The sequence below is a fragment of the Capsicum annuum genome, chromosome 3, assembly GCF_002878395.1.
Source record: "Capsicum annuum cultivar UCD-10X-F1 chromosome 3, UCD10Xv1.1, whole genome shotgun sequence".
In the NCBI taxonomy this organism is placed as follows: domain Eukaryota; kingdom Viridiplantae; phylum Streptophyta; class Magnoliopsida; order Solanales; family Solanaceae; genus Capsicum; species Capsicum annuum.
This window is the reverse complement of record NC_061113.1, coordinates 247,119,463-247,191,551: the sequence shown is the minus strand read 5'-3', so window position 1 is coordinate 247,191,551 and position 72,089 is coordinate 247,119,463. Positions and strand designations below refer to the sequence as shown.

General features: G+C 33.3%; 6 protein-coding genes and 1 pseudogene across 6 annotated transcripts; 3 read left to right on the top strand and 4 right to left on the bottom strand.

Annotated features, from left to right (window-relative positions):
* Positions 1–3,830: 3,830 nt before the first annotated feature.
* On the top strand, positions 3,831–10,082 carry LOC107862544 (homeobox protein knotted-1-like 6). Its single transcript, XM_047409702.1, has 5 exons — positions 3,831–4,259; positions 4,663–4,803; positions 4,957–5,083; positions 9,158–9,441; positions 9,777–10,082. Exons 1-5 carry the CDS (start codon positions 4,011–4,013, stop codon positions 9,927–9,929), a joined length of 954 nt encoding a protein of 317 aa, XP_047265658.1. The 5' UTR covers positions 3,831–4,010; the 3' UTR covers positions 9,930–10,082.
* Positions 10,083–10,673: 591 nt separating this feature from the next.
* LOC107862543 (cysteine-rich receptor-like protein kinase 42) lies at positions 10,674–14,001 on the top strand. Its single transcript, XM_016708156.2, has 6 exons — positions 10,674–11,569; positions 11,929–12,048; positions 12,165–12,515; positions 12,610–12,844; positions 12,977–13,121; positions 13,305–14,001. The coding sequence occupies exons 1-6, from the start codon at positions 10,792–10,794 to the stop codon at positions 13,701–13,703; spliced, it is 2,028 nt and encodes a 675-aa protein (XP_016563642.2). The 5' UTR covers positions 10,674–10,791; the 3' UTR covers positions 13,704–14,001.
* Positions 14,002–18,716: 4,715 nt separating this feature from the next.
* Positions 18,717–23,702, bottom strand: LOC124897156 (annotated as a pseudogene).
* An 11,037-nt stretch (positions 23,703–34,739) lies between these two features.
* On the bottom strand, positions 34,740–39,159 carry LOC107862545 (SUMO-conjugating enzyme SCE1). Its single transcript, XM_016708160.2, has 5 exons — positions 38,948–39,159; positions 38,679–38,762; positions 35,679–35,831; positions 35,475–35,591; positions 34,740–35,000 (listed from the first exon to the last, which is right to left on the bottom strand). Exons 1-5 carry the CDS (start codon positions 39,014–39,016, stop codon positions 34,938–34,940), a joined length of 486 nt encoding a protein of 161 aa, XP_016563646.2. The 5' UTR covers positions 39,017–39,159; the 3' UTR covers positions 34,740–34,937.
* A 3,360-nt stretch (positions 39,160–42,519) lies between these two features.
* On the top strand, positions 42,520–44,218 carry LOC107862547. Its single transcript, XM_016708161.2, has one exon. It carries the CDS (start codon positions 43,015–43,017, stop codon positions 44,020–44,022), a length of 1,008 nt encoding a protein of 335 aa, XP_016563647.1. The 5' UTR covers positions 42,520–43,014; the 3' UTR covers positions 44,023–44,218.
* Positions 44,219–44,314: 96 nt separating this feature from the next.
* On the bottom strand, positions 44,315–47,489 carry LOC107865973 (histone-lysine N-methyltransferase ATX4-like). Its single transcript, XM_016712158.2, has one exon. The coding sequence runs from the start codon at positions 46,750–46,752 to the stop codon at positions 44,809–44,811; it is 1,944 nt and encodes a 647-aa protein (XP_016567644.1). The 5' UTR covers positions 46,753–47,489; the 3' UTR covers positions 44,315–44,808.
* Positions 47,490–51,166: 3,677 nt separating this feature from the next.
* LOC107862548 (LRR receptor-like serine/threonine-protein kinase GSO1) lies at positions 51,167–54,415 on the bottom strand. Its single transcript, XM_016708162.2, has one exon. The coding sequence runs from the start codon at positions 54,142–54,144 to the stop codon at positions 51,220–51,222; it is 2,925 nt and encodes a 974-aa protein (XP_016563648.2). The 5' UTR covers positions 54,145–54,415; the 3' UTR covers positions 51,167–51,219.
* Between the last annotated feature and the right edge of the window lie 17,674 nt (positions 54,416–72,089).

Genomic DNA, 72,089 nt, shown 5'->3' with positions numbered 1-72,089 from the left:
GCATTGAAGAAACTTGGTATAGTATTATAATATAAATCTTATTTTAGTTCTTTCAAGACCTGATTTTATTTAAAAGCTAAATACTCCGTGTTGAAATACTCGTGCCAGAAATTAGCGTTACTTGATAATTTATATTATAGTTATAGTTTTATTAAGTTGTGCTTCCCACAAGGAAGAAAACTAAATATACTATAAGTATTTTATGAAATATAAGTAATAATAATTTTTAGTCACTTGTTATTTCAAATCTTTGAAATTGCTTCTTTTAATCCTTATCCTCACGGAAGGATTATTTCGAACTATTTCTTAGATTTAAATAATCTCTATCTTATTTGTCTCAATTCGTATCCTCGCTGAGGGATTGACTCAAATAAGATTTTTGATTTGAGGGATCTTTATCTTATTTCTTTCAATCTGTATCCTCGCGGAGAGATTGTCTCAAGTAAGTTTATTAATTTAAAAATTACTCGCAAGGGGTCTTTATTCCTCATAAACACATAAATCAAGTCTAGAAAGTTAATCTACGATTTTATAGAAATTACTAAAATAATGATTTTATTATAATAAACATACCAAGTGAATTCAACAACCCCAACTTCCTCTCCAAGATAATCTTTTAAGCACAATTTCTTCACATACTTTATTTTCAAACTTAAGAAATTACTCTCTTTTCATCAATTTGATTCTCAAATAGTAGTCAAAATACCATAAGTTTGTAGCATAGATTTTTCGATCTCTATGGGACGATATCTTAAACTATATTAGAATATGACAGAGTACGAGCAACAAGATCTTATACACTTTGAACTTGTCAGTAATATATTCGTAAAAAGCAACAAACAGAATACTAAATAGCGTTTCTATTAAATATACTCTTTGAAGTTTAAACGTACATTTGCACATCTCCAACTTTAATATGGTATTATCAAATACTGTACCGAACCGAAGTTTAATTTACCAATTTCTGAATTACTGAACCGATGTTTATTAATATGGTATGTGGTATCTACATTCAAATACCGATTACCGAATTACTGAACCCAAACTTTAGAACTACCGAACCGAATTCTGAACGCCCACCCCTAACTGGAAGTAGGCACCACATTGGTGTTCTGAATCATGATAATTTTTTCTGTCTTTATTTTATATTCAATTATTTATTTGCTTAATTGTTTTAAATCTAATCTGTTTTGTTAAGTGTATTGATCTGCAGTCGAGTCGATTGTGAAGAGTCAGTAGTCGACTCACAGAAAATTTTCAATTCAACCTCCTCTTGAATTTCATAAATCCTTATGTTGAGATCATGAAGAGACATATATTAAAAATTTGAGATATGAAAGAGATGGTAATGACGAAGAGTAGTAAAAGGATTATATTTGTACAATGAACATTCGTAGAGTGACGGAGTCAAAATTTTCATTGGGGAGTTTAAAAGTGCGCACTCAAACTAACTCAAGGGGATTCAACATTTAATATAAATACATAAAATAATTTTAATCATATATAAATACTATAATTTTTTGGCGAAGGGGGTTCAGCCCCTTCATTGTATGCTAACTCTGTTACTACATTCATACAAATTAATATATTCTTAATATAATTGACTTTGTTAATATAGTTTTTTGAAAAATAATTGAACCGACACAATGGGAAGTGGCAAATGGAGTTAAAAAGGTATTTCCACTATGTAATTAAGAATGGTAAAGTTCATTTAGGAGCATCTAAAGTTCTGCTTATAATCGGGGAAAGAAGCATTAAACAAAAAGTACTTGGCAGGAAATAATGGAAAGAAAAAAAAAAAGGCACTTGGTAGGAATTGGAATAATTAACCAGTATCTTAAACACAGATTTTTACAGGGCGATTTTAAAACTTTCCGATATGTAGAGGAAATTAATTAGTTGATAAATATTCAATTATGATAATTTTGAGAAAAAAAAAAGGAAGGAAAAAAGATACTGTAAATAAATATGGTGGGAGTTATTTAGTCAAGCACATAATACGTATTTTAATGCTCACTGTGGGCCTGCTCATTATCAACTACCACTCATCATCACCAATCACCTCTACTATCACAATTATCGTGACAATCAGCATCGCTACGCCAACAACTACTGTCAGCTGCTATCACACCTATCACTCTATTATTTTAATTATATCCATCTCCGACGACAACGCTACCACATCATCAATGATCAACCTCCACACACATTCTTCGATCACCACATCATTAAACCACTACCATCGCTAAAATCTATCCCACCAACAATCATCTCTACCATCACAACTAACAATGTCCCCAACTACTACCAACACTTTATCGTCAACCACCATGCATCCATTTTTTATCCACCACGATCAACACCTCCAACTACTACCATCAACCAACTTCATATCACAATCACCACAACCATTACCATCGCCACCATCGTGACAGTCACTACAACAGCAACCATTTTCACCATCATTACAATCAACACCACTATTTCTATCCGCTAACATCAACTATTATTACCATCACCACCATTACAAACCATCTCCATCATCATTAATAAATACAAACTTTTCATTTTTTAATCAAATAATGATTTCATTTTATTAAATTAAGATTTTTCTAAGATTTAATTGTTTAAGTTATTTATATTTATTCTGTTTATAGATAAATAAGTTATGCACATTCAAATAATGAAAAACAAATAATTTTAATCATTTGAGTGTATATTTTTCATTTCTCAGACGCCTTAATCTTAATAAAAATAAATGGTTACATTATTTAAGTGTAGGTAAAGTACGCAAAATGCACATAATAATGATCCTTATTGCACCGAAAATGCTAAAAAAATCGTTACTTAGAATCGAATTATAAATATATAGTTTATTCAACTTGTGATAGATATTCTTGTCAAGCGTCTGTTCACAAGTACAAATAGACCACCCTCCTTACACCATATATTGCACATTCGTACAAAATTACCATAGCAAAATTTACTTTTACATTGAGGGTAAAACATTTTCAAGAAAAAAAAAAAAAACACAGTTCTATTGAAAATATTTGTTTATTATCAAATAGATCTCTTACATCATAAAAGATAAAATACATGAAATCTAACAAGTGAACCATGCTTTCTTCGAAATTTGTCTGAACTAGATGTATATCATCATGTGTGATTGATTTTGTAGATGAAAGTATGGGAGAATATTTTGGTAACGTGGTATTTTTGTGCAAGTCGTCCATATATGTGATGAAAACGGCTGGCACTAATTTATATAGATGGATGGTACGGTGTAAAAAGAGTTCACAAAATTAATAAGGTAAAGTAAAAATTTTAAAAAGAGTTTAAGTTTTTATACATTAATGAGGTAACATAAAATTGATTAGTTATTAGGTGATTACACGCAAATCACGTAGTAAGCATTAATCATTAAACTGGTAAAAATAATAACTAATCTTCAATATATGTGAAAATGTCATTCTTTATAATTAGTACCATTAACTAAATCATTTCTTTGGTAAACTTTATGTATAGTTAAATGATATCACATAGATTGGAGCGACTAGCAAGGGAGTATTATATCAAAAAAAGAATTAATTTTTCCCCCTTAAAATTTGGGGTAAGGTAAGATAAATGAGAAAAAGATTACAAGATGTGAAATCGAATTCAAGTAGTCAACCAATGGACCTAATAAGATTCCTTATTGTACCATTAAAATTCAGAGGTGGTGTAAAATAATTTTTTGACGATATATGGCAGTAAATATCTCACTTAAATATTCCATTTAAGCAAAGTAAAAAATAAAGAGGACAAAAGTAGTTCCTTTTTCCTGATCATCAGGTGTTCCACGCTACCATTATAAAATGTTCTCCAGGTACTAATTCATTTATTTATAGGCAAAAATTTCTCTCTCCATCCCCCAGCCTCTATTAGCTTCGTTCTTCACTTTTATTTAGCAAAAGTTATTTATTTAGAAAAACCTTGTGTTATATAGTATGAAATTATATTAAGATTATGTGATGAGAGAAATGTATGAATTCGGGTCCAGTAGTAGTAGTAGTGATGGTGGTGGTTATTACTCCGATGATCATTATAATTTTCAGGCGATGGAATATATTGAATGGCCACCGCCGTTTCGCGACGGCACGGTTACATTAGCAGTTGATAGTTCTCCTAATTTACAAGAAGATCAGAAGAATATTCAAGCAAAGATCTCTTCTCATCATTTGTATCCTATGCTTCTTCTTAGTCACATCGATTGCCACAAGGTATTTAATTAAATACCTTTCATTTATGAAAGGCCAAGGTAAATCGGTAGGTTGAGGTTCGAGTCATGCTGGAGGGTGTAAGGGAAAAAACTAGTACTGTTGATCCTATTGATGATAAGGTGGAGTGGAAAAAATAAAGGAAAATCTCAATTTTTTTAGCTTTGATTTAGGGTTTTGAAATGCTAGTATATATATATATATGTGTGTGTGATATGCAACATCTAGGGTTAACGAAGGATTTTATTGGTGATAGATAAGATATGGAGTACAAATATATTAATATCCCTTCTAATTTGACAATTTTTAGTGTCCATCTCATTTCATAAATAAAAGCTTTAAGTTCTTAAAGAGAGCAGTAAAATTTTGTTTACTTAATTACATTCTCAAACAATAATTTTTGTAGGTTGGAGCACCACCTGAGATTGTGAATCTGTTGGATAATATTGTCCAAGAAAATGATCTTTATAGGAAATCAAGCAGCAGCAGCAATACTTCCTTAAATCAATTGATGATCACTGACGATTCTGAGCTAGATGAATTCATGGTAATTATTAAAAAGTTAATTTCATTCCCTTTTTTTTTCTCTTTATTTTCTATGGTTTAAGGGTTTAATTTAATTGGCATCTATATATGTGTGTAGATGTGTTTGTCCCATTAATATATCTTTTTTAGTGATTAATGTTGATATACTGCACAGGCAACTTATTGTGATGTGTTAGCTAAGTTCAAGTCGGATCTGACAATGTGTTTCAATGAATCAGCTACTTTTCTTAACAATGTTCAATCTCAACTTACCAATCTATGCACTACAACCAATATCTCAGGTATGTATATCTCTCTCTATACATATGTACATGTGCTAAATTGCTTCTCGAAAAATTAAAAATATCACATAAATTGAGGCTGAGGGGTACATGAAATGAAATAAAATACTATGTTTAATTTTAAGTTAACTTTCTTTGCATCAGTTCTAATATCAGCTATTAACCGTTAGAAACAAGATTGCAGTGGTGTATTCTTACTCGTTTTTTTTTTGGATTGGTTCAGAAGGAATTCATAGCTTTTTAATTACAGAAAAAGACCTTAAGCGTCACTCAACGTATAACTCAAAGTATTAGATCTTGAGGTGAGATTAACCGAACCATATTAGGGGGCGGATTTAACCCATCCAAAACCAATGTCAGACTAGTCTAACACCCACTAGATCGTGGGACAATATGCTATGAAGCCTAATATCCGATAAATCAAGAACTGAATGTGTATGTTTTTTATATCATGATAAGGGGACGACCCGGTTCATACCTACTCCGTAGGTGTCGGGGAGGGGGGACCACTCTGGGCCTGACCTACGCGCCCTCACCCCAGCTTCGCTGGAGGGGCGTTTCGAACCCCCGACCCTGGCACACCACGGTAAGCAAGCTTACCGCTGAGCCAAGGCCATCCCTCAATAATAAAATGGATATTGACCGTAACTCAATTCCAAAAATTTGCTTATGCGAAACCAGACTCTGCAAGGAGATCAATTACCATGTCCAGAACCGACTTTGTATACTTATTAAGTTTTAATTACTACAACATTTTCATTTTGCACTCCCTCATAGGAATTTCAGAGTGTTTGTGGTATATTATGCACCTTTAGTTTATGGCAACACATGTAAGCTGATTCAAAAGTTATTATAATCTTCTTAAACTTTAGGTCAAGTCATATAATACTAAGACACATAAAATAGTAAAATGGACACAGCAGTATATTACTTATAATAATTTTAAAGCTTCTGATGCACTTTCTTCTCGGGCTTTATTGTTTTTTCTAATAGAAGTAATAGTAATGGTGAAAAGTGAAAAAGTGAAATGCAGAAGGTGAATCCTAGATTTAGTATAGAAAGAACAAATATTCTGAATATGGTACAAGAAAATATAATAAGTTGATGACCTTGAATGAGATTAAAAAAATGTCCAGATTGATTATTCACAGTTGCATAGTAAGGTAGCAATGTTATGTTTCTTTTTAATCCAATGGACATTTGATAGTTCCTTGAAAGTATATGTATCAATGGGGTAAAGAAACAACAACTACCATCTCACGGGCTAGCTAGCTCTGAATGACATGACATTTCTCAGGTGCTTCCATGTCTGAAGAAAGCAACTAGCTACAATGTTTTGTACTAGATTCTTCTGAGTTTCTTCCCTTTAATTTCCAGCATCGACTCCTCAATACTTTAAAAAATAAAGGTGTGTCATCTCTTAGACGAGGTTGCGTACACTCCACTTTCCTTAAACCCCCGTTAGCTTGTAGGATTACACTAAATATGATGGTGTATCTGTTACATCAGTCACATAAGTCTAGCTATCACACGCTTAAGTATGATACTTAATGACGAAATTATGAATTTTAATTAGTAAGAGGGTTCAAATTAAATAAATACAAGAATATCGCACTTGGAATTTGAACAAATCATCGAAAGCAATTTTTGAAGTCTCTTAGCTTTTAATTATGTCAAAGAATACAATTTGTCAAGAGAGAAAAAGTGATGTGCACAGCTTCTAATTAATGTACATATATAAAATTAATGAAATAAATAATCTGAAATAAGGTGGAGAACCCTAATAAGTAGTCTAGAGGGAATATTAGCTTGTTAATTAAGTATAGTAAGCATGTGATATGGTGTCAGAATGAAGTACAATAAAAGTTAAGTTTCCAATAGATCTCCATGATATTGTCGTCCTCAAACATCCAATAGTTTCAATCTTCGATTCATCATTGTCTCTTTATTTCTATTTTAAGGATTTATAAACTAGTAACACTGAGTAATTAATTAGTATATAGTTTATGCCCGTATACATTATATATTCAGTTAGTACACAAGTTGTTCAATGTCTCGTGATAATTTTAGTTTAAATTTGCTTTTGTTGCTTCGGTTAAGTAATCAAAAGGAATTAATGTTGTGGTCTTTTGGTTATTTTAAGTATAATCCAGTCTAGAAAAGCTGTTATTCCGTGCATTAATGTTGGAGATAAGGAGTTGAGAGATTATTATGTCATTTAAACCTTATTCTATTAACAGATTAGATGTGTAAAGCTTATATACTTCCTCCGTCTCAAATTACCTGTCCCAAATTTCCTAATTTAATTTTTCATTTTACTTGTCTTTTTTCATTAATCAAGAAGAGACAAAAAAAAAAAATTTCATGTTCTACCCTTTGCATTAATTACTTTTTCTTCAAATTAAAATGTAAACATCATTTAATAGAGATACTATGATAAACTAGGCATGTTATAAATTATTTTTTTTAATCAATGTGTCATCTCAATTTGGATGGAAGGAGTATATTATGATCCAGCCCAGAAGATATATATTTTTTTTTATTTTTTTAAAAAAGGCTGCATTCCATGCACAGAAGAATTCCTTTAGGGTTATTGGGGGCTTGCTAATGTGGTACTTTTCAGGATTTTGATTATCAAATGAATTTTTCTTTGATTATGTTTCTCTATCTAATTTATGTGTCACTTTTCAAAAATTGTACGAGTCAAATGATTTTTCCTTTGATTATGATTTTTTATGTCTTTTAAATATTTTAAATTGTCAATCGCTATACTTATAACACGTTTTACACGCAGTCTGAAAATATGTAGATTTTGTTAGAAAAAAATATTCAACATTTTATGTCCCAATTCACAATCAAAATTTAAAAGTTTGACTCTCAAAATTCGAATTATGCCACATAAATTAGGACAGAAGGAGTAATATAAGATTTCTATTTTTCTTGCACTTTTCTGTAGGACATTGATTTAGTCTCTTTTACATGTTATATCTTTCATCTTTCAATTTGTGAGTTCAATGCTCATTATTTAGTCAATTACCTTGTTTGGTTCCTTCACTTCATTAGGACTTAGGAGTAGAGATGAACTGATGAGATAAAAAAAAGAGAAAGTGTCAAGAGAATAATGCAACCAATTAGTATATTGTGGTACAATCTATTTGATTCTCTGACTATGAAACGACATAACGAACCTCCATGCCTTTGTCACGAGTTAATAACCTATTCTTGTCCTACACAAAATTTAAGAAATCAAAAAAAAAAATTGTGATATTAAATTAAAGATAAGTAACATGTACCAAAAATCTCTTTCAATTATGTGGTCTTAAATATGTCATGTATATATACACACACATACATATCATAATAATGTTACCATTTGATTGATTTTTCGCAGTTACAAAACCAAGTTGTTCTAGGTAAAAACTTACACGCACCCGGTGTATACACCAACTATGGTTATGTAATTAAATTAAGTAAAATACATGTTGATTAATTATGGTTAAGTAACATGAACTTTAAATTCAAACTCATGACATGCATGTATTGGCTTGATGTATAGACCCGGTGCGTGCGTAATGTACCTGTAATCCTGTATTCTTTGAAAATTGAGCAAACTTTAGTTTATCATATCGTCGTTATTGGAATTTGGAAGTGTTGTTTTGCCCTTGTAATTTCTCTATTGAACAAAATGTGAATTGGCTAAGGATAAATTCAATAGCTAAACAATAAAATTGATGGCTAATGAGATTATCTCAAAATTATGTTAGATACAAACAAAGATATATATTAATGACGAAGCTCATAACTAATTTCAATTTTTCTTAGTGTCATGGAGCTCCAATATAAAATGAGTGTACTCCACGTATACAATCTAGAGCTTCCCTGGGGTAAAGGCAATAACAAGATTTGTTTTCCCTATAAGTCGAATTAATTGAATATCACAAGAACAAATTTAACCATTTACGTAATATTAATCATTAGTCGTTTCCTTTTTCATTCCAAGTGCATGTTAATGTTCATGTATTATAAGAAATTTAACAACACATTGTTTCTATTTACTTAAATTTATTTTGAAAGAGAAAGGAGCAGAGGCCGTGGCAGAGGTGGAGGCGGAGGAGAGTGATACAAATGGTGGTGGGGAGGCTAATAATGAAAATGAGCTGAAGGTTAGTAGCACTAGTGATGAAATGTGCAGGAGGAGGAGTGAAATAAAAGATAAGTTAATGGGAAAGTACAGTGGATATATAACTAGTCTAAAGCATAATTTTTGCAAGAAGAATAACAAGGGAAAGCTCCCAAGAGAAGCAACAAAAATATTGTTCAACTGGTGGAATACTCACTACAATTGGCCTTATCCTACGGTAATAATTAATCATTTCATGATTTATTTTGCAAATTCAGCTTCATTATTAAAACTAAATAAATTACTTTACAAGTTGAGTATGTTATGTATCAATTGTCCCACATTGAAAAAATAGAAAAATATTAATGGTTTATAAGTTAAATAGGTTATCCCACATATCAGACTGGTCTTTTGGATTGGGCTTTCCCGTTTGATATATAACTGAGTAATCCATTTAGATAAAACAAAAAAAGAAAGAGGGGGGATATATGGTTTAGAATTATTTTGTTTTTCTTTTTCAATCTTAGATTTTAAAAAATATTACTAGTATATTTTTGTACTTGGTGAATGCAGGAAGTAGACAAAGTATTTCTAGCAGAATCAACAGGTTTAGATCCGAAGCAGATTAACAATTGGTTCATAAATCAGCGAAAACGTCACTGGAAACCTTCAGAAAACATGCAATTTGCTGTCATGGAAACCATACATGGTCACTTTTCTCAATAATTTTTAGTATAGGAAACTAAATCATTTTCATGCAATTAATGTTTCCATCAGATGTTTTCGCCTAGCTTGCTAACAAAAATTATTGTTCTAATATCTTTAATTATGGTTCAACTCCAAGTCCCATAATGTTATTGACAAAGTTTATGTTGATCACAGCAAGCTCTTATATTTAGTAAGCAAGCTCATGCAGACGGAGTTCAGAATTATGAACCAATACATATTGTATATGTACATAAAATTCGAGATAAAAGCAATGGTCACCCTACACCGGCTGCTAAAAAAGTGAATTTAGCAAAATAGAAATGAACAAAATGATATAGATTAATAGAAAAGTATAAAAATATCCGCACAAAATACATCCTGAATGATTTTATTACCATTAAGCTGTGATGGAACTTGGAAATTAATATTAACCATTTATATAATCTCAACTCAACTCTCCGTTTCCAAAAAAAGAACAAAATTGAATCGAAAACCATTGACATTATTCAAGTTTCCCCAAACGGGGCAGGCCCGTTATTTTCTTCTCTCTTCCTGTGCAACAATTTAATTTTTACAACACATTTATGCATTGTCATGTGCATTTGCATAAAATAAAAAGAGAGAGGAGGAAGAAGAAGAAGAAAGAAAGGTGGAGGAAATTGATAATCAATCGACTTTTAGATATTTCCATAACACATTGAAAACTTTATATATCTTTTCAATCCTTGTAATGTCCTGTACGAACATGTTTATTTGTTACAGAAATGCCAATTGTACAAATGGAATGTACAGAATAGCTTAGGATCAATCGTTGTCCCGTTCCTTTCCTTCCTTTCTAACATAAATATAAACAAGGAAAAACAATTCCTGTATTGATTTAATGCCTTTTGCACCAAGATACCTTAAACATGTTACCTTCGTCTCCTTAGTTTATTTCCTCTTTATGTTTTCTCCATCTCTTTGTGATCCGAGAACTACAGTTGCTAATGTTTCTTGCAAGTCCAGGGAAAATAATGTGGCGATTATCGATCTCTTACCGAAATTCACTCAACTCATGGAGAGCCTCAGTGAATTCATTCTGGAAAATAAGGATGCAACATATGCAATGGACATGAATTCACCTCATATTTATGGATTAGCGAAATGTCACAACGATCTTTCTCAGGACGATTGCAAGCTTTGTTTCATGGAAGCTAAAGATCAGCTCGCCCAATGCATTCCTTCTCCGGGTGGCTTTGTTTACCTAGACGGTTGTTTTCTTAGATATGAAAATTATAATTTTTTCGATGAGACCATAGAGAAGAATTCGTCCATTTTTGTTTGTGGTGATCCCACGGATATAACGAATGATCAGTACATGAAGAGGGATTTTGCAGCAAGAGTGGATCGTTCAATCGCGAATGTGACGAGCATGTCGATAGTGAATAATGGATTCGGGGCAACGGTTGTGAAAAGTGGTTTGCTTGCTATCTATGCATTAGGACAATGTTGGGATTATTTTTCGTCCGAAGCATGTACTAAGTGCCTGAATCATGCTGGGGATATGCTAAGAAAATGTTTGCCTGCTGCAGAGGGAAAAGCCATGAATGCTGCTTGCTATTTGAGATACTCTTCTAATAAATTCTTCGATGATGGAGCACTAGTCATCGCTGATAAAGGTAACATTAAGTCCCAATGGTCTAAAACATGATACTAATTGGTCTTTGTCCTTTGTTAAGAGACTCTGGTCGCTCCTTCTCCTAAGCCACAGGCGGTTTCTAGCAAAGTAACCAGATACACTAAGCTCCCGCTATGCATAAGTTTGGGGAAGGGGCGGACCACATTGGGTATATTGTGTATAGTCTTGCCATGTTTTTCTTCAAGAGGTTGTTTCCATGGCTTGAACTCTGATCTCCTACTGGTCACACGGTGACAACTCCAAGACTCCCCTTCTATTTCTAGCAAATTATAAAGGGTATTTTTGTTACTTGTCTATATTTTAGCTAACATTGTCCCTTGTTCATTTGTTTTTTTCCAGGACCAAAGAAGGGTGTGAATGTGTGGTTAATTGCAGCAATTGCACTATCGTCTGTCTTGGCATTATTTGCTATTATAGGAGCTTATGTAGGCTATCGAAGATTTTCTAAGGAGAAAGGAGGTATACTTCTTTAATGATACATATATTCCGTCTCTTCCAAGTCGAGAATTCTATATTATTGAATTTCTTTTTGTTCATGTTCTGATGGATCTTGTGCTTGTCGCCACATATAATAGGTTCAAAGAGGGTTCATAAGCTTCCACCAACTTATGAGACGTCGAAACTAAACTTCAAGTATGAATTGCTAGAAAAAGCAACAGGAGGATTTGATCCTTTAAACAAGTTAGGCCAAGGTGGATCTGGTTCAGTATATAAAGGGACTCTTCCTGATGGCAAAAATATCGCTGTGAAAAGATTACTGTACAATACGCGTCAATGGGCAGAGGAGTTCTTCAATGAGGTCAATTTGATCAGTGGCATTCAACACAAGAATGTTGTGAAACTCTTGGGTTGTAGCATAGAAGGACCGGAGAGTCTTCTGGTTTTTGATCATGTATCCCACAGGAACCTTGATCAGTTGCTTTTTGGTAACAATTCTTCAAGTATAATCTAATTAGTAGCAGTGCTTTACTATACTTTTTTCGGTTGCAGATACAATAATTTGATTGTTTTTTCTTGAAGATAAGAACAAGCGTCAATTTTTAAGCTGGAAACAGCGGTTTGAAATTATATTGGGAATAGCAGAAGGACTAGCATATCTCCATGAAGGAAGCAAAGCAAAGATAATCCATAGGGATATCAAAAACAGTAATATTCTTGTTGATGATGAACTCGTCCCAAAGATTTCTGATTTTGGACTTGCTCGACGATTTGCTCCCCATAAAACTCATGTCAGCACTGGAGTTGCAGGAACCTTGTAAGTTATCAATATTCAAATTAAGTTTCAAGTTTCTCCGCGAATAGTTCTAGTCTAATTCGCACAACATAGTATGTTTTTACGGAGAGCTATTCAGAAGATTTGATCTCATTATTTCTCATTCTGCTGTAGGGGATATCTAGCTCCTGAATATCTTCTTCAAGGATGTTTAACAGAAAAAGCAGATGTTTATTCCTTTGGAGTGGTGGCCATAGAGGTTGCATGTTGTATAAAGAGCAATGCCTTTGTGAGCGATTCCGCATCAGTTCTACAGTCTGTAAGTCTCAAATCTGTATTAAGTACTTGGAATTGTACGTGCTCTCTAACAGATTTAAGTTTTGATACGAGTTGGTCACACAATTTAACAATATTGATAACGTACTTTTTGAGTGTGATCGTAACTTCATATTGCATTGCCATTTAGAACTAAATAAAGCGTGGTCCTTAACTCTTGTAATAGGTGTGGAGAAATTACAAGTTGAATAAGATTACTGACTCCATCGACAGCAGGCTGATGATTGACTTTGAAGAACAGGAGGCATCGCGTGTGCTTCAGCTAGGGCTACTGTGCACACAAACTAGAAGATTTTCACGACCATCTATGTCTGAAGTAGTGACGATCTTAAGAAACGAAGAAACTGTAATTCCAGTGCCAATGCAACCTCCATTCCAGAACTCAAGTTTACTAGCTCCTCCAGACACACCAAGTAGTTCGTCCATAAATAAAGATAGTTTCGGCTCAGAATGGTATTCCACTGACGGAATTTCTATTCATTCTTCTGAGTTTACTAGCCAATCTAGTTCTCAATCAGGTGAATTTTCGACAAGTGAAAACAGTAGACTTTTGAAAAATTCTTGAAGATTTTTGGTTGCTTGACCCCCATTACTACTCATGGATTTACATTAGTCCTCTCCAGGGCAATGAACCAAAGATCAATGGATTTGGTATCGACCCAATTTGCACATATGTAAACTTTCAGAGCAGAGCCATGACTTGTAAATCACATAGTTGCTTTCGTTGGTGTAACTGTAACTATATACTTCATGAGGATGAAATAGATTGAATCGATAGAGCTGTCTGTGGAAATGTACATTGCCAGTACTGGAAAATGCAATACAGTTTCTTGACCTGATAAAATGGTCTTATTAGTGTCACACCCCTTTTTTGCGTCTCCAAAAAAATTTATGTTTTAAGTTTCGAAAGGGTTTTTATTATTAAAGTGACAAAGATGCAAATTTGTTTCGAAAAAGGACTATTTATATATTTTTATTCAGAGTCGCCACTTGGCATAATCCGGTGTGCCAAGTCACCATTGGAAAATCCTTTTTCAAAACCATTTGACTCTTTAAACTGGTTTGCGAACAGAGATTCTGGTTAAGGAATTATGTTGACCAAGGGGAAGGTGTTAGGCACCCCTCGATCCCGTGGTTCGACCACGGTCGCTCGGTAGAGTATATTGGCTAATTTGACACTACAAATGCATAAACCGCACAAAGCACGCAAAAATAATCAATCACGCAAACAAAACCAAACAATCCAAAATTCAAAACCAAAATAATGTCCAGTCCAAATTATACAGTCCAGGAATAAATAATGCGGAAATATAAATCTATTCTACCCTAGACTAATCCTATACTATGCTCTACCGCTTCACCCGATGCCTCAGGCCTTCACCACGAACATCTTCCAAGTACAAGGTACTTCGGGGCATTCCCCAGATAAATCAATACAATCCTTTAAAGCATTCCCCGACCAAATGCATACATATTTTAGTGCGAGAAAATCAAATTATTCAACAAAATTTCAAACATTCCATGGAATTTCCAACATTCAACCAAAGCCGTCAATTCTAAACATTCCACGAAAACACTTATTCCTAAATTCGCCTACCCAGCCTATATTCGCCTATCCAATTAGCGACCTCAAACCGTGATACTATCGAGTTCACCAATATTATTCATGTTTATTCCAAGTTGAACAAAAAGTAACAATAAAACCATCATTAACCAAATTCATCATTCTATCAATCTCGTAATTCCACCCCAATTTTCCTTTTATCAACCCATTAAAACATGATAAAACTCATTCCTCAAACCAACATAGCGGAATCACAAACGTCATGATCAACATCAACAAAAATCCAACAAAACATAATAACACCACACATATTCACAATCCATTCAACAGACTGAGATAGATAAAAAGAGAGCGGGTTAAGAAATGGACCTTTCAACAATCTGAACTTTGTTGATAATAAGAAAACCTGGACTTGAAATTTCGAATAGAACCTCAACGGCGATGAATCCAACTCGAATAGAAAAATAGCAATCTGAACTGAAGCCTCAAACGACCTTCCAATAATCGACTTTCGTTGATAATAAAGAATTAAAGAAGCCAAACTTCGAACCTCGACTAGAAAATCTCAACGACCAGCCACCTCAATGCCGCTTTCAACCAATTATTATTAGATTAAAGAGATAAAATCTGCGCAAAAATTTTGAATCGAACTTCAATCCAAACAAACCAACTCGAATTAAAGATCAATAATCAACCCGAGGCCAACTCGAAACTTTTTGATGACTGTCCGCCAAACGCACGTAACTCGGAGCGACGCCAAGCAGTACGTGCACTGCTGCAATGGATTTCAGTCGCTAGTTTGGTTTTCTCCGAGGGAATTGCTTCGACTGGTTTTGGACGAACAATAGAGACGACTTTCAGGTGGATTAGACCGGAGAAGATCAAGAATTTTGGCGAATTATTCGCCGAAAAATCTCACCTAAGCTGTGGTTTTTCTCCTCTGTTTTACCTTCCCGTTTTCAATCTTCTTCTTTCATCTCCCTCGCTCAGATTCTCTCTCTTCTTCTCTCCTTTCTCACATCTCTCCCTCGATTTTTCCCTCTGTCTGTGTATTCCGTAGAGTGTGGGTATGTATATGTATATGTGGTGAGGGTGGGGTAGTGGTGAGGTAGGTGGGGTCACGTGGGGTAGGGGGTAGGATGTGATGTGGTTTTTTGATTGGATGGGTTGTTAGGATAGGGTAGGTAGGTGTTGTTTTTTAATTGGAGGGATAAGGGTTAGGTGTCTATTTTTGTTTGGGTAGGCTGCTAGGATAAGACAAAATTAGTTAGGGGATTGTTATTTTTGTTATTTGTGGAGGGATTATCACACGGGTGAGGGTACACGGTAGGATAAGGTAAAAATGGGTAAAACGATATCGGGGAGGGACGAAATTAGGTGTCTACATCATACCCCCTTTGAATGTAAACATGAAGTGTTTTCAGACAAAGAAGTAGACAGCGAGACCAAATTTTGACCCGACCATTATCCAATGAAAGAAACAGAAGGAAGAAGGACAACCGGGTTTTGCCTTAAGACATCCTACCTACTCACATTATGAGAGGATCGAGTGACAAGTATCTCCACTTTTGGAAGGAGATGGACTATGCCGAGTTGGAGAGTCGAGTGAGGTTCTATCAAGTTTCCAATCCGCGGCTCTGTCATTACATCAAAAAAAATGAAAATTTAACAAGTTAAAACATAAATGAAATTACAAAATCCTATTTATACAACTTCTGTTGGCTCATGACTCGACTTTCATCACCCTATTCTTCAGGCGGGCTCCTGACTTGCAATTTCTTTCAACTTGTTGCTTGGCTTTCAATTACTTTGCTTTGTTGCATGACTTTTCATTTCTTTACCCTATTCTCCAGGCGGGCTCCTGACTTGCTATTTCATCACTTTGTTTCTTGACTTTTCATTTCTTCACTCTGTTCTTCAGGCGGGCCTCTGACTTGCTATTTCATCACCCTGTTCTTCAGGCGGGCTCCTGAAAACCAAAATTGAAACTAGAACGAAAAATTATCCCAAACAAGAATTATAATAAAGTAGTATTTCATTATTGAAAGCATTGTCCCATTTTCCAGGACTGAACAGAAAGTAAAATCCCATTTTTTAGGAGGGTCCTCTATTGAAAGTAAATTCCCATTTTTTAGAAGGGTCTTGAACATAAAGTAAAATCCCATTTTGCAAGAGGGTCCTGAACAGCAAGTAAAATCCCATTTTTCAGGAGGGTCCTGAACAAAAGTAAGATCCCATTTTTTCAGGAGGATCCTGAACATAAAGTAAAATCCCATTTTTCAGGAGGGTACTGAACAGAAAATAAAATTTCATTTTTCAGGAGGGTCCTGAATAGAAAGTAAAATCCCATTTTTTAGGAGGGTCCTGAACAGAAAGTAAAATCTCATTTTTCAGGAGGGTCCTGAACAGAAAGTAAAATCCCATAGATGTGCATTTCCAATGGTAGCTGAATTAAGTGAAGCGAATTTTCCCCTATTTCAACAAAGAAAATTTGTCAGTTAAAAACTTAGTGGTGGCTTGCAGATCTTGGCTTCTCAGGTATCTACCCAGCACTCGTTCCTTTCATCTTTATCCCAAATTGTTGACACCTGCCCTATCTTGCCGCATCATTGACCCGGATCCAGATTGAAAGAAGTGAGTTCTGACTCAAACAATGGGTTTCTATTTTACCATGCCTCTGAGGTGCACCCTTTTCCCAAATCTGAATGCTTCCACGAATTCAATAGCCTGTCGGTTGATAGACTTCTTTTGCTTCGTGTTGAATTACGATCATATTTCTTTCCTGTGTTGTTCCTTGGCTTTTCCTCGTATAATTGGAAAGACTGGTAGTAAATTTTGAAATCCTTTCTCGTTTGTTTTGACACAGACTTGACTTAAAATATAAAGAAATGATGGTGACTTTTTATTTTAATAAATGACATAAAAGGACAAAAAGCATGAATATGTAAATGAAAGAAAAGGGCAATGTCCCATATTCAAAAAGAAAACTTATCTGAATACGACAACCAACTCCAATGAGTTTGACATGCATTTTGGATTGAGCTGCCTGATCTTCCTATCCAAACTCCCCATTTGTTGTTGAGTTCATGCCTTTGCTGTTGATCCACTTCTTCAAATCCATTGGACTCATACATCACATTCGATTGACGACATCTTAAAAGACTTTTGTCAACAAATCTCTTTCTTTTCACTTTTCATTTTTCTCTTGAACTCACCATCGCCTTATGGTGCCCGTAAGGGTTTTCACCAATAAGACTCTCTCATTTTTATTTCTCTCCACTCACCATCGCCTTATGGTGCCTGCAAGGGTTTTCACCAATAAGACTCTCATTTTTATTTCTCTCAACTCACCATCGCCTTATGATGCCCACGGGGGTTTTCATCAATAAGACTATCTCATTTTTGTATTTCTTTCCTGATTTCTTATGCTGAGGGAGACAAGTGGTACCTCACAATATATCATCATATCCATTGCATGCTTAGCCTTGACATTATCAAAAATTGATCTGAAGGACTTTCTTTGGTTGTAACTTGACTTTTAGTTAAGGTTAGAAAAGATGGTAATGGGCTCAAATGATACTTAAAGTAGGGGTGGGACTTACAACTTTTGGAATCGACTCAAACAACACATTAACATATGCCCCAGTTTTGTTGAATAGGTGAATCTTAAATCTTTATTTGGTTGGACCAAGCCCGAAATAGGGAAGCCAACGTATCTCACTCCCGAGAGAGGAGAATAAGGTCGGACGTAGTTCCATCAGCTTGTTCTTTGTTTTGATTTGATTGATTTTTTTTTTCGAACTCTTTCTTTTATTCTTATTTTCTTGACATTTATCTTTGACTCTATTTTGATTCCAAAAAAGGGATATGAAAGAAAGAAAAAATAAAACGAAGCTCAAACGGGTAAACAAAGGATGACACAATGTTTGGATAGAAGAATAAAATGCCTTCATCCTATCAATCTTCAAAAATGCAAGTACTAAACATGCAATAAACTCAACAAAGGATCAAATATCATACATAGTATCTTTTGACCGCATCAGCATTGATAGCCATTTCTGTCATTTTGCCTTCAATATCTGTCAAATATAAGGCTCCATTGGGCAACACTTTCTTCACAACGAAAGGACCTTGCCAGTTAGGGGAGAACTTGCCTTTCGCTTCAACCTGGTGAGGAAGGATACGTCGCAATACCAACTGACCAACTTTAAAATTCCTGGGATGGACTTTTTTGTTATATGCTTGAGCCATCCTCCTCTGATACAACTGGACATGACACACAGCCGTTAGCCTTTTTTCCTCAATCAAACTCAAATGTTCCAGTCGGGTTTTTACCCATTCGTCATCATCAATCTCTGCTTCTACAATGACTTGAAAAGAGGGAATTTCAACTTCTGCAGGGATGACTGCTTCTGTCCCATACACTAATAAATATGGAGTTGCTCCTGTTGAAGTGAGAACAGTGGTGCGATAACCTAGCAATGCAAACGACAACTTTTCATGCCACTGTCTAGACCCTTGTACCATTTTTCGCAGTATTTTTTTTATATTCTTATTGGCGGCTTCTACAGCACCATTGGCCTTTGGGCGATATGGAGTAGAATTTTGATGCGCGATCTTAAACTGTTGACATATTTCTTGCATCAAATGACTATTGAGATTGGCAGCATTGTCTGTAATGATCATCTTAGGAATTCCAAATCTACAAATGATATTGGCATGAACAAAATCTACCACAGCTTTCTTTGTCACTGACTTGAAAGTTACTGCTTCTACCCACTTTGTGAAGTAGTCAATGGCTACCAAAATGAATCTATGCCCATTTGATGCCTTCGGCTCAATCGGTCCGATCACATCCATTCCCCAAGCCACGAACGGCCATGGAACGACCATTACATGCAACTCAACAGGAGGAGATCGTATCAGATCACCTTGTACCTGACATTGATGACACTTTCGAACAAATTGAATAGAATCCCTTTCCATAGTAAGCCAGTAATAACCTGCTCGAAGAATCTTCTTTGACAAGACATAACCGTTCATATGCGACCCGCATACTTTAGAGTGTATTTCAACCATGATTACCGAGGCTTCTTTTGCATCTACACACCTTAAAAGTCCCAGATCTGGGGTCCTCTTATACAAGATTCCCCCACTTAAGAAAAATCCACTAGCCAAACACCTAATAGTCCTCCTTTGATCGTTGGTGACATATGATGGGTATTCTCCTGACTGAATGTACTGCTTGATATCCAAGAACCAAGGTTCTCCATCGAGCTCTTTTTCAACCGCATCACAGTAAGCATGCTGATCACGACTCTGTATATGCACTGGATCGATGTAGGCTTTATCAGGATATTGGAGCATTGAAGACAGAGTGGCTAAAGCATCAACAACTTCATTATGAATCCTTGGAATATGCCTAAATTTTACTAACACAAATCGTTGACATAGCTCTTGCAAGCATTGTCGATACGGGATGAGCTTCAAATCTCGTGTCTCCCAATCGCCTTGAATTTGATGGACGAGAAAATTTGAATCCCCCAACACCAATAATTCCTGGACTCCCATATCAACAGCTAACCTCAAATCAAGAATACAGGCTTCATACTCTGCTATATTGTTAGTACAGTAAAATCAAAGTTGTACTGTTACCGGGAAATGTTGTCCCGATTCAGAGATAAGAACCATACCTATTCCGACTCTTTTCATATTGACAGCTCCATTGAAGAACAACCTCCAACCTGGATCAGCATCTATAACGACTTCATCGCCATACGACACTTCTTCGTCAGGAAAATATGTCTTTAATGGCTCGTACTCTTCATCGATAGGGTTCTCAGCAAGATGATCTGCCAAGGCTTGGGCTTTCATGGCGGTTCGAGTCACATATACAATGTCGAACTCGGTAAGCAATATTTGCCACTTTGCCAATCGACCCGTCGGCATAGGCTTCTGAAAGATATACTTCAAAGGATCCATGCGGGAGATGAGATAAGTAGTATAGGATGAGATATAATGCTTCAACTTCTATGCTACCCAAGTTAGGGCACAACACGTCCTTTCAAGAAGAGTATACTTGGCGTCATATGCGGTGAACTTCTTGCTAAGATAATAAATAGCCTGCACCTTTTTGCCTGTGCCATCATGTTGACCCAGGACACAACTGAAAGAATTGTCCATGACTGATAAATATAAGATCAAAGTCCTACCAGGCTCCGGGGGTACCAGCACGGGCGGATTTGACAAATATCTTTTGATTCGATCGAACGCTTCCTGACATTCTTCAGGCCATTTTACCGCAGCACTCTTTTTCAGCAACTTGAATATGGTCTCACAAGTGGTTGTGAGTTGAGCAATAAACCCGCTAATGTAGTTCAGTCTACCAAGAAAACTCATCACCTCAGTTCTATTCTTGGGCGGGGGCAAATCCTGAATGGCTTTGATTTTTGAGGGATCTAATTCAATTCCCCGACGGCTGACTACAAACCCCAAAAGCTTTCTAGATGAAACTCTAAATACACATTTTGCCGGGTTGAGTTTGAGATTATACCTGTGAAGCCTTTCAAAGAACTTTCTTAAATCTTTAACATGGTCGGCCTGACTTTTTGACTTAATAATCACATCATCCACGTAGACCTCAATCTCCTTATGCATCATATCATGAAATATAGTGGTCATGGCTCTCATGTATGTTGCTCCAGCATTCTTCAAACCGAACGGCATCACTCCATAACAATAGGTTCCCCATGGTGTGATAAAAGATGTCTTCTCTGCGTCTTCATCATCTATAATGATCTGGTGATATCCGGCATAGCAATCCACAAAAGAGGCAACCTCGTGTTTGGCACAGTTTTCTAACAAAATGTGGATGTTGGGCAGTGAAAAATCATCTTTCGGACTTGCTCTGTTCAAATCACGGTAATCAACACACTCGAATTTTACCATCTTTCTTTGGTACGGGAACAACATTGGATAACCACATGGGATAGTGAGCTACTCGAATTACTTTGGCTTCAAGTTGTTTCATGATTTCCTCTTTAATTTTAATACTTACATCCGTTTTAAACTTCCTCAACTTCTGTTTGACAGGAGGGAATGTGGGATCAGTTGGCGATTTGTGAGCCACTAATTCAGTGCTTAAACCAGGCATATCATCATAAGACCATGCAAAAATATTCTTATAATCAATTAATGCTTGAATCATTCCATCTTTTAGCTGTGGCAAAGCATGTACACTAATTTTAGTTTCCCTAACATCTTCTTGATCCCCTAGATTTATTGGCTCAGTCTCATTCAAATTAGGATTCGGTTTGTCTTCAAACTGATTCAACTCTTTGTTTATTTCTTTTAGTGCTTCTTCTTCATCATATTCCTCATCCTTCTTCATTAAATCTTGATTAGTTTGGATTTTAAGATCAGGCTGAAAATTCCGCATGCATATCATGTCATTAGAATCAGCATAAAGAGAACTGTGTAAAAAAGAAAAAGAAAAATATATTAGATACGAAACAAAAGGGACATTGCATTTCATTAAATAAAAAGATAGAAGGGTTTAAACATAGATGCCAACATAACATGAACAAACTAAAATTCGAATTACAACCCTGAAATAACTCGGATAAACAGAAAGAAAAACACAATAAACTACCAAAACTCCCTCCTGACAGGGAGAGGAGTGACGTCCCAATTATTGAGCCGGACAGCTGGACCTATGAATTGTACGTCTGCCATACTGGTACCTTCTCCTAATTCGACCATATCAACTTCAATAAAAAGGTTCTGGAAGTCATCAACCAATTCAACTTCAAATTCCACATGCTTCGTGACACCGCTTTTAACAAATGATTCACTGAGTAGTGGCATTGGGCGAGGGAGTGACCATGTTTCCTTTTTCCTTTTCTTGGATTTCTTCAGATCTTCAGCTATATACTCGAATCCTAGACCAAACGTGCTCACATTCTCACTCGGACATATGGGATGAACTATACCGTGTAGAGACGCTCCAAAACCCTTTCCTGGCTCAAATTCGTATTTCCAAAGTTCACTCACCATCATGATAGAAGCAGAAGACAATTGCGGTCCCGGTATAGCCTGCCATTCAAGGATACGATTCACTGGCACTGTATCAAAAATTTGATAGACGAATGTCTCCTCTACGTTATTTTCTTCAATAAGAGACAAGGGAGAATCTTCATAGGCTGACAAATCTCCTTCACCATGAATAACTACTTCCTGCCTGTCATGCTCAAACTTAATCATTTGGTGTAGTGTATATGCAACCATCTTGGCTTTGTGGATCCACGGCCTTCCCAACAACAGATTGTAAGAGGAGTCTACATTCAATACTTGAAACTCTATGGCGAACTCAACAGGCCCTATGGTCAACATTAGTTTTATTTCGCCAATGAAATTTGATTTTGCACCATCGAAAGCCCTAACACATACATTGTTGGGCCTGATCCTGTCAGCACCAATATTCAACTTTTGCAAAGTAGAAATAGGGCAAATATTTGCACCTGAATCAATCATAACATGAGTGACATAGAAATCTTCACACTTTACTGTAATGTAAAGGCCCCAGTTATGCCCTGTACCTTTAACAAGCAATTCATCATCAGAAAAGCTGATCCGACTGACCTCAAAGATTTTTCCAACCATTTTCTCAAGTTGGTTAATTGTAATATCCCTTGGAACATATGTTTCATTTAATACCTTCAGTAAAACATCACGGTGCTCCTTGGAGTGCAACAACAAAGATAAAAGGGAAATTTGAGCAGGGGTTTTCTTCAGCTGGTCTAATATTCAATACTCTGGCAATTTCATCTTTTTCAAAAATTCGTTGGCTTCTTCTTCGATGATAGGCTTTTTGATAGATGACGGTCCACTCACCGTTGGCTTGGACTTTCTTAAGTTTTTAGGCACGAAGCATCTTCCTGACCTAGTCAAACCCCATACCTCATCTACATCTTCCACAACTTCTTTCCCGTGATAGGTCATCACAGTCCACCCATAATTCCAGGGAAATCTTTTCGTATCAACTATCGGAGGTTGGGTCACCGGTTTGAGGACAATAGGCGCTGCTAGTGCTCCTTTCACCGTCAAGATGGGCTGACTCAGAGCTCCCACCACTGTCAACTTAGGTTTATCCTGACTTAAATCAACATACCTTCTGGCGCCCTGTACTGTGATCAGGGGTTTCTTTGTGCTTTCTTGTGTTTTATCTTCTCTCATCCTTCCTGGCTCAATGATATTGCTTTCAAAGACTCCGCTACATTCACCGATTTCTCCTCAGTGGTCTGTATCTTGACAATAGGCTTATAACCCCTCGAAGAATCTTTTCCATCATATATCAATTCTAACATATTGGCTTTATCATGGGTTGGCAGCGGATTCTGGTTAATGTTTGGACCCTCCGGGGCCTGGACCAGCATCTGATTTATGTCAATTAAATCTTGGACAGCTCTCTTTAAATGCCAGCATTTCTCGATATCATGGCCTGGCATATCAGAACAGTACGCACACCTTAAAGAATAATCGAGATACCTCGGCGATGGATTTGAAAGCCTTTTTTGAATTAGGCTCAAAACCTTCAACTTTCTCAACCTATCAAACAAACTAGCATATGACTCCCAAAGAGGTGTGAATTGATTTTTGACCGCCTTCTCTTTTTTATACTCGAGCCTAGGCTGAAAACTGGGTCTGGAGGGGTTTTGGTAATTTGGTGGAGCGAATGGGCGATTTTGTGGAGCTTGCGCGCGCCACTGTGGGTAAGAAGGGGTTTGGACATATGGTTGTGCGCTATACACTAGTTACGGGGGTGGTGGAATAGAATATAAAGGGTTTTGTGGAGGGTAGTAATGGTGGGGAGGAATATATGGAGCTTGGGCATAGACTTGGGCTTGGGATTGGGGATAGGGGCGAGGTGGTCTTTCGGGATAGGAATGAGTTCCAGCTACGACAGTCGCCACATCCTCTTTCCTCTTTTTACCTCCAAATGCGCCAGATCCACCTTGAATCGCTTGTGTGGTGGATTTTAATGCGGCAAAACTCACTATTCGGCCGGTCTTAATTCCGTTCTTTATCATCTCCCCCATTTTGAGGACTTCAATAAAAGATTTTTCCATTGCCGGAAGTAAATATTGAAAATAGGTCTCATCCTGTCCCTGAATGAAAACTTCTACCAACTTACTTTCTTTCATTGGAGGCTTTACCCTGGCAGCCTGTTCACGCCACCTTATCGCGTATCCCTAAAACCTTCAGTGCTCTTTTTCTTCATGTTGACCAAGGATTTTTTGTCCGGGATCAGGTCGATGTTATACCAAAAATGTTGAACAAATTCAGAAGCCAAGTCATCCCAGTTGTTCCATTTATCGATATCTCGATTGATAAACCGTTCTGAGGCCAGATCAGAAAGACTCTCGCCAAAGAAGGCCATGAATAATTCTTCCTTTCCTCCTGCAGCCCTCAACTGGTTGCAATAACGTCTCAAGTATGCAACGTGATCACCGTGTCCTGCATACTTCTTGAACTTAGGTATCTTAAAACCGAGGGGAAGGTTGATGTCTGAGAATATGCAAAGATCTTTATAGGAAACACTCCTATAATCTCCGATTCCTTGCAAATTCCTCATAGACTGTTCTAAACTTTTCAATTTTTGGGCTATGATATCTTGTTCCTCCGTTGCGACAGGTTTCTCCATATCAAATGGAAATGCAAGCGGCTGAGTGTACCCATACGGTTTATTCATTTGCAAAGTAGGCTCCGGGGCATAATACTGACTATCTGAAACCTTCAGTACTGGCTCACTGGCAGACCTAGGAAGCCTCATTGTGGGATGCACAACATATATGGGGGTTTCATGTGGTGGCGGAGCCACGAATACCGGTGTGATCGATGGTGCTGGCTGAGCAGCTGGTCTTGATTGGGGAGCTACCAAGGGCACACCAGAACTGCCAGGATAATAATGTCGCAGAGTGAATCCCGGCGCATGCTCAGGTGACTCAGTAGGAGCAGAGAATTGTGCCTGAGAGAGCGGTGGGTAGTTAGAGATATTCCCAAGACCTTCAGGGAGCGGAGGAGGAGGCATTACGCTGGCCCATGCCCGGTGTAAATCTATCAATTGTTGCCTGAGCCTTACTACCTCATCATTGTGTTCAGAACTTTCTTCCCTATGATCCTGATCCGAGTCAATAAGTGAATTTTCAATCTCCCTGCTATCCATGGCGAGCTTTGCTTTAGATCTAGTGAAGTATGGGTGACTAGCCAGAGCACTGCAAACCTATCACTGTTATATGAAAGAACATGCTCATCAAAGACGACATCCGTTAGGATTAGGGCACACAACAAACATGGGAATCACATTGGTAAAACTGTCCTAAATTCATATTCATTTCTACCAGCTTTCGAGGGTAACGAGGTCATTGTAACATCATCCTGATTTTGTCTACACTTATTTTTTATCTACACTTATTATTATTATCATTATATTATTATATATTTTTTCGTATCCATCTCTGCTCTTTTCTTTTCTCTCGTTATCTACCTTTATTTTATCATTCTTTATGGCTTTTATTTTTCTTTAAAAGAGGAAAAATAATGAAAAACAACAAAACAAAATGATTAGATCGAACCCAAAAGTAGGCTGCCTACGTATCATGTTGTACATGAATCAGATCTTGCGTAGTTCAGACAGCATGTGCATAAACATTACCCACTTTTTTTTTTGTGAAGACGAAAATAAACAAACAAAAGAAAGACGATAACGTCATAACAATTTGAAGAAAGGAAACAACAAAAGCATACAAAAAGTTTGGGACCACTTTAAAACTAAACAACAAATACGAAACAACATCCTAGACCCCTAAGACGACATAGGTGAAATTACTAATAAAGACCTTAATACCAAAAACAACTTGACTTCGACTTAAACCAGACACCACCCTACCATGACAGACTCATAAAAGACTCAAACTGAATAAAGATAAGAAATGCTCTTTCAGACTGGTGCTCTGCGCGATGACCCTGGCTGAGATGGACCTGCCTGTGAAGTCCTCTTTCTCCCATTTAAAAATTGTAGCATATCCTGTAAAGACACCCTGATATTAGGGAAGAAGCTTCGGGCTCGTATTCCTGCCTCATGAGGAGTGCACTTGGAAAGATTATTCTGACACCTTTCTACCGTCTTGAACAAATCTGCTAACTGAACTCTCAGTGTTTCCACTTTGTACCCTATACTTTCATCCGGATGGTCGTCTACTATGCATTCTTCCTGTATTCTCCCTCTAAGCTGCACTGGTAAGGGTTGACTGATACCCCGAGGGATAGATTGAAGCCAGACCCCATATCCCTGAGTGTACCCCGAATTATCCAAACTTTCTTTGAGTGGGTCTACACCTAGCTTTGTCGCATGCTTCCAAAACTGGTCGTACTTGCTCTCACCTAAGGCTTGGTCCTTGAAGTACTCAACATCCTTCAGAAGATTCACTGCTGGTGGCACGTCCTGCAGCCTACCCAACTGGCGCATTACCCTAGAAGGACTGTATGGTCTGGTGCAATTAAGCCCTAACATAACTAAAGGGAGTTGCGTCTGACAACCCAACAATACTATCTTTGGTCGAAGCCACAGATAAGTCCACAAAATGTTATCCGTGGTTCTTGACTCAAGAAATTCAATCCAAGAGTCGACTCCCACGGGTTACGAGAATTTATCCAAACACAACCTGGAGTCCATGGCTTTCACTCGATTGGGAATACAATGATCTAACACGTCTAGTTTAACTAAAGAAGGTGCATGCAAATGCTCCATCACCCATATCTTCAATATCAGGTTACTGCCCTCAAAAAATCTCCTGCCCCCCTTCACTTCAATTAAAGCCTTATATATTTCTATTAAGATCATGGGTATGAGAGTGAACCTGCCCTTTTGATTAATGCCCTTGTCGTTTGGATCCTTATGAAATAGGGCCATCACCACAGATTGCAAACGGGTATTAATACGTCTTTCTTCTAGTGGAAACACTAAAGTACCTAACAAAGCGAGGGTGAAGACTTCAAGATGCTTTCTCTCCCACTTCTCCTTAGTCACATGAAATTCATCCCAAAAGCAATCAAAACCTTCCGAGGGCCCGAATCTAGCGAACAAAAAATCTAGGAAAACCCACGAGTCACTTAAACAACCCAAACAGATACCCTTACTTTTTAAACCACAAGACTGCAAAAATCTCATGCCAGTATGATTTCGTGCTCGGATCATATCCTTCTCGATATAGGGCAAATGCAACAAATCGGATATTTCTGCCAAAGTAGGAGTCATTTCACATTCCCCAAACCTGAATACCAAACCACTTGGATCCCAAAAGGTCAATAAAGCCTCTATTAAATCTGGACGAGGGGTAACATGCAGAAGTTCCGTAAGATCACCTAATATTTTAACCAGTTTCTGCTGATCAACATAGTTAAACATTTTTCACCATTTGATTAACTTTTTGGGTACCTTGACAACCATCAGAACTCTAGACTTGGTGGACAAATTCATCCTGTAATAACACACAAGACGTTATCTCAAAAATTCGACAGGAGTAGAAGATTCCCAGCCCTTTGACGCAAACATATGTCGATGGGACAGACCACATTCATAACTCCAATTTGCCGAACAGAAGTACTGAGCGAAATCAGTCTACTTGGAAAACAACTCTAGATTACGGGATGAGAGACCTAGGCTAATACTAAGACCAAGGCCAACACAAAGAATACCGGACCCACCGAGGGTTGCCTACGTATCCCAACCCAAGGGAAGGAAATCAGGTATGCGTAGTTCATCCAGATTGGACAATTAACGATTAACTAATAAATTGACCCTAACTTAAGAAACACTACCAAAAACAAACGAAAAAAAGCTTTTGGATTTTTTGCTAGACACTTTAACTAAGACTGACACCACCAATTATGAAGAAAAAAATCTTTTTGGTATTTTTTCTTTTAACAAATAAGTAGAAAAGGCAAACAAACTTTTTTTTTTTTTTGTTTTTTTTTTTTTTTGAATTTACGGTACTTTGTAAAACGTAAAAAAAATCTTTTTTGAGTTTTTGGATTGTGAAGAACAAAAGCCATAAAGAATTCTAAAATAAACTACGACATTCTCCTTTTTTTTTCAAATCAGTCCGTCAAATGACCATGTTACCCTTAAAGATGCAACAGTTAGCACGTAGAGATGCTTTAGAGGTGAGTCTCCTACAAAGGGCCATGTGGGTCCCGCTAGGTCTCAGTATGATGCACATAAGCATGACCTAAAGGCTAACCTACGTTGTGGTTCACTAACAAGGCTGTTCGGGGGAGCGTATGGTCGATAGTGGCTGCTTTGCTTTCCACCTACTCCATAACACCGACAGCTTCCCCCCCCCCCTCCTCCAAAATAAGGGTGACTCAACTAGAGGTTGTGTACAACACGTGTACTATGGACTTGTTGCAGAAAGAAGGCATGGGGGTAGACACATGATGACAGATATAAAAGCAGTAACATATAGGATAAATACTATAAACAAAGAGCACAAAAAACGCACAAAAGTGAAAACAATAACACAAACAAAATCACAAACAATGCTTATACATTCGTAATGCCAAACAAAGCCGATACGACTCAAAATAAGCTCGAATTCTCATACTGTCCCCAGCAGAGTCGCCAGAGCTGTCACACCCCTTTTTTCGTCTCCAAAAAAATTTATGTTTTAAGTTTCGAAAGGATTTTTATTATTAAAGTGACAAAGATGAAAATTTGTTTCGAAAAAGGACTATTTATATATTTTTATTCAGAGTTGCCACTTGGCATAATCTGATGTGCCAAGTCACCATTGAAAAACCCTTTTCAAAACCATTTGACTCTTTAAACTGGTTTGCAAACAGAGATTCTGGTTAAGGAATTATGTTGACCAAGGGGAAGGTGTTAGGCACCCCTCGATCCCGTGGTTCGACCACGGTCGCTCGGTGGAGTATATTGGCTAATTTGACACTACAAATGCATAAACCACACAAAGCACGCAAAAACAATCAATCACGCAAACAAAACAAAACAATCCAAAATTCAAAACCAAAATAATGTCCAGTTCAAATTATACAGTCCAGGAATAAATAATGCGGAAATATAAATCTATTCTACCCTAGACTAATCCTATACTATGCTCTACCGCTTCACCCGATGCCTCAGGCCTTCACCACGAACATCTTCCAAGTACAAGGTACTTCGGGGCATTCCCCAGATAAATCAATACAATCCTTTAAAGCATTCCCCGACCAAATGCATACATATTTTAGTGCGAGAAAATCAAATTATTCAACAAAATTTCAAACATTCCATGGAATTTCCAACATTCAACCAAAGCCGTCAATTCTAAACATTCCACGAAAACACTTATTCCTAAATTCGCCTACCCAGCCTATATTCGCCTATCCAATTAGCGACCTCAAACCGTGATACTATCGAGTTCACCAACGTTATTCATGTTTATTCCAAGTTGAACAAAAAGTAACAATAAAACCATCATTAACCAAATTCATCATTTTATCAATCTCGTAATTCCACCCCAATTTTCCTTTTATCAACCCATTAAAACATGATAAAACTCATTCCTCAAACCAACATAGCCGAATCACAAACGTCATGATCAACATCAACAAAAATCCAACAAAACATAATAACACCACACATATTCACAATCCATTCAACACACTAAGATAGATAAAAAGAGAGCGGGTTAAGAAATGGACCTTTCAACAATCTGATCTTTGTTGGTACTAAGAAAACCCGGACTTGGAATTTCGAATAGAACCTCAACGGCGATGAATCCAACTCGAATAGAAAAATAGCAATCTGAACTGAAGCCTCAAACGACCTTCCAATAATCGACTTTCGTTGATAATAAAGAATTAAAGAAGCCAAACTTCGAACCTCGACTAGAAAATCTCAACGACCAGCCACCTCAATGCCGCTTTCAACCAATTATTATTAGATTAAAGAGATAAAATCTGCGCAAAAATTTTGAATCGAACTTCAATCCAAACAAACCAACTCGAATTAAAGATCAATAATCAACCCGAGGCCAACTCGAAACTTTTTGATGACTGTCCGCCAAACGCACGTAACTCGGAGCGACGCCAAGCAGTACGTGCACTGCTGCAATGGATTTCAGTCGCTAGTTTGGTTTTCTCCGAGGGAATTGCTTCGACTGGTTTTGGACGAACAATAGAGACGACTTTCAGGTGGATTAGACCGGAGAAGATCAAGAATTTTGGCGAATTATTCGCCGAAAAATCTCACCTAAGCTGTGGTTTTTCTCCTCTGTTTTACCTTCCCATTTTCAATCTTCTTCTTTCATCTCCCTCTCTCAGATTCTCTCTCTTCTTCTCTCCTTTCTCACATCTCTCCCTCGATTTTTCCCTCTGTCTATGTATTCCGTGGAGTGTGGGTATGTATATGTGGTGAGGGTGGAGTAGTGGTGAGGTAGGTGGGGTCACGTGGGGTAGGGGGTAGGGTGTGATGTGGTTTTTTGATTGGATGGGTTGTTAGGATAGGGTAGGTAGGTGTTGTTTTTTAATTGGAGGGATAAGGTTTAGGTGTCTATTTTTGTTTGGGTAGGCTGCTAGAATAAGACAAAATTAGTTAGGAGATTGTTATTTTTGTTATTTGTGGAGGAATTATCACACGAGTGAGGATACACGGTAGGATAAAGTAAAAATGGGTAAAACGACATCGGGGAGGGACGAAATTAGATGTCTACAATTAGTTGATAGCTACTCTGAAGTAAAAGACTAATATTGACTTCCAAGAAACAGAAACTAAATGGTGTAATAGAGGCATAAAACAATTCTCAGATGGTCACTCATCTAATAGTGTTATTATCTCATAAAGTCATTTCTACGTTAGAAGAAATTGGAATTGAAAAGAAAGGAGGATTCTAAAATAATAATTATTGGTTGAGTGACTATACGAGAGGCTAACCCGCATGAAACATGCTTATCATCCTATGCGAAGTTGAATTTGAGCTGAAACTTTCTGTAAGCATTAAGAATGTTTTTCCAAGGTGATGAGATCTTTGGGATCCTATAAATAAATTTGATATTTGAAATAGGTTTCTTTAATGTCCTAATAACATCTATGAAGCAATTTGTAGTAGTGATCAAATAGCTTAATGCAACTTCACAGAAAGCAATTCAAAGGGTGTTCCCCTCTTAATCCAAACGAGAATGTTTGTACCGTCAAATGTCTCTATAACAACCTCGTTTGTCCAGATTTTGTTTGTTTGTAATAGGAATTGGTTCGTATCCACCTACGATATTTGGCACTGGATAAAAGATTGGTTTCAAAGAAAACTTGTATCTTACGATGAAATATTATTACAGAGGGTAATTTGTTGTAAAGAACTCTTGATTTCAAAGAAAACTTGTATCTTACGATGAAATATTATTACAAAGGGTAATTTGTTGTAAAGAACTCTTGATTATACTTCTTATATGAAAGTTAAATAAATCGATAGAAGCAGATTCTTCAGAAGATTTAACACAGTAGAATATCTATTTTTGGAGCCCTTTGTTATTTTTTTAATGTAAAAGAACACATCAGCATCCAGTCAGATCTCACACAAGATATATATAGTATATTTTTTATTATTAGTAATAGTATTTTTTGTTTAATGGTGTGGCAGGCCAACTTGCCTGCCAAAAATTATGATATTTTTGTATTGGAGTGTAACCTTAGGTGCACAAAACTCTATATAATAAACCCTACTAGTATACAACCTTATTTCATTGTTCGCCTCCTTTTGTTCTTTTTCTTTGTTTCTGAAATATTTTCCATTCATAGCAATTTTTGCGTTGCACTTCATGGATTTTTATCAAAAATTTATTCGTGTATCTCATACAACATATATATCAGTGTGAGTCAATTTTCTTTCTTGTTTGCACTAATTGTTTTACGTACTTAAAAATAATGTGCAAAAACTTCCATCCACTTGCAAATCAATAATGAGCAAAGTGGCCATCTTCTGCACACAGGGAAAAATTATGCTTTGAGGAATTTAGCCACACTTTTATATGGTGTGGCTTTTTCTGGATCTAAAAGGTTTTACATTATTCATATGTTTGACCTTCCTAGATTCAAAGAGCAGACATTGTTTTTTTTTATTTTTAATTCAAAGACCATAAATTGTTACCAATCATAGTGAAACTTCGTCTATAATATCATCTTCGATAGCAACTTTTTAATATTACATGCAAAATTTTTTTGAAATCTGTTTTTCATGTTCATATATTGTGTACTCTCAGAGACAGGTTTTACCTATAGCAACAAAATTTTTCGTTGGACTTCTTATGTTGGGGGTATAGATCAAATAATAAATATTCATCATTACAAGGAACAGTAAACTTCATGTGAACTAATTGGAACAACAAAAGTTAAAAGATGAAGGTGTGACTTTTGGTATTTTGCAATTTTTTCCCCAAATAAGGAGATTGATAATGTTGTGTTTGGGGGGTATTTTTGTCTAAAAACAAACAAATAAAATAGAGATAATTGATCAAAGACCCCTAGATTATCACCTTTTTAGTTTCATATTTAGACTCTGTTTGGCCATAAAAATCATAATTTTTCAAAGTTGGAGTTGTGTTTGACCATGAATGTATAAATTAAAATTGTTTTTGAAATTTTGTTAGACAAGTATGAGTGAAAATAAGTAAAACTTGTTTTTTACTTTCCGAAATTGTATTTGGAATTATAATACATCTTGTTTTCACTAAAAGTGAAATAATTTTTTGAAAAAAAAAAAAGAAATAATTTTCATGGTCAAACGGCTACTTAATCTATGCTTAGTATATATTACTCCTAATTCCTAAATTTGTCAAGGGCAAAAATAAAAAATCTACATATGAAGCACTGGAAGACATAAAAAAAGTTGTGAATATAATAAATATGAAGCACTGGTTACTTAAGAGTTTGATGTTTGGACAGATAGGTAGATTGTACAATAAAAATCTTGATAAACCTTAAAAAGAATCACCTATAATTCAATCGTTTGAACTATTATACTTTGACATATGTTTTTTTCCTATTTTCCCTAACCATCAAGTACAAGAATAGTCACAGGGAAGCTTTTATCCACTTAACTAGAGTTCTTAAATTCAAGTCCTAAGCATAGTGTCATATTTGTTAGGGACATTGGGGACTGTCAATACTGGCCGGCCCAGTTCATACAGGCTTTAGAGTTTGACGGATCAGGTCGGGCTGATCTATCAACATAACAGGTCAGAAAATAGCAAACCCCCATCACATTGTGGGCTGTGGGCTCCTACGGATCAACCCACTTTTTAAAATATTTTATTTTTATAATTTTATAAACATGTACAATATAATATTACATGAAGTTACTATTTATTAATCAAGTCTCAAATTTAAAAAAAAAAATCAAATAATCGGTGAAATTAAATAAATTTTGACACCAAATTCAATATTTAAATATCTATAGTGGTCCAAATAGATTTTGAGTTTGGACTCTTTCTAATTCTTAATACTCTATTTAATTTTTAATCATTTTTTGTTTAACCTACGGGTCAACCCAACCTATATTGCTCAAGCCTCACGGACCAACGGGCTTATATGGGCTAGGCTAAAAACCCTATTTTTAAATGGGCTATAAAAATCATAGTCCGTTCATATCAAATTACAGGCTGACCCAACGGGCCTCACCCATATTGAGCGCTTTATACACTGGACAATAAATGATGGGAAAACCAAAAGAAACAGGCATCTATTTTGATTTGACACAAACTTTAAAAAAATAAAGAGGACTTTTGAATCTTATGGCCTTAAACTAAAGTTGTGTCAAATGTATTAAATTACCCTTTAATCTTATGGTCCCTAAACATGTCATGTGGAAAGCTGAAATTAAAGTATTGTCAAAAAGGAAAAGGGATTATTCTTTTTGAAACAAACTAAAAAGGAAAGTAAATTACTCTTTTTGAAACGGAGGAAGTAAGTTATTTAGAATATAATGCACCAAGTAATCGATATTTTATACAGGGCAATTAAATAAGTTATTAGGGATTACCAACCCTCAAAAAAAAGGAACCAGGATACAAAAGATGCCCTATTGCCCTTAACATCCTACTGACTATGCTAAGAATCAAGAGGGTTTAGCCATAGTCAAATATAATTAGTTACATTAGTACTTCTAAAGCAGCTAATTAATATTAGATTAGAGCTGGATATTGCTTAGCCTGCTCCTTCACTCGTCTCTTGTACTCAGTTTTATCCTGCATAAGTGATAACCACATTGTTATTCATAACGACAATTACAACATGCATCAATAACTCCAAATGCATATTTTTTACATCATAAGTACTGAAAGAGGGAAATTAAGAATCATTTGACTATATGAGTACATTAAATCATTAGTTGATACATTTTTAAGACCAAGTAGTGGCTAGAATTACAGCTGCCGTGGATTTCTAGTACCCTGAAAATTACGTAGTCCCTCTGTAACGGTGTAGTTTGTCTCAATATTGTTTGGTTGTTATATTGAAATATTGTAATAGAGAACATATAATATAAAATAGCATGAAAAACAGTTCCAAAGAGAACTTGATTGTTATAGAGAGGTCTAACCATATGCATATAGCTGATTCAAATTACGTTGTAAGGATTCGATATAAAGAGAGTACATCGGGGAAGTGTTGGATGTCAAAAAAAAAAATATTGACCAAATGCACAATCTCAAGTGCGATACCTGCTCCATATAGAGCTTATTACACTCAAATTGAGCTGACGAACTGGGATTTGGATGTTCGAGTAATTCTTGGATACCCAGCAAAATTTGTTTAACTGTAATCGCCGGACTCCACCCCTAAGAAAAGGAACTTTTGTCAATATGGAGCTGTAAATGCAAATCAGTAACACAGGAAATAACACAATGGCAACAACAAGTACTTACAGTGGCTGCATTGAGGATAGACAAACATACATCTCCTGAAGGATAGACATTTATATGAAAAAAACCTTTAGGAAGCATGCACTTCGGGGGTTGGCTAGGATAGTCTTCGCTGAAGTATATTGTCAGGGGATAGTGACCCCCCTCCCAATCAGTCTGTAAAATTTGAACATTATTCTTCACAATCAATAGAAGAAATAAGGTGAAAAAAGGATTTCGATTACAGTAAACACAAGCAAAATATATGTCATGCTTGAAAGGAAAAGCAAATGATTCAATAATTCAAAATCAGAGGAGGAGAAAGCACTTTTTCACAAGCAAAGTGGGAGAGATTGACAGAATAATCACGGGAAGTTCCTCATGTAATGTAATGATTTCATCACTAGATTTTTCGTGTCTCATCGGTTATGTTGCTCAGGCCTCCTACTGGTCAGTGTGTGGGCAATTAACAGAGATCCCAAGCATTGGGAAAATCGACTTGAATTTCTAACACAGAATTTTTGACTCAAGAGGGGAACACGAAAGGCCAATAGGACATAAGGGGACAACACTAACACATTTTTTGCATTATGTGCAGCTTGTTGCTTAGACCTCCTACTCGTCTGAGGCAAACAACATGAACTCTGATTCGATCCTAGTATTAGTGCTATGGAGATTTTAAGTCTATTTCAAGGACTTGAGTGTCTATCAGAGAACAACAGCAAATTGATTCAGGTCTACACTGGACAAAGTCATTCATATATCATCGCTATCTATTTACAGCTCTACGATTGACAAAGCCATTTTGCACTTTTCTCATAGTTTCCTGCTCTTCAGTTATCGCATTACTTCGTTGTCGTTACCGTTCTTCATTTTGCATTATTCATTGTTCTCTCATTTTTGTATTCCCTTTTTTAAACTGTTTCAAAATACTTTATTTAAGTCGAGGGTCTAACAGAGACAGCCTCTCTATTTTTACTAGGTAGGAGTAAGGTTTGCGTACACTCTACCCTCCCCAAACCCCTCTTGTGGGATTACACTGAATATGTTGTCGTTAAGATTGATCAAAGAGATGAATACTAAGTAGATTTCCTGAATTTCTAATTGAAAGTCAGTCATTCAGGTGTTTCACCGGGAAACTAATGAGACTAGCTGAAACTGTTAATAGACTTAGCTCTATGAGTTCTATCATGAATCAAGCGATACTAAGAACAAATATAATCAGCAAAGAGATATATCAATTGTTAAGGAATACATTATGAATAAATTTGTTACTTTTTCTTGGATTGCAGATAGTATATTTTTTCTCCATTGCGCCTTTTTCCTACTAAAGTTCACACTTTTAACTGCAGGGAGCGTTATCTAAAGCTTTTCACCTTTAACAACACAGGTAGAAAATAGAGAGGACCAGTAATACCGATACTGAAGATAGGACAGGAACTAGCCCAAGTACCCAAATCATGTACTTCCTCTCTTCCAATTTATGTGGCACACTTTCCTTTTGAATCCATTCCAAAAAGAAGTATCACCTTTCTATAATCAGAAACAACTTAATTTTACACTCCCCTTAATAAAATAATTTATAGCTACACAAATGGTCAAGGAGTACTTTAGATCACAAATTTTAAAAGTCTTTCCTTTCTTCCTTAAACTTTGTGTCAAGTCAACCGGTGCCATATAAATTGGGACAGAAGGAATACAATTTAAGGAACAACAACAACAACAACCCAGTGTATTCCCACCAAGTGGGGTCTGGAGGTAGAATGTACGCAGTCCATACCGCTACCTCCAAAGAAGTAGAGAGGCTATTTCCGAAGAAGTAGAGCGGTTGTTTCCGATAATTTCATACAATTTAAGGAACAAATGCTGAAATTAACTCACTATATCAAGGATAAGCCAAAGTAGAAGAACCAAATCGCTGCATCTTCCATGACTAATTCTGTCAGTTACAATTCATGTTCTTTTTTTGGAAGGGGAGCGAGTACCTAGCGAAGTTGCTGCCATTTGACCAAGAGGTCACGGGTTAAGCCTTGAAAATAGCCTCTGGCAGAAATGCAAGGTAAGGTTGCGTACATACACTCTTGTGGTGGGGCTCTTTCTTGGACACCGCTCATAATGGTAGCTTTAGTGCGTCGGGCTGCTTTTTTGTTTTACGGTTCATGTTTGTCCATGAGTTCACAAACATGTGTTGGGCTTTTTTGCTTTTCTACCTTTTATTTTGGCATAATACATAGATGTGCCCTTTAGCTTGACATCAATTGATATTCGTGCTCTCTAATTTTGAATGTGCATAAGTAGACACTTAAACTTGTATAACGTTGAACTAGTCGACACACGCATCTTAAATGACACCTACTTGGCGATTCATGTGGGATTGACATGTCGAAAGCCACGCAAAGGGGACACGTGTATATTTTTCAATTTTGTACAAGTTAAAGTGTCTATTTATACACATCCAAGTTGGAGGACATAGATGCCAACTGACACCAAATTAAAGAACATGTTTGCATCTTTTATTTTCAATCTGGTGTCTAATATCAGCATAATTCGAGCTCCCAAACTCAAACTCAAGATCTCAAAGTATTTATCCCACCACAATCCTTAATAACATATACTCCCTCCATTTCAAAAAGAATAACCTAGTTTGACTTGACACAGAGTTTAAAAAAATAAAAAAGACTTTTGAATCTTATAGTCCTAAATTAAAAAGTTATATCAAAATTTACCAAAATACTCTTTAATCGTGTGGTCTTAAACATGTCACATAAAAAATTAAATTTATAGTACGGCCAAAAAAGAAAAAGGTTATTCTTTTTTTAAACATACTTAAAAAAAAGAAAGGAAAAGATCACTCTTTTTTAAATATACTAAAAAGGAAAGTAGGTCCTTTTTGTTTTTTAAACGGAGCGAGTACAACTTTGGTTCCACGACAAACATAACTACAAGAGAAGAACAGCATGGTAACATTGACACCTAATCTCTACATTAAAATAATTTACAAAAAGAGGCAGGGAAGAAACTTACCCCAGATTTACCAGGTATAATACAATGCCAGACCATTAAATTAGTAGACCCATCCGGACCAGTAGCCGGCTTTGCCACAAAACCCTAACACAAAAAAAAATTGACATAAAGCAACCATTAACCCACATTAATTTACCTTTTTTTCTTAATCTATAGCTTGAGATCCGATTAATTCAAATTCACATACTAAAATTTAAAAATTATTATTAAAAATGAAAAGATAGTTATGGTCGCAATATATAATGTTAATAAGATGTAAAGGAACGCACATGTGGGTGATTCTTACGCCATGCTTTCCTCTCTTCAGCTAGACGACCACACGCGACTCCACCAACCATGTTTCTTTTTTCGATGTCCAAATCAATAATTATTGAACCCAAAAGGTTTTAGTTACGTTTTATGTGGGAAAACAAAGGGGTCCTATTTTCACTGGGAAACCAAAGGGCATTTTTGTACGGATTTAAGTTTGGTGTAATATTCCTATATTTTTTTATTTTTTTTATATTATTAGATAATTATTATCTTTTGTAGCACGTCAGTTATTTTTAAATATAAAAATATAAAAGTGAATAACCTACTGCTATAATAGATAAAAGTTACATGATAGTCTAAAAAAAAAATACACCGATGATTTATTAAACTTAAATTCTTCCTATACTCATTTGGTTTTACTCGACTCTAGATTAAGAATAGTTATTTTAATTTAGGGTGAAAATCATTGACCCCATTAATTTTAATTTAAAAATTAAATACATCCTTCAACTTTAAACAATAGTCATTCTTCCTCATTTAATTTATTTTAAAATATCTACTTTATTCTTACTTAATTAATATTTATTATTCTTTACTTATTTAAAATAATGATTACTTTTATTTTTTAATCTATACAATAAATTTTATTTAGAAAAAAAATATTATTTTTTAAATGAAAAAAATAAAATAAAAAACATTAATTTAACATATAAGTTAATAACATTCTAAATAAAATAAATGAGCATAATAACAAAATCAACAATATATACAATGTATTTCTACACAGTGAAGTTTAGGGAGATAGAGTGTATGCAAATCCGTACACTACCTCCAAGGTGAGATAGAAAGGTTATTTCCGATATAATCTCAGTTCAATATAAAGAGGACATAAGATAATAAGGATCAACACAATAACATATAGTAACATATCAATACTACTACACAAAGATAATACTACAAGCGATCTACCTGAAACAACATATATTAATAAGAATCAAAGAACAGAAAATTACAAACTATAACTAATAATAAGAACAACACTCCTATCTACAAGCATGAACCTACTCCAACTTCTTAATCTTCTACACTAATTCACGTTTACCACGCCTTTCTAATAATGAAATGATAGGTAATACTCCCTCCGTTTTAAAAAAGAATGACCTACTTTTTTTTTAGTTCATTTAAAAAAAAATGGTCCCTTTCTTTTTTGGACAATACTTTAATTTCAATTTTTCAAATGACATTTCAGGACAACAAGATCAAAGGGTATATAAAACTTTAATTTAAGACTACAATATTCAAAAGTATTCTTTAATTTCTTAAACTTTGTGTCAAATCAAAGTAAGTCTTTTTTTTAAAATAAAAAGAGTAACAACTTTATAAATATATGCTAATGCATGCAATATAAAAATAATTAATAAAAATGGTGAGAAATTTTAAAACATAGATTCCTAAAATTTACTTACATTGTTCATAACTTTTAGTTATAATTTAGAATATCTTATCAATGATAATAAAAAATCATTTATCTATATAAACAATTAAAAACAAGAAAAATAAAATTAAATACACACACGTATATAAGTATTTATTTCATGTAATAAAATAATATTCATAAAAAATATCTTAGCTTTTGTAACAAATTTATAAAAAGATTATTCTACTTATAACATTAACGAATTTAAATAAAACAAATAAATAGCTGATTAAAATAAAAAGATAATATATAATATGTTATATAGATGGAAATTACAAATGTCAAAGGTAATAAAGATATTGTATAGGATTTTTTTTTTTCTTGGGGTGGGGGTGGGGGGTGTTTATTATTTACGATTGGGGAGTTTGATTTTTAAAGTAAAGTTGAAGGATGTAAGCGATTTTCACCCTTTTAATTTATTTATTTGTAAAATTAGGATAATTTTATTATATTTTTATTGGTAATATTAAATTACTATATAAAATAATAATAATTAAATTTAAAATTTCAAAGTATAAGATTATTTCAGTAAAATACATTCTAATTAGAAAAAAAAATAAGGGTAAGGAGAAACAAATCCTAAATTAAATAAATAACAATTTCTAAATAAATGTGATTTCTTATTCCAACTTTGAATTATCATTCCAACATTCTACATAATTCAAAGTCGTATATCAGCGTCTTGTCGTTATTGTGGGTGTATTAAAGCACTTCTCTCTAATTTTTTAATTTTTTATTTATATTGAAGAATTTCTCTTAAATCATTAATTGTTGTTGTATTTTCTATTAACCATGAATTGTTGAAGCACTTACAGAGGAAGTATTTTGTTAAATATTTATTCTCACTTGTTTACCCCGAATTAATCAACGCAGTGTACTTTGTATGCATACTTTTACTTAATTATAGCTGATTGATATGCAATCTTATTTTAATTTCAAACGAACAAGATAAATTATTTTATTTAATATAAATATTGGACATAAACTTTCAAAAACAAAACCCAAAAAATTATAGCAGGGATAAGTATCCGTGCCGACAAGAGGGCCGTATTGGAATTTTAGATGGCCTGTGCTATAAAGATCTGTCTTTGTTCCTTTATTTTATTTTTTATTTTATTAATTAAAAAAAGTTTGCCAACTTCTTTTTTAAAATGGTGCAATACATGTTATTTTATAACAAATGAACAATCAATAAAAAAATAATAATACTATAAAAATAACTAATTTCAAACATAACTTGTCATCGCACTCAACAACTCTACTCATTTCTTCCTGTCTGGGCCATACATACCACAACTTATTACCTCAAAACTTTAGAAAATACTACTATGAGTAGAATAACTAAAAGCACGTGAAGACAAGGTGAAAAATAAATAAATGATAAAATCAAAACTAATCTTTTTGAAAATGACGTTACCCTCACATTTTTTTGTAAATTTGATCAACTCTAGAAGCCTTTTCATATCCTCAAATTGTCAATTAGAACATGCATTTTCGCTATTTTTTCTTAAAAGATCCACCCTAATTATGGAGTGGAAAACATTGACTATGCATGTTGTACTCTTCATTCTGCAGTTTGGATTTTTTACATTTGATGTGTTATTATGCCTTTTTGTTTTGGTCTGAATTTGATGTCATGTCTAAGTTAAACTGCAGCAGCATAAACGACACAGTAGATTATAGGAGTAATATTGTTATAGTATATTTTACTTGAATATCAACATAATTTAATGGCTTAATCAATGTTTATTATGTTAATAAAACAACGTTAAGTATGGCTTGAAATAATTACTAGTTAAAACTCTTTTCTATGGAATGTAATTTCAATGGAAGCCAGCACAACTTATTATGTCTTACTCCAATTAGAATTTGTTCGAATATATCGATAACCCTTTAAATTTTTCACTAAATTTGATTTAGACACTCAAACTAGACATTTTCGATTGAACATCTAAACATATGATAAAGTTTTCCGTTACACACTTTCAACTCAAAATTTTGAAGTTATTTTTGCGTGTGTTCCCATGCGTTCATTATGTAGATAAGTTCATCACTCAAAAATATTTCACCTTTTCTATATATACACATAAATAAACGTCTCGCATGTTTTGATTTTATATATTGATGCGTATCATTAAAGAAAAGATGTAAGAAGCGATTCACTGCTTATCTGCATAATGGATGTCCGTGAACACGAGAAAAAAAGCTTTGTAATTGTTTGAATGCTCAACTAAAATATGTCCCGACACAAAATATCTATCAACAAAAAATTAAAGAACCATCCAGTATATATTAAGCCTTCAAATTTTGATTGTACTCTGAATCAGCATTTATTTATGAAGAGGACAATTGTCGTTATTTCATCTATAGTTGTTAGAATGTTCCAGTCAATATTGAAAAGTCCATAGTAGTAACAAACAGAAACCAAAGGCGGCTACAACTCTTGTCTGCCCTTTAGTCAAATTAATCATCACTTTCCTTCCTCTTTCCAGTTCCAACTGCTCCATCCCCTTGCATTTATACTTGTATCATCATCATCCTGCTGAAACTGACCTGAGTTTCCCTCATTCTCTCTATCTCCACATCGAGAACTTACAGACTTTTTTGATGGAGATGGAAGTGATGGTACCGTCAGCTCACTTGGATGAGAGTAGTGCTTCTACTACTCCTTATATTAGTGCTTCTTCAAGCCCTCAACGTTACGGCGTGTTTTTCCTCAGTGCACCTACTAGTCCTGCTCGTGTGTCTGCTGTCCTCCATGAAGACGAATTCAACATGATGACAACTGGTGAAGTACCGTTCGATTGGGAGGAAAAGCCTGGAATTCCAAAATCAGGTGGTACTAATAATGATGATGACGATTTTGCTTTTGATTTTAGTGGACAGTTGGAGAGAAGTTCAGTTTCAGCTGCTGATGAGCTTTTCGATGGTGGGAAAATCAGGCCTTTGAAGCCACCACCAAGGTTACAGTACAATGAAGGTGATCACAAACCAGTTGGTTCGCCTAGATCACCGAAGCAAAGGTTCAAGCAGACGTTCTCTCCACGAAACAAGAAGGAAATTGATCCATTTGCTGCACCCATAGAACACACTGCTGGAAATTCTACAAGTTCTAGGCCAAAAAAGACGAGATCTTTATCCGTTCCTGATCTAGAATTTGATCGCGAAAGCAATCAGGAAGCTACAAAGACTAGCTCCTACTCTTTGTGTTCGGTTTCATCATCGATATCACTTTGGTACAGGAAATGGAAGCTGAAAGATTTGTTTCTATTCAGAAGCGCTTCGGAGGGGAGAGCAAGCAGTAAAGATCAATTAAACAAGTTTTTAAAGAAAGCTCGGAAGGAGGAGGACGCGAAGACTTCAAGCTTTAGATCAACTGCTAGTAGTGTTGGATCATCATCGGTGTCATCAAGATCCTTGATGAGGAAGAGGGATATTTCGGCTCATGAGTTGCATTACACGTTGAACAGGGCATTCTCCGAAGAGATGAAGAGGAAAACTTTCTTGCCATACAAGAAATTAGGGGTACTAGGTTGCTTAGGGTTCATTCCATCAATGGATGATACAAGTTTTAGAAGTAATGCTTCTTCTATGTCCATGACTCGTCGTCAATAAGTCCGGTTATCTACTTCTTTAGGCTGAATACATCATATGCAGCCACTTAAACTTGTCCAATTTTTGCATTTAGACACCTGTATTAAGAGTTGTATCTATTGCACATTAGCTAAATTGTACCTATTAAACACCTTTATTTAACAATCTGCAAGGAATAAAGGACGCGTGAATCTCAAACGCAATGACATTCTAACAATGAGATCAATCTAAACGTGACAAATGGGAAATAACTTAAAAAATTTCATCTACCCCTTATTGTGCATAAAATAAGAGAAATTTGTTGGTGGGTTCTCTATTGTAGTCGAAAATGGAGGCTGGCCAAGTTTCATAAATGTTAGGTGGGTGGAAATTAGAGAAACAAGTCATTTTAGTCAAGTGATAGAGAGGAAAAGATTGTTCTTTTATTTTGTTACTCTTTAGATGTCTAAATAAAATAACTGGGCAAATTTAAGGGGCCGCATATATATTCAGCCATTCTTTAATTTATTACTGTATATCATAGTTTATTAGAGGAAAATTAAAGTTACTATGGATTAGTTGTTTTCGTGTATCCCTCATGGCTCTTACTGTGCATACATGTCCCCGGAAACGATAAAAAGTTACAATAACTGCAAATTCTTTCCTGCCTGAAACAGTAATGAAGTTATATAGATATGTGCATGTCAAGCATAAACAAAAGAATCAAATTAACAATTAACAATAAATTTATTGTGGGTGAAGATGAAAATATCCCCACAATCCTCAACAGTTAGGAAGTGAGAGTCAATAATCTGTGTCTGTGCTATTCTAATTCATGAATTTCCTACAGTTGGGAACTCCACAAAGACAGGGGACTTTAAGCTCATCATTCTGATCAGCCTCAAACCTGTAATCGAACGTTAACTCATCCTCCGCTGAAACATCCTTTTTAGCTATAAGAATAATCCGATCCTCGTCTTCTCCAAGACTCATGATCCTTGCAAAGCAATTTGGCATGCATGAGTGGTTGATTAGTCTTGCAATGTTTCCTTTCATGGTTGCATCAATCACTACTTCATCATTTATCCTGAAGAAGTAACAGTGCTTGCCTTGAGACCTATATCGATGTTCTCTAAGGTCAGCGACACTGCCCCTAATCCTCTCACCAACATATTCAGCTACCATTTCTCCTTCTTGAAGCTTTCTCTTTGCAAAGAGACCCCATCCATGTATACCGGATTTTCCAAAACAAATCCGGTGGTTTATAGTTCTACTCAAATGATGCAATCTCTCTCTCAATGTTGAAAAAGTCCTTTCTTCTTGATATTGTTTTGCTCTTATACTCTGTATGGCTGTTAGTGAGTGAAGGTGAGGCATTGTAAGCCTGTGGACTATTGGTTCAGATTTAACTTTCTTGTTCGTTGATGGTTTGAAGACTCGACATCTAGCTGCAGAGAAGGAATCTGATTCATTAGTTTCAGCCAATGATGCCTCACAAGGCATGAGCCTCAAACTTTTCAAGACTCGGCCTCCATTTCTTCTTTGAAGCAAATTTTGGTTAGAGTAAACTCCATTAGGAGTTCGCATGACTAAAATGTTGTCCTCACTTGGGGCTTTATGAGATGCACAATAGGATAGCCATTTAGTCGTTTGTGTTCCGTTCGTCTCTGAGCAATGCATTTCCATGTAGCATCCAGCTCGAAAAGCACACATGGTGTGAAAAGACGATGTGCATTTGCAGCATTGTATGCAAGACCCATGAGTCTGCTGGCATATGCTGCACTCTTGATGAAAAGATACCGGTGGAATTGCAAAAAGTCCTATGGCAGGCTCCATCTTCTCATGATTAACAAAAGCAATTTCAGGTCTAAACCAAGCACAAGTGACGTGAACCCAAAAAGGATCGACATCAGTAGGTTTCAACGCACCCCCTTTGACAGGGCAGAGGCAACATTCCCTGTCAACATCTGGAGTTTCACAAGCCCGACAAACCCAAGAAGCAAAATCTTGAACCCCATTAACGCCATAACATTCTTGATGAACAGCTATCTGGCAGCTATTGCATATGATAATCTTATTAAAGTCCCAATCTTCGATCCATCTACAAATAGCGCAACGTTCTGAGGTCCACTTTGCATTAACAGGTTTGTAATTTTCTTGCAAGAGTGACATCAAGTGCTGGCTATCTAATTTCAAAGGAATAATTCCTTGAGCACCATTATTTGCAACCCATTCCCCAAGTGGCTGCATAGTCACCTTCACCCTAATACTCGCCTTCCACTTTTTCGCCCTGGAACCAGCATGCCGTTCCCATTCACCAACTTTGTGCTTCTTAAAACTACAAGAACCACACTTGCACTGAACCATATGAAGTCCTGGAAAATAAATCCCTTCCACCCCATTGCAAATTACAACAATACTATCAGACTTTACTCCACAGTCAGGGCACAACGAATTATCATCGAGATACCTTGAAAATTTCTTACACGCCAAGCAAGATATATCGAATTTCCTCAATTTAACTGACACCTCGGGAAAGAGATGGGATCTCGGACTTGGTACCCGGTCTTTATAAGCAGAAAAAAAGTAATCTTCAACTTGGGGCAAGAAATTTGGCAATCCCTTAAATTGAAAGCTAAAATCTTGGAAACCTCTAAGCGGAGGAACCCCGAAAACTTCATCGATTCTCTGTTTCTTTGATGTAATAATCCAATTTTCCCTATCAATTTCTTCGTCAATCTCCTTCTTGTTTGTTTTGCGTTTCACAGCCATCTATATATTTTCTTCAATCAATACAGAACCAAAAACAGAGGCAATTAAACAATTTCTTCATCAACTTTGGGTTCAATGCGGCAAAATTATAATCCCTTAACCCTAAAACACATGAACTCGATTGCAATTCCCTGAAAAAGCCCCTAACAGAGTGCAATTCGTTGAAGTAAACGTAGGGATTGTTAAATTAATCTTCAACTGTTTCGATAAAGATCAATTTTGTGGGGAAAAAAAGAAGCGCCAATGGAAAATAAAGGACACAAACATTAATAATCGTAAAGGGAGAGTTTAAGGAACTACATGTTCAACTCCCACTTGTACTAGGATTGTCTCGTATTTATAGGTTACGGAGACAGTTTATGGGCTTGTAATGGGCCAAGCATCTTCAGACATATTAAGCCCATTGGGCCATCATTCCACAAATATGAGGGGTCATTGACACTAAGGTGTATTTATTTGGAAAAATAACGTTAACTTATTATATTGGTCAAAGTCATCGACAGACACTCAAACTTGTTACGAAAATTCACTTAGATCCCTCAACTAAGGCCTATTCCTATCAGACCCTTAAACCCCCTGAATTTTGTTCCAATTGGACATTTTTTTCCCTATCAGCAAAAAGCTCAACGTGTGTGTTGCACACATGCGATGACATGACAAAACGAGCTAATTGGAAGCTGACAAGTGGCATTGTGGATCCAATAATTATTAAAAATTAATTATAATTTTTTTAAAAAAAAAGTATATAAAAATGGCATTGAGAAAATTATCAAAAAATAATTCTAAAATTATTTAAAAAATAAAAATAAAGAACTGATTATTTTTAAAAAATTATAAAAAAAATTTTAAAATGAAATAAATTATTAAAAAAATTATTCAAAAAAATTATAAAAATTTTTAAAAAATGAAAATAAAAAATGGCATTGAGGATATAAATTATGAAAAAATAATTATAAATTTATTTTTAAAATAAAAATAAAAAATGATTATTTAAAAAAATTATAAATTTTTTTAAAAACTGAAATAAATTATTAAAAAATTATTTTAAAAAAAATTAATTATAACAAAAATTATAAAACTTTTTAAAATGAAAATAAAAAATGGCATTGAGTATCCAAATTATGAAAAAATAATTATAAAATTATTTGAAAAATAAAAATAAAAAACTGATTATTTAAAAAAATTATAAATTTTTTTAAAAAATGAAATAAATTATTAAAAAAAATTTTTTAAAAAAATAATTATTAAACAAAATTATAAATTTTTTTAAAAAATGAAAATAAAAAGTGGCATTGAGGATATAAATTATGAAAAAATAATTATAACATTATTTAAAAATAAAAATAAAAAACTGATTATTTAAAAAAAATTATAAATTTTTTTTAAAAATGAGATAAATTATTAAAAAATTATTTAAAAAATTAATTATTAAAAATAATTATAAAAATTTTTAAAATGAAAATAAAAAATTGTATTGAGGATCCAAATTATGAAAAAATAATTATAAAATTATATAAAAAATAAAAATAAAAAACTAATTATTAAAAAGAAATTATAAAAAATTTTAAAAGATGAAAATAAAAAATAGAATTATTTTTAAATTCAGTTTTATTTTAAAAAAAAATATTGGGGCCCTCTAATGCTTTTTGGGGTCTTTAGTGTTTATAAAAAAAAAATTGTTATTAAAAAAATTTTGGGGCCCTCAATGCAACTTGGCATCTTTTTATTCGTAAATTAGTTAAAAAAAAAATACTCCTCCCACGCCTCCCACGATGGCACTGCACACACAGTACGACATAGGCGAAAAATGCCCAATTGAAGTAAAATTTGGGGGATTTAGGGGTCTGATAGGAACATGCTTTAGTTTAGAGGTCTAAGTGAATTTTCGCAACAAGTTTGAGTGTCTATCGATGCCTTTTTATGCAATTCTCCTTCTCCATCCTTATAAAGCAGTTACAAAGGCTCCAACTAATTATGTATCTTCACTGAATGTATTGGGAGCTAATTATGTATCTCGATAGACTCAAAATAGAAAAAAATGTATCGCAGACTAATTATGTGTCTTTACAAAGGAAAAAAATATATCTTCGTTGAATGTATCGAGAGTTAATTATGTATCTCGATAGATTCAACATTGAAATTTTCAGCAATTATGCAAAATATTGATATTTTCATAATTAAGCTTCAAATTGTCGAAATTTATGTGATTTGCACTACTTACTGTGTGTTGGTTTTGAACTTATTTCTCTCGTAACTAGTGGCATAGCCATATTAGTGGAGGGTGATCAGTCAAACGCTCTTGATTTAAAAACTATAGTTTATACTATACAACAACTATAACAACAAACCTTGTATATTCTCATAAAGTGGGGTTGGAGGAGGATTGAGTGTACGCAGTCCATACCACTATCTCATAGGTGAGGTGGACCCCTACTCAAGGCCAAACAACATAGGAAAAAGAACAAAAAGCAAAAGGTAGTAATCAAACAATAGATGGATGGCTTACTATGTGTACAGAAAATTATGTGAAGTCCATAGGTCAAAAATTATTTTTCATACATATATATATTATTAAATCTTGAATTTTCTCTTAACGAAATTTCTAACTTAGCCACAACTCGTAACAAAAACACTCTTTTGTGGGGGCATAAGTATACACCGCCGTATCATAATATTTTCTAAGTTATGCCTTATATAGCATAAATTTAGTTGCTAAAGGGCAAAAAATTGACGATATTGACTTCTTTGAGAGCAAAAAATTAAATATCAGCTTATTTGAGGAACAAAAATTAAAGATCAGTTCATCTTAAGGACTGTTGGTATAAATATTTTATGATAGAGAAGACCATCTGTAGTTTGGACCTTCTTGCTTAATGAATTTAATTTCTTTTAGAATCATAAGTCATAGCTGATTTTTCTGAATATTTAAATGGGAGATTTTATATAATACAATCTATTAGTATTCGATATTCAACTAAATTCATGTTTAATAGAACTCGACCAAAAAATTGACTTTTTTCCCATGGGAAAAACATGCTAGGAGAGAACAATGAATCTACCCCAATTCATTCACAACATTTGGCAAAAGTAAGAGCACTCTATTGCATTAGATAAGAATGAAAGAAGGGAAAAGTTCTTATCATGCCCATGTAGTCTTTCGTTTATAAGTGTGGTCGATAACACACTCATAATCGAGAGAGTCATTGACTGTGAGGCGATATTTTATATGACATCTGTTGTTCTTGATCAATACTTGTTTTTTTGGGATTAGCATAGTAATTTTCAATTTTTGAAAACAATTTTCTTCAATAAATCAAATAGTTGGAACATTTTATCTCTCTTAAAGAAGCTAACTCATTCTCTTCTACGCTTAACTCATATATCATATTGTTGTTTCTTCCAAATGTTTACATTATTAACAATCCATGCTATTATATACTACTAATAAATGTTAGAAACACATATCAATCATCAATGTTCCACCATTAAAAGATGGATCCAAAATTTTATGGGTGCAAGTTTAAAATTCTATCATATTTGATTTGATTTATTAGATTTGAAATCTAAAATTACCGTTAATATATATAAAGAATCTGAGTTAAAACTATGAAATTCGATGAACTCCTAACTAGGTTCGCCCCTACAACTCGACAACTATCATATATATACTGTCAACCTCGTATCTAAAAAGTATTTTTTTTCCTCCTGATATTTTGGACAATAAACTGTTTACACCATCCCAAATGTACCTTTTCAAAAATGAAAGCAATGGTTCGGTCGATTTGTTCTTTAATTTTTTTTCACTATGTGGTAGACAATATAATTAACATAGGTATCTCACTACTCATTATCATGAGTTTCTCCTTGATGGCATAGGCGGATCTAAAATTTTTATAATATGGGTGCATCATTAAACAAAAAAGAAAAAGTATCAAGTGGCAATTGATTCCTGTTTTTTTTTTCTTTAGGTAATTAAATAACTTAACATTCAATCAAGTGCACCGTTTAGCCTTTTGAAAGCATGGGACCAGTAGATAATATAAGATCAATTTTAGTAAATTTGTATGTAAGATATTTAGTTTAGTGAAAAGATCATGAGTTCACGTGCACCATAGGCTATAAATCTGCCCTTGCTTTCATGGAGGAAACCAAGTAGGAGCACGGGATTCATCCATACTCTCTTTGACGTAAAATTGTATATTTTATATACGATGTTAAAATTATCTTTCGAATCCAATTATCTTCTTAATGTGTTTACTTTTTCATATTTTGAACCCCCGATCAGTGAAAATTTTGATCTCGCCACTATTGCATTGATGGAGAGTTTTCACAAGGTAATTGTTCTTTACATGTAAACCCCATATAAACAAATCATTTGAACACATCCAAAAAAAAAAAAATTACAAAGTAAAGATTTCAAAAAAGAAAAAATACTATGATATGAATCAAGAATGAGCAAAGAGTCTCTCAAACTAATGGTTTTTCTGTGCTATCTGATGAACTCACACTATGATGAAACATGCATGTTCCTTTTGATGTTTGCTTTTCTTTAGATGTAACTAGTGATGTTGTTTTCCAGTACTGTCCACTTTTGATCTCTTCTCCATAAACCCAATTTTCCCCTTCTCTACTTTTACCCTCAAATCCACCAGTCTCTGAGCATGAAATTGTAACTTTTCTCCAGTTGCACCAGATCCTCAGCATGATATAAAGCAGAACCATGCATATGACTGTGGCAGTAAACACAATGGCCACTGTTATCCCTACAGCACTTGCTTTTGATAGTTGCCAAATTCTCTCATGTCCCTTTAATTCAGAACAGGATAATAGTGGTGGGCCACATAGGTTATGATTGTTACCAATGAAAGAATTCAGTGGAAATCCTGAAAATGTGGAAGGGATTTGGCCTTGAAGATGGTTATAGGAGAGGTTGAGCCTATGTAAACTTGATAACCTTCCAAGTGACTGTGGGACTTTTCCTTGAAGTTGATTGAATGAAAGATTTAGTCTTTCTAACTTCACAAGATTTCCAATTGATGAAGGGATTTCACCAGAAAGGTGATTCTTGCTCAGGTCTAATATCACTTGTAATTCAGATAAAGAGCCAAGTTCATAAGGGATTGGGCCGGTTAAGTTGTTTTCGGAGAGCCTCAGCTCAAAGAGCTTTTGGCATTTTTGAAGAGTTGATGGAATGGAACCAGAAAGATTGTTTCTTTGAAGATTCAAGACATTTAAACTTGTGAGATTTCCCAGTTCTTGTGGTACAGCACCTGATAATCTGTTGTGACTGAGAGAAAGTTTGAGTAATTTCGGAGAGTTTCCAAGTTCTACTGGAACCGTTCCAGTGAAGTTGTTGAACGAAAGATCGAGCTCACCAAGACCTTCTATACCTCCTAACCATGTGGGAATTGCTCCTGAAAGTTGGTTAGAGCCGAGGAGAAAATGGCCAAGATTTTTTAGGCCAGCAAGGGAAGGTGCTAGATCTCCGGTCAAATTGTTGAACGATAAATCAAGAAACCTGAGATCTTTAAGCTGTCCAAATTCCGAAGGAATTTCTCCAGTGAAAAAATTATTGGCAAGGCGAAGACGGGTTAGAATTTTTGAGGAGGCTAACTCAGAAGGGATAGGACCAGAGAAGCTGTTGTTTGTTAAGTCAAGAGCTGTCAAAGAATTTGAACCAGCAAATGGAAAAATGCTTCCACTGAACTTATTGTGAGAAAAGTTAACTTTGCTGAGATTTTTCAGAAGGGAAAGAGATTCAGGTAGTGGACCTTCAAGTGAGTTATTGTAAAGAGTAATCAGGTCCAACTCTGAGAGAAATCGGAAAGTTGATGGCACTGATCCTGAAAGTTTGTTATCAGCCAAGGCCAGTTTTTGAAGCTTCCTGCAGTAGCCTAAGCTTGATGGAATTGAACCAGACAACTCATTCTGCCTTAGCTGAAGAATAACAAGATTCTTAAGGCTCCCAATGTTATCAGGAATAGGGCCCGAAAAATGATTGCCAAAGAAATCAACGCGTACTAAGCTGGAGCAGTTCATCAATTCTCTTGGGATGCCTCCCGACAACTGGTTTTCGTAGAGGTATAGTTCATGCAGCCTCTGAAGCTTTCCTATTTCAACTGGAATTCCTCCTGTGGCCATGTTATGGAACAGGTACAAATCTTCCAGGTTAGTCAAGTTTCCTATTTCAGGTGGTATAGTTCCAGTAAAGCTGTTATTGTTGAGCAGGAGGTCTGTGAGACTTTCTAGCCTGTCGAGGCCTCGTGGCAGCGTTCCTCCAAAGCTGTTACTGGAGAGATCCAGTTGTCTCAGGGACGTGCAGTTTAGTACCTCCAATGGGAAGTTCCCAGATAACTTATTGTCAGCAAGAATAAGTAGGCTTAATCTCGAACCACCGAGACAGAAGTTCCTCGGGATGCTTCCTGTTAAAGAGTTCCCAGAGAGTACTAAAGTGACAAGATTCTTCAGCTGAGTGTTGAGAAGCCTTACGGCTCCTGAAAGGTTGTTGTTCGATAAATCTAATGTTTCAAGCTGAACCAACTGGTTAAGCTCGAAAGGAATTTCGCCCTCCAAATCGTTGCCAAACAAGTTTAGGTACTTCAAACTTGAGAGATGGCTCAGCTCCACTGGAATTGAACCAGAAAAACTATTGTTTGCCAGGTTCAAGATTTCGAGTGATTCGAGCTGACCGATTGATGCAGGAATCTGTCCCCCAATCTTGTTATTTGATGCTGCAAAATTTAGAAGATTTCTGCAGCCGCCAATTGCTTCTGGTATGGGTCCACTAAGACTGTTTTGCTGTAAGTCAAGACTTATCAGATGCTTCAACTTACCAACCTCATATGGTATCTTTCCACTGAATTGGCAATAAGCAAGAGCCAAGACTCTCAGCTCAGACAAGTTACCAATTTGTGGTATCACTTGGCCTGTCAGCATGTTGGCTCCAATTCTAAGAACTTGCAGCTTTCTCAAACGACCGATCTCCATAGGAATCAAACCAGTGAGAAAATTGGAGAACAGAAGCAATTCCTCCAAGTCATGAAGCTCTCCTAATGCAGCCGGGATTGTTCCATTAAGAAAATTGTCCGAAAGATCAATCACTCGAAGAGAAGTGAGATGCGCGATTTCTGGAGATATTGGACCTTCTAGTCCTGAAGAAGAAAGATTGAGTCTCACAATATGAGATTTATCATCTGAACATGCCACTCCATTCCAGGTACATATGCTAGTCCCTTCAGACCAGTTTTCAAGAACTCCATATGGATCAACAAGTTTTGACTTTATTCTCAAAAGCCAATAAGAATCAGATGTACCATCAGGGGAAGAAACAGCAAGAACAACACCAACTGCTATCAAGAAAAGCAGCAGATAGGAAAGATGAACACTTCTCATGTCAATATTGGATAATGGAACACAACCTTTGGAACTTACATAGAAAAATGCATAGTTTATGAAAAGAATTAGTGGGGTTTGTTTTTTTTACTTAAAATGGAAAAGTATGAGTAGCATGAAGCTAATATATTTGCTTAAGAGAGATAGGAGGAAAATTAACAGTGTCCTAAGTTGGCAAAGGCAAAAAGGAACTTGGAGTTTAAATAGTTTGATTGAAGTAATCCTGCCTAATCATCTTTCCAATAAAGTCGATGACAATCAGCATAAAAAGTTTTCTGAATTTAATAATAGTTTTCTAGTGTTAATATAAGATTATTCCCTCTTTTCACTTTCCAAGTTCTAGGTAAAAGGTGTGACACTCTAAAAAATCATTATTTTTCCATTGAAAGATATTTGTCGGCTGTTTTCACATATATTAGTGTTTCAATGAAAATCTGCTCCTTCTGTCATTTTTCAGGTTCGGTGAGAAATGAATGAAAAAATTACGTTTATATTTTTCGTTGATTTACGATGAGAAAAAACTCTATTCCTAGTCTAATAGTATAATATTGTAACCTACTTCCTTCATTTATAAAAAAAATGACCTACTTTGACTTGACACAAAGTTTAAGAAAATAAAAAGACTTTTGAATCTTGTGGCTTTAAATTAAAGTTGTGTCAAATGTACCAAAATGTCCTTTAATCTTGTGGTCCTAATCATGCCATGTGAAAAGTTGAAATTAAAGTATTACAAAAAAAGAAAATGAATCATTCTTTTTGAAACAGACTAAAAAGAAAAGTAAGTCATCTTTTTTAAACGGAGGGAGTATTTTTTCCCTTTTGGGTTTGAGGACAGGATAATCATAGAATTATGGAGCATGTGTTAGTAGCTTTTTAGATGATGAAATGTATAAAGATAAGATGGTGTGATGGCCATATTGAAAAATAGTTACACGAGAACAAAAAAGCTATGGGAAAGAGTCCCACTAGCCCCTGCAAAAACAATCAAGAAAAGTGGACCTTTCTCTATTAAAATTAAAATAAAAATGTGGACCTTTCCCTAGAGCTCTGGTTCTAAGGGCCCTCTTAAGTCAAGTTGATGTAATTCTTGAACTATAGAAATATAGAGAATGTTAAGAAAAATTAAAAAGTTTTGGACTCTATTGCAAAAGATGAGATCATATTTGACTTTCTAAAGAGATGTGGTCAATTAAGCTTCACCCTTTTTGTCAACTAATTAAATTGGTATAGCTCCATTATACAATTTGCAATACAACATCTTGCTTCTTGTTCTTTATCTTTCCCCCTAATTTTATTTGAAATCTATAATATCTCCATCAAAATTACCAACTTAAATATGTAGCCATAATGACTTGCTTACATAACAATTTTAAGTCAATAAACTCTAAATTATATAACAAAGACATGTTCCATTTGATGCTCACTTTGGTCCTCTACAATGACCTCAAGATGTAGAGAGCCTACCTCACACGGGACCAAGCCTAAGACGAGTCTTTACTTACCTCTTATAAAATCGAATTCAATTTTACAACCTAATTCTATTTAAAGAAATAAATTTAAACAATTCAAAAGTTTCATAACCGCGTGATCCCACTCATGACATATCGTAGCAATAACTTAAGCCAAAAATTAAGGTAGCAGCAGCGCTTTCAAGTTGTTATATTAAACGACCCTATCAATTTTTTCAGAATTTGGTATAATTTTGTGTCAACATGTGATTGGAAATTTGCATGAAATTATTCTCAACCCTTAAACCAAATCTCACCTAATACAACATTTAAAACAACTAGAAAACACAAGAGCAGAGCAAACACATTTGAATTATCTCAAAAGAGGGAGCAGTTTGATTATAATGCTATAAAACTCAGTAACAACCAAATGACCATGTGAACTATTTTTGGTTGTATTATGATCAAAGAATGTTAACCATTCTTTTGTCCATTTGGGCCTATTATTAAGGCTTGAATTTGAAGAAAACATATTTTTATGAGGATTATTCTTACCTAAGATGCACACAAACACATGAAGACAAGTTATTAGTTAACTTTATGCAGGGATCTCTTGTTGACAATAACATGAATATCTACTTAACTTTTAGGCTTTTGCTTGTTTCTTGAGGAACCCCAGAGAGACAACTAGCTCTCATCAAGACACTGACGAGAGGCAGAGACGGAGCCAGTATTTGAACTTTATGAGTTCTGCATTTAAGAACAACACTTCGAGTGTTAATAATTAGGTTCTAATCTTAATATTTGTACATATTTAATGAATATCTTAATTCAAATTTATTGTTTGAGCAAAAACCAAACTCGTATTCAGACTTCTGGCTCCGACACTGACCAGAGGTTGTCCAATCAAAACTATCAAACAAGCAAAACATTCAGTTTGCTGGATCATGTCACCCAAGTGTTTAATCACTTTCAGTTCCTAATCAGACCATTGGAACATTAAACATGAAATGTCACATATTTTCAAGAAAAGACACCCATTATTATCCCAATTAATTGCATAATATTCGGTAATAGTGAGATAGGAAAAGATAGAAGGGGAAAATCCTTTGATGGGGATTGAAATCTTGTACATGGATTAAAAAAAATATGATGCTTTTATTTTTTTTAAAAAACATTATGTAATAATTAGGCAAAGTTGAGTAAATATTTTTGTTATAAAACGTACTATAATAACTTTGATGTGATAAAACAAATTTTGCACTTGTGAATTACACAAGTGCGTTGTTGGTGGTGTAATAAAACAAATATTGAGCAATTATCCATAAATTACCCCTTCTTTTTATATTAACCCGATAAATAAACTAGCATAAATTACAGTAGGGAAGATAAAGAAGGGATGCACGTTCTCCTTTAATTAGAGAAATGGATTTATTGTAGGACTTTTAGTCCATTTATAATTATAGGGTGCAATATAGGTTTTTAAAAAATTATAGAATTTATCATGTATTCTAGATATACAAGCTAAGATCGTGTATTTGTATATCTTCAGATATCTATGCATTAGATATTTGTTATGTTATCCGATGTTAAAACGTATATCTATAAATACTTATTGTTTTGTATTTTTTTTAAAATTAGGTATGGTTATGTAAATTACGCACTAATATTTGCCTAATTATGTAGTTTTACCTTAAATTTTAGATATTGAGAGGAGATTTAAAATTCTAATTTTTCAGCTAAAGTTGGAAAACAATCCAACCCAAACTCCGTAACCTTGTAAAAAAGGGTTGTGAGACTGGAAGGAATCTCATCGACATGTCAATGAGGGATGAGATCTCAGAATTCTTTAAAAGACTTGAATAATTTTTTTTTCTTTTTAAGCTAACTTTTGAGTTTTAAATTAGTTTCGAATAAGGCTTAATTTGATAAGGAATCAGAATCCTGCCCCATATGATGTGAGCCCCCGAGTCCCGAACAATTGTAGGGTGGAAATACCTTCAGTCTGTGAATGTATGCATGAATCGGATAGTGAACCTCAAACAAAAAATGTCTAGATCCGAGTGTGATGGAAAGGGGTGGTGAATAAAAAGAATTCCACATCAATGAGGAATGAGATCTCGATTCCTTTTAAGGTTTGTATAATCTTTCTTCTTAAATTAATTTTTGGAATGTGAGTTAAGTCCGTCAATAACAGTGGCAGAGCCACAGCCAACGAAGGGTGGTCAGATGAACACCCTTCATCGGAAAAAAATTTCGAGTATATAGGTTAAATATAGATTTTTGTGGTTATATACATGTTGTTGCACACCCTTGACAAGTTAGAGAAGTATAGTCCAGTGATTAAGAGTGTGCATTTCCGCATCAACAACCTGGGTTTGAACCTTGGCAAGTACAGCATTGTTTTATTTTCTTTATTTTTTAAATAGTTCTTTGTCCAAAAAAAAAATTATGAACACCCTTAACCAAAAGTCTGGCTCCGTCACTGGTCAATAACCTTTAATCATCAAGGAGAAGAAAAAAATGGTACGCACATGTACACATCAAATGTATTTTTCAAAATAGATACAATGTTTAAAATTATTGAATTTTATCATGCTTGTAGTTAAAATTATACCTTCGCCCCTAATGATAGAGAGGATAAAAATCAATTAAATGTTAATTTACCATAGTCACCTAATAATTGAGGGAGGAAATTTGCATTTATCACAAATATAAATATAAATATAAGAAAATGTATGGTATATTTATTAAGTGGTGCAAATATCGAAAATGTTATCGCGTAGAGTGCAAGGTAACAAGACCATATAAAAGGGAGTGACTCAACCACCTTTGGACATTATAGAGTATAATATGATTTTAAATACTTGTCTTTACTCAATTTGTGCAATTTTTTTCTAAGGTTCCATCAGAAGAGAAACAAATAGAATGAAGCCACAACAACTCTAGAATTAAGAATGAATGAAAGGATAATTGACATTGACTTATGAAGACCATTTGTCACAAATTAATTAAAGGGGTAATAAATCCAACAGAGAAGGTGCATTCCATTGATTATTTTAAAAGCAAGCAGTCACTATATTTAAAATTAGGGATAACAACAAACCTAATTATTATTTTTGTTGAAAAATGAAGACTTTTCTTCATCAAGAGAATTAAAATGGTATTTGTGACTCATTGACATTGGAGGGAATATTATCTTATAGATTACGAAGAAATCAATCCACTCTAGGAAAATATATTTTGATTTGACTTTTGCGTATCAATGTTTTAAAGAGATTGGGCCAAGGCGAGACGTTTTACTTGATAAAGGAGGGGCAAGCCTCGAACGTTAGCCCATGAATCTTTAATTTTAATATTTTATAAATTGATATAATAAAAATAAATAATAAAAATATAAAGTTATATAGAAATTATAAGCCATGATTAATTGTGATCTCTTACACAAATACTTCGGTATGAGTAATATTTAATATGTTCTAACATGTAATCTATCTTAATCAATAATCTCGTTTTATGAACGCATATATAATATCTTTAAGTATTTTAATAGTTTAATTTATTTTTTATATATCACGATATAAAAAACTCAATAAATTGAGTTTTCAATTTAGAGTAAATTACGTGTACACTTAATTCTTTTCAGATCCTTCGAGGATCATATACAATGAATGTTATTGTTATTGTATTATTAAAGTTGGAACAAGTCAACATCATGAGTTGAATTTTTTGTGTCAACCTTCTCCTTAATGAAGGAGTTGACTACAATAATGCAAAATAATCACTAGGCGGGGCCAAAAAAACAAAAATACTGAAATTAACTTCTATCTCTTCTGATTTTATGAAAACTTATTAAAATCTTCTTTAAATTTTGTAAATACACAAAGACAAATACCTATTTGATTTTCTATCTAGTATGTTTTATGTAATTGATATTAAATTTAAACTTGACATGTTAGAAGAAAATTGAGTAGCCACCATGCCAATCAATCTTTTGATCAATCGCTAAAGGTTAGTACTAAAGATAATATTAATTAGTTGAGCATCTTTTATTCAAAAAATAATTAATTGTCTTGAAACTTTTTGAATGACAAATAATTTGAGATTGAAGGAGTATCTTACAGCATAAATGAGAGTACAACAATCAAAAAACCTTTTCTAATTAATATTTTTTAAAAGTTTGCAAAAAATAAACATGACAAAAAAAATTGAGACGGAGAGAGTAGTAGGTAATATTTCATGATGCTAATTAGCTACCAATTTGGTTATTGTTCATTTCTTTTCCCTGCGGCTAGTTAGTAATGTTGTACTCTCTCCGTTTCATTTTACTCGTCTCAATTTAATATTGTACATTGATTAAGAAAAATAATTAATAACATAACTACTTTACTGTAGTACTTCTATTAAATGATGTTTACATCTTAATTTGGAGAAAAAGCAATTAATATTAAGGGTAAAAAAGGAAAAAAAAATTGTATTGTCTTGATTAATGAAAAATGAGAAATCAAATTAAAAAATTTGAGACTATTAAAATAAGATGGAGGGAGTATGTTAGTGCATGAAATTATTAGTCCATCACAAAAGGGTGTGGTGAAATCAATGAAATTGATCCACTTCTAACTATTTGAGTTTTGAGTTTTTGAGAATAGAAAAATCTTTGATCTCTAGCTTTTCTCTTTAAATGAGCTTTAAATAGCACGAATTAGTGAGGTTGGTAATTCATGTAACGTTACTTTTTAGCTCTTTAATCATGCTTACCCCGAAGAAAAATAGAATTTGAAGTTAACGAACCAACATAAAAAATTATTCCCTCCATTTAATAATAGTTTTTCACTATTAATTCGACACATACGTTAAGAAATAATAAATAATAAAGGTAAATTTACTATATCGCTCTTTTAGTTATTGTTAACTAGGATTAACATATGTGAACTGTATAATTTTTAGGATCCTAATTTAGTTCTTCTTCGCCGTAGTAAATAAGAGAGAAAATCGAATTTGATTCTTTATTTTTATTTTTTAAGGAAAAAAGGAGTAAGCTTGTGATACGTTCACTAAAAAGAATCTGTTATAATGTGTCGATGTTTATTATGTCTAAAAGTATTTTGAAATTTTGACTGTTGCTATTATTCAAATTATTTAAATATATAGTTTAGATTTATTACAAGTTGGCTCGGACACCATGATTATAAAAGAAAATGATTTAAACATAATTAATAATTAGAAGTCGTATTAGTAACATATATAAATAAAATTGACAAGTTATCAAATCAGCGTAACACGAGAGCATAAGCCTCTCCACAATATTAGCGGTCGACTTTTTAGGATTGTTGTTAACCAAATTGACACACATGAACTATATAAGTTTTATAATTTTTATAATGCATTGATGTCCACCATATCTAAAATAAGACTCGTATTTGATAGCAACTAACCCTTATAAAAGATACTAAATTGATATTTAAGGTACGTATATTATTTATTAAAATATATTAATAAATAAATATATATTTATAACTAATATTATAAAAATAATTAATTCATATTTTTTTATAACTTTCCACGACCTACATAATTTAATCAAAAGAAAAGAAGATATGAGTCTATAAACTCGTTCAACGATAAAATTCTACTTTAATTCAAAAATTAAAATAGTAATGTAGTTTATCAGTTATGCTAGATGAAGAAATAAAAAATAAAAATATGTGACATAACGTAAAATTGAAAGAAGTTATAATTGAGAAATAAAAAGAAAGAAAATGAAACATAAATAATGTAAAATAAAAAAATTAGATTAAAAAGTAGGAATTAAAAAAATTAAAATGGTAAAAAAAAAATTGAAAGAATTGAACCGACTAAATGAAAACTAAAATAATCAATACTCACCTCTATAAAGAATTAAAGAGATAAAATTAAGTGAAATATCCATGCGGCACCTTTTAATGAGTAAATTCCCTAGATGGTCACCCATGAGGAAAATTGCCTACAAATATCATTTTTGTTTCATTTAGGACAAGAATATCGCTCAACTCTTTCTATTTTCCTTAAAATATACTTAACACCTCAAAAATCTTCTCTCTCCTACTTGGAATTCAATGTCATTAAAATTTCTTTCTTTTTTTTTATAAATAGATCTATTTAACTTATCAAACTTATTTAACTAAAATTTTATCCTAATTCTTATTTTTAAAAATAATACACATGATATACTAATCATTGAAGATTAATTTAATTACACCAAAAGTTTGAATTATTTTATTTGATATGTACTTTTCAAAGTTTTTTTTATTTACTTATTTATTTCACCACTTAATAATATTTAAAACTCAAGTACTTATAAAAATTGATACTCATTTAATTTTTTTATTATTTATTTTATATATTAAAAATTCTTAAAATGTAAAAGAAATAAAACGATGGATTTCATATTTTAGACATTAAATTTGTTATTTATATGAGAATAAAAGAATAAAATCTACTTTTGGGGATTATACAAAAGAATTTTTGGATTAATATAATCCAAAGATATTATATTTCCTTCAAATATAGAGTAATAGAGAATAAAAAAAATATATTTTGTTATTTAAAAGTATTGATGACAAGCCTACGATTTTTTCGCTGCCAAACAAAATTCAATAATTTTTTTTTAATATGTATTATTACCTAGAAAATTTAATTTGGACGTAGATACTTGCAATTTTTTATGAAAAATAATTTTTGATAAATATATAGTGAAAAAATATGTTTTTTTTTTTTTTGCAGATTTTTTACAAGTAATTTCCTATAAAAAAATCATTAAATCCATAAGATAAGACATAAATTTAGAAAAAAAATTATTTTTAATTTAGTTTCTTCACTTTTTCCTGTGATAATTATATTTAGATTTTATTTTATTATATAATTAAACACTAATTTATATCCGTACTTCATTCTAAATCCATCAAAAGCAAAGAAGAATTGATAGAGTAATATTTTAAAAATTCATTTGTAATATTCCTGAAGAAGGTATCATTTTGTTAATATTTCTTAAAATGTTTAATTTATTTCAAGACTACATAATTTTTTCTTTCCTTCCAAAAAGGTGATTTTATTTTTTTATTCTCATATAAATAACAAACTTAATGTCTAAAATATAAAATCCATCGTTTTATTTCTTTTACATTTTAAGAATTTTTAGTATATAAAATAAACAACAAAAATATTATTGTACCAATTCGTATAAGTACTTGTATTTTAAAATTATTATTAAGTGGTGAAATAAATAAGTAAATAAAAGAAACTTTGAAGATTACATATCAAATAAAACAACCTAAGATTTTGGTGTAATTAGATTAATTTTCAATTATCAATATATCATGTGTAATTTTTTTATAAAAAAGAATTAGGATAAAATTTTAATTAAATAAGTTTGATAAGTTATACATTTATCAAAAAAAAAAAATAGAAATTTTAATGACATGACATTCCAAGTAGGAGAGAGAAAGATTTTGAGATGATAAGTATATTTTAAGGAAAAAAAAAAAGTTGGATGATATTCTTGTCCTAAATAAAACAAAAGTGATATTTGTGGGCAATTACCCAAACACGGGTGGGTGACCATTCAGGGAATTTACTCCCTTTTAATTCATAGAGAAATTGATGAAAGAGGCTAAATTGTTATTTATTTTTAATTTGGGAATTAAAATAAAAAGTCAGCAAATGTATAATTTATTTATTTCATAAAATAACTTTTTTTTATCTAATGTATGTGATAGTAGTAATAATATATATATGTAGGGTTGACACGTATGAACATAATGATTTTATTATTATTATAATGTGTTGATGTCTGTCATATTAAATTATTTTAAATTTTGACTGTCGTGATTAAAATATTTAAATAGTTTCAAATGCATTCCTTCCAAATTCCATCAACAAGATTAAATTTGTCCTCCTTCCACCTATTGAATAAAAAGCATCAATTCACACCAAAATATTGATTTATTGGTCATTAAAACGTGTCACGTAAGAGTGTTAATTTAAGGAGGAGGAGGAGGACAACGGGAGGGGGGGGGGGGGGGGAATCAAATTATTAGCCTATATATTAAAATATTATTTAAGTATAATTTGTGAAATATTTCAATAATGATAACTCAACACACTTTAGAACTGGTAAATATTTCATTAACGGCAACTCAACATACTTTTGCAAGCAAATTAAAATCTCTAGATAACTTATTTACTTTAGTGTTATTATTTTCTTTAAAAAACAACTGATCTTTGTAGGCAATTATATATAAAAACTCGTATGCTCATCTCGAAAAATAGTATGAGAATCTCTTCTTAATAAATTAATATATTTTTTTTAAAAATAAAATTATTTATTTTTGTTAAATGAGTTTGCTGAGTTAATATGTTTATTATTTTTTAAAAAAATGATGATTTACTGATATAACATGCTACTTAGAAGAGGAGGGAACTTTTGAGGTATTTAGTGATTTTTTTGAGAAAAATATTAATAACTGAGTGACATTATTATCTTAGCAAAAATAAAAAGTAATTTTTATAAGCGACTCTAGAAACATTGATAACAATCCAAGAAAATGACTTTAGAAAAAATTGAAAGTTTAAGTAATGATAAAAGATTTCTAAGCATAAAAATTTCTTCGTAATAAATTAATATATTTTTTAAAATAAAAGAGTAAGAATATAATTTTGACTAAATAAGTTTGATGATTTAAATAGATCTATCCATGATTCTTAATTTTAACTTCATTATTTATTTCCATGCATTGGGATTGTTTTCAATGTATTAAAAAGTGGTTATTAAATAAAGTAATATTAGAAATTCAAATTTAAGATGAAAAGGGCAAAAATATCTAAAAACTAACTAGTTTATAATGTGAATAGGACTTTTTACTATTGTGGTCAAATTTTTATGGTAAAAAGTTTTTTCCATGAATAGGAAGAAATTATTCATTTAAGTTTTTAATAAATAAATATTATTAAAAATCTAAAAAAATATAGTGGTTAATTATTGATTGACTTAACGAGTACTTGGTACCGTCACGAAAGAGAACGGCTAATCATAAAATTCAGCTGCCAACATCCAGTAGCGGAATCAGGATTACTATTAAGGAATTTAAAAATTGAAAAAGTAAACATAAAAATGAATCAAAGTGAATTCAACATTTATTATATATATATATATATATAAAATAAATTAATTATATTTAAATAATATAATTTCTCCCCAAAAAAAGTTCGAATGAACCTTCTGAACCAAAAATGACTCCGCCCCTGCCAGCGTCCGATGTGGAAATTAACAAAACAAAGTATGCCCCTTCAAGCCGAAAGAAATGCGGCTGCATAATGGAGAAAAATAGGACAAAACTGAAAGTTATAACATTTGACATTTTAGACATGTAAATTGTCATGCAAATAATTGAAATTTCATTCACGATGGTGCTCATAGCATGTCCATTTGTGCACTATTAAAAAATTACTATTTTTCAGTTGACATTTCCTACTAAAAGATGTTTAAAAACTATTCTATTAAATATTTTGATTGAAATAGTGAGAAAGAATTTACTGATTGAAATTGTTGAGTTTGGACACATAATTTAGAAAATGAGATTATATATTTATAATTAGAAGGTAATATAAAATATTTATAATTATTTATGAAAAATTAATATTATATATTCAATTAATTATAAAATTTATATATATTATTTATCGGTTCGATTTGGTTCTTTTTTTATTTTTCTTAGTAGAACCGTAATCAAATCAAATATTGATTTTTAAAGCTTAAAACAAACCAAATTAAATGTCGATTTTTTTAATTAATTTATTTTAATTTGGTTAAAAATCACTGAAAAATCATCTTATTAAGAAAAATGTAAAAGAGTTACATCAGTAAAGAAATTTCAATGATATTAATCTATAATATATTAAAATGTGAAGACCCTTAGAAAAGAAAAGTGATTTGAACTTTTTGTCCTTCATTAAAAGTCCATACTTTAGACAAAATTGACTTTTTATATTTTTTTCTCAAATTATTTTTTAATTATATTTATGATATTGAATCCTATAATATATGAGATTAGGACTTTAACAAATATTGTAATACTTTTTTCTAAAATTAGCAGTCTTAAAATATAAGGTAAGTAGTTGTACATTTAATCTTAAAAAAAAAATGTTTTGCCCTACTTTTACAAACTTTACGGGAAACAAAGAGTTAATTTAGGTAAAAAAAAAATTTTTGTTGTGTACATGAGAAAAAAAGTTCTAAAATTGTCAGAGCAAAACAAGAAAAATGTTAAATATGCAATCCCACAGGTAGAATGTCTTTGAACTATGAGCAAAAAATTATAATTTAGGATTTTAAAATCATGTATAAATATATTTATTATATTTTTCTTATTTGAACTAGGTAGAATGTCAGGTAATTTTATAAATAATTATTTAAATATTAGACAAATAAATATTTCTTCTTAACATTATGCTAAACTAGTTAATAAATAAATCAAAATAAAGCTATTCAGTGGGCTTAGATTGTAGTCCAAATTTCACCACATAATAGAGTTCGAACCCGCGAGCGACAAGAAGCATGAACAACCTTCACCAATTGAGCTACCAATAACTAATGAAGAGGTTATGCAAGCTTTGCTATTTATCCCTTTAAATAAGTAATATTTTACATATAAATATAATTTAATTTATCAACGAAGGGTATTAGACTGATCAATCTTCAATGGATGTAGCTTCGCCCCTGTCTTGATTGAGTGATGAACTAGTGAGAAAGACAAACTAATTAACTATGGTCAAACGGTAAAAAGGCACGTACTCCCTCCATTCGCTTTTACTTATCACTATTTTCTTAATTTGATTTATATTTTTACTTGTCATTTGTTACAAATCAAGAAGAGACAATTTTTTTTCATGTTTTACCCTTTGTATTAATTACTTATTCTTCAAATCATTTTTCAATACCTATTACTAAATATCAATTAATAGGGATAATATCATAAAATCATTATACCAATTATTATTTTTTTAATAGATGTGTCATGTCAAAAGGTGACAAGTAAAAATCGAACAAAGAGAGTGTTGGGTTCATAGAAGTGTGAATGGAAAATGGAGAAAAAATTGTGGAGAAGAGGAGACACCAATTCGGAAAGTGTACTCCCAAAATTGGAAAGTTCACTAATTCTCCCACACTGGTGGGAGAAGGGAACTTTGGAGTGTTTATAATGATGAATACTTACTCCATATGATAAGTGAGGCAAGAAATAAGAGATGTCTCGCGCCGTCATCGTCTTGGAGTGTTTATAATGATGAATACTTACTCCATATTATAAGTGAGGCAAGAAATAAGAGATGCCTCGCGCCGTCGTCGTCGCTCGCTCGGCTTCGGCTTCGAATTTGGCTTGGACAAACTTTATTTGACGAAATCTGATCAATACTCCATTTATATGCATGCAGTAAAAGTAACAGATGCAATGTTTCGACAAAACTGATGTACTGTTTTCGGATTTGAATTTGGATTTGGTTTGGACAAACTTTATTTGACGAAATCTGATCAATACTCCATTTATATGCATGCAGTAACAGTAACAGATGCAATGTTTCGACAGAACTGATGCACTTTTTTGACTGAACTGATGCACTATTTATGAACTGATGTACTGTTTCTTTTCGACTGAACTGATGCATGCACTGAACTGATATACTGTTTCTGTTTCGACTGAACAGATACAATTCCTCAATGAAGTGATGCACTATTTCGAACAGGTGCACTGTTTGGTGAAATGGTATACTGCTTCTGGAAAAATGTTGCAAACATGCATTTTTCGAAACATCACACCATTTAAGTGAACCAATGCCACCTTTTCGAAGAGGCATCTGCTAGGCTATATAAACCTGCTTTCCTTCACAGGTTTTGATATGAAATTTTCAGAATAAAAACTCTCTTCTTTTCTTTACAAATATTCTGTGTGATCAATCAAAACATTCTGTGCGTTCGAAGAATCCGCCTATTTGAGGTACCGTTATAGTCAGATTGAAGGCCATTTTATCCTGGGAGGAAGATTCCATAACCTCGGGTACAGTGAGGGGAATTATTCCTTAAGAAAAGTTCGTGAATTCGGATGACTTGGTTTTATTCATTTCTGTTTCATCTATTTTCTGAAAAATAGAGTACACCTCTTGGAAAGGTCATTTTGATCTTGTGTTGAGGGTATTTGATATACTTCATTGTGTTCTTGTTTATATACTTGAAATTTAGTTGAAGTTGTTGTTTCTACTATGCAGATTCTGCGTACCCGTAGAAGGAATATAACAGAGAGCATATAAGAAGACAGTTCTTAGTAAAAAAAGGAAAAATTTCAGAAATAGCAACTATAGAGTCTTAATTGTAGGTTTTATAGCAACCCTTTCAAAATTACAAAAAATAGCAATATGTATTTTGTATTTGATTAAATTGTTGCTAGTTAAATACATATACAATTAAAGATTCTGTTCCTAATTTAACTCCAACTTGTTTCAGTTTAATATGGGAAAAACGACTTCTTAATTTAAGAAACATTTAATTTGACAGATTTCTTAACCTTTTACAGATATCTTTTCCTTTAATGACTCTGTTTTAACCACAACCATTATTTTACAGCAACATAATTCAAAAACGTTTCTCATAATCTGCAACTCATATCAATTTTTTTTTTAAAAATGATTGCTTCCAAAATTTATGTGCATCGTCTAATGTTTTGAGAAGAGTTTGATAAGACAACGCTGCAAATATAAGTATCAATAAACAAATATGATTTTGTTTGTGAATTTTCGAACTATATTTGTGAAAATCGCTGGAAAAATCATAACAACAATGGTTTGATCAGTTCTCGAACAAAGTGGTTTGATCGATAATTTTTTTTTACAAATTAAAGTTTTCCATCGCATTATGTAGGTTGAAAATTGATATACAATTGTTATAGTTTATTTTATATTTTTTCTCGTTTTCAATTAAACAATTTGTTCTTGTTGGATTTCGTTTTAAAATTTTGTATATACTATAAGTTATTGTGTCAAAGGGTTCAAACATTGTAGACTTGTAATAATCGTTGATGCAAGTCATCTCAGAAGACTGTATACTGGTACTTTTGTAACTGCTTATACCATGGATGGAACCGTAAGTCCTTCTTATATATGTATTTAACATTACATATGCTGCTAGCTATATGTATTTATAAAATACATATACAGTCTGTTTATGTGATCACTGATAGTTACTTTTATGTATTTCAATTTGCATCTGTTGCCAGCTATATATATTTGAAAAATACATATGCACTCTGTTTTAAGTGTTTGACTGCATTTATTTTTTTAAAAAAATAAAAATATGAAGGCCATATATTTCTAAAAATACATATTGAGACATGCAATATACATATGCAGAGTTGGTAAAATACAATTGCTAAATTGGAACAATTACAAATGTCAAATAAATAATTGTTGTTATAATTTTAATTTTATTTTAATAATTTCAGGTTATACCAGCCTCAGAGTATGTCTATACAGTACACGACAAGGATAAATATTTTATTGTTTGCCTTAAAAAAAAAAAATTCTTGCCATGCATTCTAATAGGACGAGATACCGTGTGTGCATGCTTATGAAGTACTTGATAGCAAGAATTTTCAAAAGGGATCATATTACTCTAACCCATACAAATCAAAAACTGTGTCAAGAACGTATGATCTTCCCATTTATCTTATACCACACAAAGATGATTGGGTGATTCCACAGGAGATATTGGAGGAGATAGTTTTGCCCCCAAATACAAGCAACCCCTGGAAGACCTGCAAAGAAGGATCGTAAAAAATCGGAAAGAGATATGTTCGAGAATAAAAACAAAAATTATTGTAGTTCATGTGGATTTAAAGGTCACGATAGGCGTTCATGTAGGAAATATAATACATGATAAGTTTACAGATGTATTCAGTTAAAAAATAATTATTTTTTTCACTGATTATTTTATGATTCTAAATTTTGATACAAACTTTTGATGATGTTGACTTTTTTGTAGTTAAACTGTTGCAAATGTTATCATAATGAATATATTTTATAAGACATATATCATTATTTATTTATACGTAAAAGAGTGTACACCACACAAGTCAATTTTTTGATATAAAAAATACATATGAGATTCTAATAAAAATGTATACCGATCTATAAAAACTAAAAATAAATTAACATATATTTATGTAATAAATAAAAATATTTAAAAATACATATAATGACTTATCAATTACTTAACTAGAACTTGAAATTCATTTTTTTTTTTAAAGAAAACATATGCAATAATCATAAATAAATATGCATTATTCATAGATATATATGAATAACTATGTATGTATGAATCATAAATACATATGTTTCATAAAAATACGTAGACTTATGCAAAGCAATACAATAACTTTGTATTATTTGAAAGTATATGTGCATAACAGGAAAAAAATATATGCATTACTCAAAATACATATGCATTACAAATAAATACATATTCATACAATGAAAAATATTATATGCAACCTTACCTTACCTTATATGTATTACAAAAAAATACATATGCATACAGTGAAAAATACAAATACACCGTTGAAAAATACATATGATGACTGAAACATATATATTCATTATTGAAAATTATACAATAAATAAAAATAATCTTCAAATATCATGCACTTCAATATCTTCTGTTATCCTAATATCCCTAGGAGGCCTCATTGGTGTTTCATCATCACTTTCAGCCTTCTCATCTTCTTTCCTCGAAGCATAATTTCACAACATTAAAATATATCTCGTGCGAAGAAGATCTGAATCAAAGTCAATATTTGAAACACAGTCATCAAAAGTAAGGCACTCAACATATTTTTTAAAAAAAAAAAAAAATTGGGGGTAGGGAAAGGAAAATGGGGGAGGGGATTACAATGTGGGGAATCAAACCCTCACCAACAAGGTGGAAGTTCAGGTAACTAACCAACTAAGCTACTAAAATTCCCCAAGGCACTCAGCATATGTCACCATATATAAATCACAATTCCTGCAAATATATTAATGAATAAGTAAGTATTTGCAAATACACCCTCATCAAACAGTAAATCATCCTTGTTTGAAACACAGTTCAAGCCAGTGACCACATCAAACTCTCTCGGACTAAAATGAAGACTAGTACCATTTGCACTTATAGACTATGGCACTTGTAGAACTTTTCTTTGTCTCAAGTGATAGTGATATTGAAACTAAAAATAGAGCATATCTAATATATGTCTTAACATTTAGAAGTATAGTTATATATCAAAACAATACCACATATGTATCTACAAATACATAATGAAGTTTCATATCAGTACCAAACAGAAATACATATCTATGCTGGACACAAATACGCTATATAAAATACAAATACATATTGTAATGTAACATATATATATATATATATATATATATATATATATATATATATATATATCTTCACATTACAAAGAAATAAATATATAATAGAACATATTATCCATCGAATATAAGATTACAAATACAAAAATAACTATCCATATCATCGCAATTATATTTTATCAGATACCGGTAACAAATACAAATTATGCATTACTATATTCAAATATATATCTATACGTGAACAAAAACAACTCTTATCAGTACACAATACAAATACAAATACAACACTAAACAATATCAAAATACAAAATACATATCGATAATGTAAAAAATATATTTTAAAATAACAATCCGTAGTAACAAATACATATAGCTATTGTACATCAATAATATAATATTACAAATACAAAAATACATATTTATACTTTAACAAATATACTTTACCAATTATAAGTAACAAATACATTTCTTACAGTAGCAAAATACAAATATATATCTATATTGGAATAAGTACAACTCTTAACAGAACTAAATTCAAATACAAAAACAATACAAATCATTACCAAAATACAAATACATATTATAAATGTAAAAAATACATTTTAAATAAAAATTCATTACAAAATATAAAAAATACATATATGGACATATTTATCATAAATTGAAAACATTAAAATTACAAAATTACCTCCTCCATTTTCTCTTCTTCAGATTCATAATCAGATGAACAGGAGTTGCAATTTTTCTAGATTCTCCTTTTTTCGACTGACCTTTTTTGTTTTTTTTTTGTTTTTTTTTTTTTTAATTTTTGAGGGTTTTAGGGATGAAGATTCTCTCAATGCTTTTCGTTTTATGATTGCGATAATCTTTTTCGGATCGTTACGATTCTTCAACCTCACATCTTCTATGCTAACACCACCCTTCGACTGAACATTAGTAGAAATCAAGTTAGTTTCTTCATCTTGCGTCAAATCAAGATTAAACGATGGTAGTTCATCGGAATCTAAATTCAACGATGGAATGCCACTAACTGAACTATTACGATGTGCATGTACTGCCATT

What these genes read in the sequence shown, in the direction of transcription:
- LOC107862544 (XM_047409702.1), top strand. Translation starts at nt 4,011, where the DNA reads ATGAGAGAAATGTATGAATTCGGGTCCAGTAGTAGTAGTAGTGATGGT. An exon ending in GTCACATCGATTGCCACAAG is followed by an intron (nt 4,260 to 4,662) that starts GTATTTAATTAA and finishes TAATTTTTGTAG; the next exon opens with GTTGGAGCACCACCTGAGAT. An exon ending in CTGAGCTAGATGAATTCATG is followed by an intron (nt 4,804 to 4,956) that starts GTAATTATTAAA and finishes TATACTGCACAG; the next exon opens with GCAACTTATTGTGATGTGTT.
- LOC107862543 (XM_016708156.2), top strand. Translation starts at nt 10,792, where the DNA reads ATGCCTTTTGCACCAAGATACCTTAAACATGTTACCTTCGTCTCCTTA. An exon ending in ATTTTCTAAGGAGAAAGGAG is followed by an intron (nt 12,049 to 12,164) that starts GTATACTTCTTT and finishes CACATATAATAG; the next exon opens with GTTCAAAGAGGGTTCATAAG. An exon ending in ACTGGAGTTGCAGGAACCTT is followed by an intron (nt 12,845 to 12,976) that starts GTAAGTTATCAA and finishes ATTCTGCTGTAG; the next exon opens with GGGATATCTAGCTCCTGAAT.
- LOC107862545 (XM_016708160.2), bottom strand. Translation starts at nt 39,016, where the DNA reads ATGGTTGGTGGAGTCGCGTGTGGTCGTCTAGCTGAAGAGAGGAAAGCA. An exon ending in TTATACCTGGTAAATCTGGG is followed by an intron (nt 35,832 to 38,678) that starts GTAAGTTTCTTC and finishes CAAATTTTACAG; the next exon opens with ACTGATTGGGAGGGGGGTCA. An exon ending in ATAAGCTCTATATGGAGCAG is followed by an intron (nt 35,001 to 35,474) that starts GTATCGCACTTG and finishes TCACTTATGCAG; the next exon opens with GATAAAACTGAGTACAAGAG.
- LOC107862547 (XM_016708161.2), top strand. Translation starts at nt 43,015, where the DNA reads ATGGAGATGGAAGTGATGGTACCGTCAGCTCACTTGGATGAGAGTAGT.
- LOC107865973 (XM_016712158.2), bottom strand. Translation starts at nt 46,752, where the DNA reads ATGGCTGTGAAACGCAAAACAAACAAGAAGGAGATTGACGAAGAAATT.
- LOC107862548 (XM_016708162.2), bottom strand. Translation starts at nt 54,144, where the DNA reads ATGAGAAGTGTTCATCTTTCCTATCTGCTGCTTTTCTTGATAGCAGTT.